We start from the raw sequence: 54,850 nt of genomic DNA, 5'->3' as shown, positions 1-54,850 counted from the left end.
CAAGGAGCTAACCCCGAATGTTCTGGAAACGAGAGATGAGATTTAAACCGCTTAGAAGCCCCTAAGAATCTCGTATGTCTCCACAAAAACCAAGGACGACCAAGGTAGCTCATTAGGCTATAACGGTGTGAATAGTGTCACCAGTTTGTCTACTACCCTTTCTACTCCGATATTGTACCGTCGAGACCTACTCTAGTAGTAGTACCATGGAGCAAGGCATCGCCAGTTAGGGTAGCGCGAAATGTGAAAATGGTCAGGGGTCTCATGAACAAGACCCTTGTGCTGTAAACCCGTCCCTGACCGGGGGAGCGTGGGACCATATAGGTTAACCTAGTAGTTGACCGACACACAAGGGATCGCTTCTCCCAAACTTCGGTGACTTTATGGTCCGGTGGGAGGGTTCGTCAGCTAACCCCATGGATGATGTTCAGATTCAGATCTAGCCATAATGACTCACAGCTTATGAGGTCACGTCTCAATTTAGAACACTGGTCATTCATTGCATAAGCAAGACAAGCCACCTAAGTCATAGAAAAGAAAGATCGAAAAACTAGTACATACCGTAGGGGTACACTTCAATCCAAAGACTCGCTCAGAATGTTGGGGTACCCAGTTGCTTAGATAGCATTGAAACCTAGGTTCGAACTTCCTAGAACCTAGAGTAAAGCTCGTGGATGCTTACTAGGTTAAGGATGCGATGAGAGCCTACAAATAGGTTGCTTAGTGAGTATAGGCGGCTGGTCGAGGTGGAGAAGCGTTTGAAAGTTGTGCGGTGACTCAAATTTTTTGTTCCAACCTTTATGGTTTGTGGTTGGGGAGTTGAGGTTGGTCGGGTTATATGAACACCTCTAGTAGACTTTGATCCACCAAAGTTAAAATTATTATTATTATTTTTTTTTTTGGGTTCCAAATCCAAACCATTGATTGAACTTTGTTTAAATCCTAACCGTGGATTGAACTTAAGAAGATTAATAAGGATTGCAATTGTTGATATACAAAATTTAGTACTGGAAAAGAATGCTTAGAAGTTAAGAAACGAAAATAAGCTGAAGCAGAACACAGAGGGTGATTAACATTATAAACTAAGACCACTTCGTTACTCAATGTTTGTGATGATATTTTTACAAACATTACATGACAACATATTACACTCATTCAAACTGAACCATACTAAAAAGATGTGTGGAGTATGAGCTAATTACAAAAATTTAGTACACAAGTTTAGGCTCAAACTCTGCAAAATCAACAGATCCAGACTCAATCGGAGGCATCAAATATGCAGCCAATATCTCAGACACCAATGCTGCAACAAGTGGGATCCTCTTCAAGTTCTTCACTACAGAACCCTCATTGGTTTCTCCAACAGCAAGCAGCTTCTCATTGATCTCAACCATCCTGTCCAGTTTCCTCTTGAACTCGGGATTCTCCACGTCTGGTACGGCTGGGAAAATTCTCGCCGTCGTGCGGTTGGTCTGCGTTTACAGAAGTAATATGAGTTTGGTTATCAAACAGTTCAGTCCTATATTGTTCATCTAACTAGGCAGATAGACATTGTTGATAAACTAGAAGAGGATGTAACAGTTTCATTGAATTTTTGTTTGAAGATCAGAATATTTCTCAGACATGGCGTATGAATGAACTATGTATCTAGATCACAAGCTTACCTCAATGATAACATGCATGTCAAATTCTTTAGTGTTAAGGCCAATTCCTTCATAGAATGCTGTTCTTTGGCAATCATTGAGATACATTGTCACATACACCTGCAAAATATTCATCAAGAGACAAAACAACATATCAAAATTTCAGAAGCAAAAGATTCATTTGACAATGATTTTATTTTTGGTTTGGTAACTTTTACAAATTAACCTTATAAAAACTACTCATAACTAAACTTTCTTTACTTGGTCTTCCACTTCTTGAAAACAAAGTAGTTTTTGAGTAAATAAGCATGGCATTGAAGAACAGATTGTCACAAAAACATTATTCTTTCCATCAGTTGCTGTCAAGTGTAGAATTATACTAAAATATTGGGAAGGACGAGTAATGGCGAATTACCGATAAGCAAAAGAAGCGGGACCAGAGCTTAGCTTTCCAATCATTGAGGAACTGAGGCTGTGCCTTGAGCAATGCAGAGAAGAAATCGCCATGCCTGTTCTCATCCTGGCACCAGTTCTCAAAGTACTTGAAAATGGGATAGCATTGGAACTCAGGGTTGGCCTTGAGATGTCTGTAAATGGTTATGTATCTCCAGTATCCAATTTTCTCAGACAAGTAAGTTGCATAGAAGATGAACTTGGGCTTGAAAAATGTGTATTTTCTAGCCTTTGTCAGGAATCCCAAGTCCAATGCCAAGTTGAAATCAGATAAACCCTTGTTCAAAAACCTGTAATTAAGTTATAAAATGAATAAACTTAAAACAATTTCACTGTAATGCTGATCTGAAATTTGGCTTTCGTATTTTTCGTGTTTATAACATTTTAGTCCTATATTTTCAAGCATTGTTTTAGTTCTGAACTCTATGTAAAAACAAACCGGTTTAGCTATTTCTTAGCAGAGACTTGGGTAACGTTATTTCTAATGAGTAGATCTTTCTACCTAGACAAATGACACATCTACTAACCAAGTATTTGGATGTCAAATGTATACATATCTATGTTCAACCCTGGAAATATTAGCATCAAAAGCTAAAATAAGTATTTATGCAAATTTTAATGACTAAAATTTAATATTTAAAAGTTGAAGAACAAAATATTTGAAAATTAAACTAACACAAGTGTTAATTTAATAACCATTTCGTTATTAAAACCTGTGCTTGTTTTGTCATAATTTCTCTAAATGAGTTCATCTTCCTTAAGAAAACATTTAATATTTAGCCAAATTCCAAAAAACAATAAAAACTTGACTTGGTTTTAGAAAACATAACATAAAAAGGAAGCTTACGGTATGGTTTAGAGGCTATAAAATATAAAATCAGTACATACCCAGCATGCCTGGCTTCATCCCTTGACATCAGGGAGAAAATCTCTGCCACCACTGGATTAGTTTTCTGGAACACAAAAAAATTAGCCAAGTGAAATAGAAGGAAGATTATTTTCCTTACACATTGCTCAAGTTTAAGTAAATATGATAGATAAAATATGATTTCATAGTGAAAATCAGCTTATGATTTGGAACCGCAGAAGCCATTCTGCAGTAGAATTCAACAATATAGAACAAACTATACAGTCAAATGACATACTATCTATTCTCTTACATGAAAACTAAAGTTTGGTTGCTGTAATACAATGTTGGTCTAACTCGAAGTCAAACTTAATTTCTGTCTCTAGATTTTTGGCTTCTTACATTTTAGAATTATCTCTATAAAACCTCCATACTTCAATTTGTTCATCACTTATTAAACAATGGTAAGATCTTAGTCAAATTTCAAAAGGAAAAAAAGATCCTTAAAGGTTGATTTTCAATTTTTTTAAATAACAAACTAGCTATAATTTTTTTTTTAAAAAAAAAGTTACAAAAGCAGATTAGAAAACCAAGAAAAAGGATAGAAATAAACCTAATTTCTAAAAGCAGAAAACCAAAAACAAAATCATTATCTACTTGAATTCTAGACAATAGCTCTATAGTCTCCACTTCATTTGTTTTGAAAACTCTTTCAACGTAAACTATGGTGTATTTTCAAGGATAAAGAACTTAAAAATACCACAATTCACAGCCACAGACCATCCTGTCAAAACAAATAGTACAGTACTTAACAAATTGTTCCGTGATTTTTAAAAAAAAATTCCACACCACTCCAAAATCAACTTCGAAAGCACAGAAACAATTCATTCTTAAAGTTCATGACCAATACCTTAAGCCTCCTTCCCAGCTCCTTGTAGAGCAGAAACCCCGAAAACTCAGCAGTGCAAGACCTCTCAAGAAACTCCACAAAGATTTGCCTGAGAGCACCTTCCATTTTATCAGCAGCTTCCTTGAACTCCTTGTTCCTCACAAAATGCGTCTGATTATAATCAGTCTTGAACTCCTGGAGCAAAGCCTCAAACTCTGCCTGGTTCAAGTTCTTGTTGATTTCAGTGTTGAAAAGAGTCTCCATCTCGTCGAAATCGGTAGTGTAGAACCTCGGCGTCAGAAGCGTCTCCTTAATCACAGCCTTGTTGGCATTCTTCGAGGGCTTCGGAGGCGATTGAGAAGTAGTTGCAGACATTTTAATGGCGGTGAATTTGGAGTAAGAGAATGGAATTGCTCTCGTTCTAGGGCTTCCGAATTCAGACCTCCTGCTACAGAACTTCGACATCGGCTTCACAAGAGCCATCTCGGCGGCGGCGGCGGCGGCCATGGAAGAGGAAGCTTCCTTGGAGGGCCTACGATGGCGGATGGGGGGAATACAGAGGAAGAATGAGAGCTCTCAGTGGAGAGTTAGAAATAGAGGCTCTGATATATGCATGTGACGATAGTGAGATAATATGTTTCATCCAATGAATTCCAAGATTTTGCTGAATGATATTGACACGTGGCGTTTCAGCATTGGTTTACCGGATTACTCTTTCGCGTTGATAATACCACGTCAGCAAATAATTTTGTGGTTCCCATTTCTTTTTATTTTTATTTTTTAAATTTTATTTGAAGCGTGTGGTTGTCATTTCACTGCGCCCACGTGGGCTTCTTTCCGGTGGTATATTCATATAGGCCGAACATTTGGGCCGAGCTATTGGGCCGAGATGTTGGGCCGATCTATTGGGCCCATTTCTATTATCTTATCTCTATCTATATCTATATAAAACAAGGTATAGATCACATGAAGGATTCTCTCCGATATTGGGACTAAGAGTGTATATGAGTTGGGTCGAGTTGATAAATCTTTAGAACCGATTCGAAATTTTCGGTTGATTGAGTTGGTAACCTGAGCATCACAACCCAACCCAACCCAACTCAAGGTTGAGTTGAGTTGGGTCGTGGGATTGTATTTTTTTTTTTTAATTGTTTAGAAAAGTTCTACTTGTTCAAATATCAAATATTTACACGTTTCAAATGTATCACTAACATGAGTTACAAACGTTAAATATTCTTAATTTTTTTAAAAAGTATGGTAGGGTTGGGTCGGGTTGACTTGACCAAAAAAATGTCAACTAGTAGCATCAAATTGAATTTTCGGTTTTTCTAACTCAATCTAAACTGAAGAAATATCTAACCTATTCCAACTTTTTACCAGTTGTGTTAGGTAGTCTGGGTTGATCACGTTATCGAGTTATATGAACACTCATAATTGGGACCAAGTGCATTTGTTATCAAATATTTGATTAAAATATAAATTTAGTTCCTATCGTCAAAATTTTAATTTTCTCTAAATTATGGAATTGAATTTATACTTTTAACCCTAAAATTTTTATTAGAATCTTAACACAAGAACGATCAAATATACGAGTAAAATTAGAACGATAAAACATACGAGTAAAATTGAAGGCTAAAAGAACGACATCGATCCTCTATCAAATACGCTCGTTGAAGGCTAAAAGAACGCCATCGATCCTCTATCAAATACGCTCGCATTTCAAATCTTTATACAATGAAATGTTGTATTTTAGGTATAAAAAAAATATATGTTACACAAATCACAATGTTGAGCTCAATAAACTATTGTAAAGGTACAAGTATTTTCAAATTCTCTTGGGACTGACTCAATTCATAGTGTAGATTTAGGACAACATCGAAATGAAGAGGAAAATGAAGCTGATTCTACACACATTACTTACAAATCATTTCCTCATGAAATCCACTCCCAAATCCCTTGTAGAGTTGATCCCTAATCAAAACAAGTCGACATCGACATCGACATCCATGCTCAATCTGTCGTTTGCTATCGTTATCATTTTGGAGGAAATATCTCCACGAGACCTGAGAAAAAAGTATGTGAATGTCATACAACATGAAAAAAGTTGATTTCGTTTGTATATTATGGTACTGAATTTTCAAAATGTTCATATGATCTAAGAACTCAACCAACCCGAACTACCCAATTGAAGATACATTTTTCTCTTTCGGTTTGGGTTGGGTCAGGCCAGTTCTCGAGTTGACATTGTTATGGTCAGGTCAACTTGACCAGCCCAAAAATAGAATTACGAGCCAACCTTACCTTACCCTATCCGACTCTTAAAATATTATGAAGATTAAGAATATTTGACGTTTGTAATCGATGTTAGTAATGCATTATGACTTGTGAATGATTTATACCTAACAACCCAACCCAAAAATATAGGGTTGGGTTGGGTAGTGACTCTATTCGGGGTGCCCAGGTCACTGACCCAACTAACCAAAAATTTTAAATTGGTTCAAAAGATTTCTTCAACCCAACTCGTGTAAGCTCCTAGCAAATTTAGGTTTAGAACACTATGAATAAACATGGTGATGTTTCATCTAACTGGGACAACGAACACGAGAAAGATTTAATAAAAAATAGAGGGTTGGGTTGAGTTGGGTTATGACTCTATTCGGGTTGCCCAGGTCACTGACCCAACCAACCTGAAATTTCGGGTTGGTCCAAAAGATTCTCTCCAACCTAACTCATGTAATCTCCTAGCAAATTTAGATTTAGAACACTATGAATAAACATGGTGGTGTTTCATCTGACCATGACAACGAACACGAGAAAGTTTTCATAAAAAGTAGAGGGTTGGGTTGGGTTGTGACTCTATTTGGGTTGCTGGGGTCACCGACCCAACCAACCCAAAATTTCGGGTTGGTCAAAAGATTTCTCCAACCCAACTCGTATAAGCTCCTAGCAAATTTAGACTTAGAACACTACGAATAAACATGACAGTGTTTCATCTGATGGGGACAACAAACACGAGAAAGTTTTCATCAAACGGGAAACATTGCAGGAGAAGCAAGAAGCAGTACCTTTGTTGTCTCCAAGAATGTTGGTGGTAATGAGATTGGATTACAGTGCTACTACTGAGTTCTCTTATCCTTCAAATCGCTTAGCATTGAATTTTGTAAGGCCCGTTCTTGCATAGAAGGGAACGCATAGGCAATATTTCGATCTACGCCATCCTTTTTCTTCAAATCATCATTGATATCAGCGTAGTCCAAATTTTGCAACATATTAGGAAGCTTCATGCTACCTTCCTTTGGAAACATCATGTCCATTTCCAAGTCAAATTTATCCTTTGATATCATGAACCCTCTCTCAGTTCCTGAAGTACTGTATTGTAGGCTCGCATCCTCGTCTTCCGCTACCCATGCTCGGAAATCAATCATCGAAGGAGGGATCTTAGACCAGAACACATCCTTCAGGTTTCCCACAAGCCCTTTCGTAAACGGATTGACCTTCTTATCGTAACGGTAACGAAAATTTTCATAGGTCGTCTGCAAAAGATCAGCAGTCATCGCAACAAAAAGATAGTTTGTTACATACAAGTATGCTTTTAGATATCACAGTCAATCCCCACAAATCGAGTTTATATTAATATTTGATTCAGTGCCAAGCATGCTTTGTCGAGTCCTTTTCGAGAAAGGTATTCCAATTTCAAAGGCAGGTGAGCCGGGTTGAGAAGGGAAGAAGTTCATCGTAGAGCACGTATTCAAATGCCAGAAAACTATCCGCGAGGGGACTCCTCTATTCTATTTTGAGAAAGGTATTTCGGCTTCAAAGGCAGGTGAGTCGGGTTGAGGAGGGAAGAAAAGAGAAGTTTAAGAGTTTATATGAGAGTCAATTCATCATGGATCACGTATTCAAATGCCAGAAAACTGTAAATACCGATGCTACGTGTAAAAATATAAAGCTCTACCTGATTGGTACACATTAGATAAATATGGAAAACCGTCAGCCCGCCTACGAACCAGACAGATACAAAGCAGTAGACGACAAGGATAACTGACAAGATGTCGCTTGAGATAACACTCCAGTAACTGCCAGTTTGTCGAACAATGGTGATCCACGAAAATGTGAAGACGTATATACACAAAATGGTAGACGTTGATATGAACATTATGAAAAATCGATAATTACGCTGCAACGAAATGAAAACAAAGAAATGGTTAATTGAAATATATTCAACCAAGCACGTTCAAGCTGCTGTTTGATGTGCTCTCACGTTCAAGTAGCAGAAAGTAATCTAGAGACACTGAAGAATGATATCAAAATCAAATGCCAAATAACTAAAGCTTCAATCTGTAACACCCAGGCCCACCGCTAGCAGATATTGTCCTCTTTGAACTTTTTCTTTCGGGCTTTCCCTCAAGGTTCTTAAAACGCATCTGCTAGAGAGAGGTTTCCACACTCTTATAGATGGTGTTTCGTTCTCCTCCCCAATGAAAGTAGGATCTCACAATCCATCCCCATTCAGAGCCGAACATCCTCGTTGATACTCGTTCCTCTCTCCAATTGATGTGGGGTCTCACAATCCACCCCCTTTGGGGTCCAGCGTCCTTGCTGGCACACCTCCTCGTGTCCACCTCCTTCGAGGCTCAGCCACCTCTCTGGCACATCGCCCAGTGTCTGGCTATGATACAATTTGTAACGGCTCAGGCTCACCGCTAGCCGATATTGTCCTCTTTGGGCTTTCTCTTTCGGGATTTCCCTCAAGGTTTTTAAAATGCGTATGCTAGAGAGAGGTTTCCACACCCTTATAAAGGGAGTTTCGTTCTCCTCCCAACCAATATGGGATCTCACACATTTAGTATGCTTTCAACAAAAGGGAATTACTGCTACAAATCATTTCAAACAAACATGTTAATATAAAATTCTTTTTTAAAGAATCAGCAAAGTTTCAATGGTTAATTCATGTAACTTACCAGCCCAATACACTGACCTACCCACGGACAGTGGTGATCGAACTTCTGAACACAATTGTTGCAGATGGAGCAATGCGAAGCCCGTGGTGGACGGTACAAAAGGCAAGTCTCACAAAACTTCACTTTCACCGAGTATCCGTTGATCGTTATATCCTTTATTCGGGGTATTTTTAAATTAGGCGTCCTGTGATTAACCCACTCCATAGAAGGGGTTGTCAAGTCTGCTTCATCTGCTTCAGGTGGCAATGAGTTTCTTGGAATGATCCCGGGATCTCGACCAGAAGTCAAGAACAGAAAAATAAAATCCTGCACAAACGACTTACCGATCAGGTTTAGTCCATATGTTCTTGCAAAGATAAATGAAACAAGGAAAATTCTGCCTATCACAAACCAAGACTGTAAGAACCAATCCTCCAATCAGTACTGGGAAGTGAAAAGCTTGATGATCATTATGGACTGCAACTAGCATTCTTATACAAAATGTTATTGCAGGACCGCCGATTAAAAATGACGTTAAGAAGAGCGACGTCCCATCTTGACCGAAAACTAATCTCCCTCCACATAAGAATTTCTAGCAGACAAAAGAATATGCATCAAAACCAGAATCATCAACTCCTTAAACAGTAAGAACTTGTAGGATACAGCAATGAACAATCCTTTCTATTATCAAACAATACATTCATTATAATAACTTCTTCCAATAACATTGAAAACTGCCAAAATATGCCTGTATATCTCATGATATTAGCAAGAGAAAGGACAAAGAACTAAATTAAGGAGAAAAACAAGAGAGACAATATATTATTTAATATAAGAAAGAAAGGTTAATGAATGCGTTTATTGAGGAAATCCCAAGATTACACTAGATATGCATTAAACTTAGATTCAAAGACTAAAAAGATCAAATGATTACAGAAAAATTAAGAGAAAAAATGGGTAGAGAGCTAACGAATGCGTTTATTGACCTCCACCAGGTAAATTACTATAACAACCCAAGTCTAAAGGCTAGCAAATATTGTCCTCAACCAGAAAAAATGGCTAGCAAATATTGTCCTCTTTGGGCATTCCCCTTCGAGCTTCACCTCAAGGTTCTAAAACGCGTCTACTAGGGAGAGGTTTCCACACCCTCGTAAGAAATGCTTCGTTCCCCTATCCAACCGATGTGGAATCTCACAACTCACTCCTCTTGGGGCCCAACGTCCTCATTGGCACACCACCTGGTGATACCATTTGTAACCGCTCAAGCCCACCGTTAGCAGATGTTGTCCTCTTTGGACTTTCCCTCAAGGTTTTAAAACGTGTCTACTAGGGAGAAGTTTTCACACCCTTATAAGGAATGTTTCGTTCCCCTCTTCAACCGATGTGGGATCTCACAATCCACTCTCCTTGGGGTCCAACGTCTTCGCTGGCACATTGCCCGAGGTCTAGCTCTAATACCATTTGTAACAACCTAAACCCACCGCAATCAGATATTGTCCGCTTTGGCCCGTTACATATCACCGTGAGGGGAAGCCCTTGAAGGGAAATCCAAAGAGGACAGTATCTGCTAAGCCCACGGCTTGTGCGTTACAATTACAGGGAACTAATTATTTAAAACAAGTTCAAACAGCTGAATTCAATGAATTGAGGATATGTCATGATCATCAAAGAAGATCCTTGTAATATATAAACATAAAACCCAACGGTTTCATAAGATTCAAAGAACTTGAAGGCATTGAGATTAAAGGGAATAGAGAAATTTACATTGTTTCCTTTCCAGACATGGTAGAGCCTCCTTTGAGTAGGTTTGTGAGGAGCAATATGAATGGCATTCGAGGGAGAGCCATCCCAGCCCGATTCTTGGTCCATTTCTAATAGAAATCTCGTTTTTCTGAGGGGAAACACAAAATCTCAGGGTGTTCGTGGTAACGATTCACGGACACCCACATTAAACAAGCAAATCTAAACAAAAAAAAAGAGAAGAAAAATCCAAAATGCTTCCAAATTTCCTCTCAATCTCCAACAGCAATAGTTCAAAATCAATCAGCCCTAGAAAAATTTGAAACCCAGATCGATCATACGATGAAATAAATAAATAAAAAATGAAAGAAACAAACAAAAAAAAAAACAAAAAAATTCTCCCCTCGTCTCCTCTCTCCCTTCTCTGATTCTTTTCTTTTCTTTTCTTTTCTTTTCTTGTTCTTCCCTTCTCTCTCTCTAACAATTCCCTTGGTTATTGCGAGGTTTTCGCCTCGCAACCCCTCATGACAGGGAGAGGGAGAGGGAGAGAGAGAGAAAAGGAGAGACAGGGAGAGGGCGAGAGATACAGAGAGAGAGAGAGAGAGGTGTAAATGAAGACAAAAGCAGAGGGCAATTTCGTTTTGATGCTTCGTCCTGCACCGCTTTCCGTTGGGATTTGGATCTTGCAACCATAACCCGCGCAAATTATTTCTTCAATATTATTTTACATTTTTAGTTACAAAAAATGGTTGTCACGTTACAATTTAATCCATTTCAAGACTTGTTCGTGTTGTTCCGGTTGGTTTCGATTGGATTGGATTGTTGACCTAAACCATCTGAACATAACTCACGGTCCGTTAGGTTGGATCAGGTTGTTGGGTTATCCTTTGTTTTAAAAATTTTATAAATATCAAATATCAAACATTCACAAGTTACAATGCATTATTAATATCGATTAAAAATGTCAAACATTCTTAATATTCGTAATAATCTTAAAGGTAAGATAGGATTGAGTTATAACCTTATTTTTGAGTTGGTCGGGTTGACTCAACATAAAGAATGTCAACTCGTGACCCGATCCAAATTTTGGATTTTCCAAAAATTCAATTCAACCCAAACTGGAAAAAAAAAATCTAACTCGAGTATTGTAGCCTAAAATACAAGTTCAATGCATTATCATTATGTTTAGTTTTTCGAGGATATAAGGCCTTTTGAATTGAGTTACGGACAAATTTTTTCTTAATTTAACATCATATGAGACATAGGCTTTTTTTTATGCTCATGTTGAAATGAGGTACGAGCATATGAACTGTAATCACAAGAGAATGAGTAAATATCAATTATCGTTGAATAATGTTCATATTGTCATGATTCTGAGATTCAAACCTTGAACATTTTAGTCAAACTTATAATACTTTAACGGTTAAGTTGTGCATAAGTTCGAGAGTTGGGCGGTTTTCGTAAAAGAAGATGATCAGCCACACTGGGACTGAGACACGGCCCAGACTCCTAATATATATATATTTATAAAATTATGTTTAAATTATAATAATTTATTTATTTATTTATTTATTTATTTAAACAACGTGAGAATTTGAACTTTGATATTTTGAAAAAAAAAATGTCTTCAGTTAAGCGGTAAATTACAATTTCTTTTTATTAACTTAATAATATCATATAACATTTTAGTCGTGGTTATAAAATTTTAATCAGTAGAATTATACTTAGATTGTTGTGCTATATATTAATGATAGCTTATCATTATTTTTTAACTCATGAAAGATTAGTTATTGAAGACAATTGGACAATTAGATAAACAAAATTGGTTTGTCCGGTTATAATATTTAGTAATTGTTCTGTGTATTTTTATTCGATGAATGTTTTAGAGGTGATTATATGACTCGATAATCCAACCAACTAAGACTATCTAATCTAATCTATAAAAGTTAGGTTGGGTTAGATTTTTTTTTTCGATTTTAGTTGGATTTCTGAAAAATTCGGATCGGTTTGTGGGTTGACATTTTTTTTGTTCTCGAAAATAGGGTTACAGTCCAACCTTACCCTACTTTTAAAAAAATTAAGAATATTTAACGTTTGTGACCGTGATGTATTGTGAGTTGTGAATGCTTGATATATAAATTTTATGAGATTTTAGTTATAATGTAACATTATTGTGGGGGTGGGTGAGTAGAATTTTTAAAAATAATTATATGAAAAAAAAGAACCACCCTAAGACCCAATCCAACCTGATCTAAAAATAAAGGGTTGAGTTGAGTTGTGAACTCTATTCAAGTTGCTCAGGGTCACCAACTCAACCAAATCCAAGACGGTTCATGCACACCCAAATTCAACCAAACCCAAGACAGTTCATGCACACCCTTGGTTTAAAATTAGAAGTTCGAGTTTGTTTAGTATGGAGATAGAGTTGGTCGAGTTGTGTAGCCTAAATTAGGCTGCCAATTCTAATTGCAAACATGATACCATAATAATTGAGAGAATAAGATGTTATCGAGACATTTATATATTGAGAGAGATTTAGAGAGACACTTTAAAAATCGATACACTTTATAAAAAATCTAATTCAAGATCATTAACTCCAACGATTACTTCATTTTTCAAGTACAAGGGAGAGTATTCAAATTTCTCACTATGATTCATACATTAATTGATCAAAAGTCAATTAATCAATTCAATAATGCTCAAAAGATTTCCTTTAAATGTGTAGTGACATATCATGTACAATTTAGGTTACGTGCACCATGACCAAATCGAACAACCTCATCGCGATGGATATTCATCAAACATTCAATTTGACCACACAAAATCAAAATGAGTAGAGGCTTAGAAAGCTACACCCTCATATATCACAACATATGAATCATCTCATCTTCATAAGATCCAAGTAACTAAGTAATGTTTTCATCTTCACAATTTCATAATCAATACACAAACTTTTTAACCAGAAACCAAAACAGATCATAAATTTTAAAGAATTCCCCTTCAGGATGGAAATTGGAGAAGATAATCAAGTGGGTATTCGATATAATCTACAACAGGACAATGAACAATGAACAATGAACAATGAACAATGAACAGAAACCTGTCATTTTCTTTGCACATTCAAGAAGAGCATCCATCGCAAGTGCTAATAGGCATAATAATCTATCTAATTCACATGGACAAGATGGCAGCTACATCATAAACACAACTACAATATCTACCTTCTCAAGGCAAAAACAAATGAGCAGCTACATCCTTCTTAATATGTATGTTACACCTTACAACAAGAGGGGGAAATTTCGGGCATCCACGAGAGAGCTTGGTCGATACTGCTGCAACGACGAGACTACAAACCAAGTGCCTCGAGGTTGCATATTCTGAAGTGTCTGTTATTTCTTGATTTCATCTGGGCATCAAAGAGTGTCATAAGGCACGGTGACGAAAGACAAAACAAACTCGATTTTCCATTTGGTACATCAAACATTGCTAGCTATATTTGACTAATTTCAATCTCCAAACCATCATCACCCTACCAATTTCGGAGTGACTCACACCCAAGGCAACTACAGACTCGAACCTAGAACCTTGAGGGTATTTCTAGATATCCAAGCGCTAACTACCGGAGTTGCGCTGAATAGACCCCATCATTTCAGTGAAATGTTCAATCCAAGACAGATTAAATCCAAAACATAGCATTGCTATCTACAAGAACAAGGAATGACATTGAGGCAAGCAAAGCATAAAAAAATAAACAAGGAATTAATAAATCATTCTGAACCTACAAGTCGCCATGGCGCCATGGCTGCCGCAGGCGGAGCCAGTTGTGGTAGCCATGGCGACTGCCCCTGCCACATCAAAGCCAGTAGTGGTGACGTCAAAGAAGATGAGAAGAGGATTTAGAAGCCATGGAGAAGAAAGAATAGGAAACCAAAGGAGCTTCGATACCATGGGAATATTTGCTAAAGTCACCGCATCTAAATGGTGGTGAAAGTTCTCTGTTTATAATCATTTACGGAATCAAATAATTTACAAAGGAAATGGAAAGAGCAATAAATAGATACAAGATATTTGCCTATAATAAAATGTCAAATATGATACCTATGGTAAACTGTAATGAAGGGCTAAATATCTTGTATCATACAAGATATTTGCCTATAATAAAGACGCAAATATGATACCTATGTTAAACCATAATGGAAGGCTAAATCTCTTGTATCCATTTATTGCTCTTTCCATTTGTTTTATAATTTACTTGATTCCGTAAATGATTATAAATAAAGAACTTTCACCACCATTTAGGTGCGGTGGTTTTAGCAAATATTCTCACTAATCCCCTAACAACACGTAAGTTTGCCCAAGCTAACTCAACAAACCAAGTAAAATATAACTTTAGCTGCCCCTCCCCCATTTAAAAGGTTCAAGCAAATTGTTACTACAAATCGTATGTCAGCCTTCGTTTAACATTTACATAATTCAATAATATAAAGACAAAAGAGGGAACGGGCAAGAAATCAGTCAATACATCCACAAGCAAGTAGCAAATTATGAGTTGAGAGCTCTAACCTCATTTCAAGAAGCACAAGCCAAGCGATTCCTCCCTGCTCAAATACATCTTTCGACAAAGCACTAACAAAAATAGCCTCGGCATTTTAAGGACTCACATAGGCAATCGATCTTCCTTCCATTAGCAGTTTCAGGTGGAACAATTCCATAATCATACGTCAACTCCATCATGGGAGGTACATGCCTGATTGCATGAAAAGCAATATGGACATCATGCTCACTCTTATTTTCCCGTAAAATTGGCTTCCAGTATACATTTGGAGAGCAACTATGGTTCATAAAACGAGCAACATTGCCAACATTTTTTGCACTAATAACTAGAGGAAATGGAAGTCTTGGAGGCCCATCAGAATCACCAGACAAAACTTCAAGGTTTGGACAGGATCGTTTAGCATCAAAGACGTAACTGTCTTCATTGTCCCCAACTGAGTCCTTTTCCTTCGAACTATCGATCACTTCCCCAGCATATTGGCAAATATATGCTCCAGCCCGAATGGGATCCCAAGACCTAAGCCCCCAGCCTTTACCTTTAGTTCTGAATACCTCCAGACGAAATTTGAGACCCCCTTGGGACACACGATTCCTGCAATTGGGAGGGCATTGACATGAGGCGCCACATTCATATATCATAGATTGCTGACTCGCAAGAACCCCATTAGAACTATAGGGGAGATATCCACCATTTTTCTGCATGCAAGGGCAATTGAGATTGCCTGGAAGGCATCCACTAATACAGTTACAGCCAGCTGAAGGCTCTGTAGAGCATACAGGTTTTAAATATTTGAGACCAGCATAATACGTAAAATATGCAGGGCCCTTCTCATCGTCAACATCATTCACAAGTGAAACAGGAAGACTTTCTGCACCAGAAGCCAGATCTGGTATTATAACCCCAATTCGGGATGCATTCCCATCCTTCCATTGTTGGACTAATTTCCAAGTCAAGAATGCTTCCCGCTGTCCAGGTAATCGCACCAGTTTGTATTTAAATACATTGCAGCCGGATTTCCCTTTCTCTACCCAAGACTCTTGGATTTTATAAAGACCATCATAAACATAGATCTTCCCTGTTGGGTTACTAAAATCTCTTACCCCTCGAACTACTCTAACCTCATTTCCACGATGCAAGCTCTTCTCTAATGCAAGATTACCCCTTTCAAGCTTTTGATCTGTTGATTCCTTATCTTTTCTGTTCACTCCACCCTGGCCACTGTAGATTAACACATCTGCATCATTTGTATCATCCTCATACCCACCAGATGAGACAATGCTTACTGCAACTGGTTCTTCATCTTGACTGACCTTTAAACCCATGTAATCAATCCCAGCCATGGATGGAGCATGCAACCCAACCAGGCATAATTCCATCCTGAAAAAGAAGATATCACCAATTTCCACACCAGGAACAGTTCCAACTCTTTTATTGCTATTTGTTCGAACCCCTTTGGTCATCAGAAATGCACCTGCTTTAAGATCTGGACGCCTTATATTTCCAGGAGTTGATTCCTTTGACTCTTCAACTTGTGAAATCTTCCTCCTTAGCAGATCAAATACCATGAGTACACATGAAACTGCTTCAATGTTACCATGAGCTTGTCTATTTGAATCTAACACCGAAAGGTTGTATGTTGAAACCATATCATTAAGCATTGCATCAATATCAACATCTGACATAAAATTAATGTCCTGACCATTCCTTGTCTTCTTCTTCGACTTATTCTTCCTCCCTGCTTTACTGGAATCTTCTCCATCATTAGCGCCTATGCCATAATATTGAGAATTATCATTTTGACCATCACTATATCCATCTTGTAACTGGACACGACGTCTGGAATTTTTTCTAGAGGAGCCAGTATTTTGTGCTGAAGTACCCTCAGTTGGTGTCCTGAATGAAGATATAGGAACGGCAGTTGATATAGGACTATTAAGGCCAAAAGATGCATTAGTATTTGTTGTTCCACCCGGTGTTTGTTGACTTTGTTCATTTGGTGAAAAGAAGAAGGGATAGAATGGAGCAACCCCCGGTGGAAAAGGACCAGAAGGCCCAGCACATACAAATGGGGCAGCACCTTGAGGAGTTGAAAAAGATGACACATTTGACGCTGATGGGAATACCGGAACTAGTTGACGCAATGGTCTTACATTCAATACCTTAGATTTGTCTAATGACCCAGCAACGGGAATCGGATCCTGACCTAGAGGTTGTTCCATTGAAACTCTCTCAAGCTACAGAAATAAAATCTCTTACAAACAGAAGCTTCCACAGTAAAACTCTCTGTACAGTAGTTCCAAAAATACAAACTAAAAGGAACAATTCCCAATCAAAAGCTTTCTGGATATCATTCTCCCAAAATATCCTCCCTGTAGTCGATGAGCATAATTAAATAGCTTGAAATCTGAAAAACCCCAATAAACAATTACTATGCAGCAAATAGAAGATAGGCAAGCCCAGTCCCACTAGAGTAATGAAAATTACATTTTTGAAAGAAGGTTGTATTACTCAGCAATTGTATAGCTTATTTACTTACCAATGCGAGAGAATTAATATAGAAGAAGCTGAGTTTGAATAAACGATCTCAAATCAATCTATATCGAAAATAAGAGGAGAAAAAGGTTCCCGCAACATTCAAGTGAAAATCAGTATTTTAGGGTTGACTTGACTCTGATCATTCAGCTAAGGAGAAGTTCCAAACTGTTCTCGGCAGGTTTTAACTTGAAAAACAAGGCCAAAACCTTTAGATAAATTCTTCTGTAGCATAGCCAAGCTCTTAGCCCACAAAACTTTTGTAATTATTCTTCAGCTCCAAACGGTCAGAATCATTTTGAAACCCCTTTACAGCTGGGATTTCCTCGTATTTTTCCTTCAACAACAAACCAAAAGGAACAAGCAAGCTTTTAGCTACTTGACACTAACAAGAGAAAAAGAAAAATAAAAACGCAAAAAAGAGAAATCAAGAAACAGCTCCACTTTCTTTTATTCCAGTCAATCAAGAAACAGCTCTTCTTCCTAACAAACAAGCAAAAAGAAACACAAAAACAAAAGAAAAAGGTGATCCAAGTAACCCAAAATCAGAATGAAACCAGAAGAGAGTGAAAACCCTACTTTTGAAACAGAGAAAACATGGAAATTCGGTCAGATCAAAGCCAAAAATGCGAAACAATTCAAAGATCAAAGGAAAAGAAGAAACGAGAATCTAGAGCCCATAAGATGAAACAAATCTCAAAATCTTACCTAATTCGCGGAGGTTTTTACGTGCTGCAAATCTCCAAAAACCCTCCGTTTGAACATGCGGAGAGTCCCTCTTTTTGTCCTCGACGGAGTTCTTCTTCTTTTTTTTTTTTTTTTTTTTTAGTTCGAGCTTTTCTATCCCAAGCAAAAATATTTTTCGGGTTTTATTTATTTTGTTTGGATTTTTCACAGCCGTTGGATGATTTAGTACTGGGACGCAATCGGACGGTTGGAATATGTTTTCCGAAGCATAATTGGCGGGCCCCACCCCACAAACGACAAAAAAGTAATGAGTGTACGACGTGTCGTGATCTGGTATGATTTAAAACGTGAGATTGACCGTACCTGATCGGTAGCTTGGTCAGGGATCTAACCCGTACCTGGGCCGAAACTGTTCGGCCCATTACATTTTAGCCACGTGTACACTTCTTTTCTTTTTTCCTTTCGAGCTGAAATTACAAAGGTTAAAATACCACTTTACCCTTTCCACTTTTATTACTTTTTTTATTTTCTTTTATATATTTTCAAAAGTTTAAATTTAATTTTTATACTATCAATAAATTTTTTAAAAAGAATTAAAATCTCTTTGAAGTTAATTTTTTAATTTTTATGCAAGAAAATAGGTTAATAAGGAATCGTAGCTACCAGTAAGATTCAGAGTACCTTCGAATATCTTAAGTTAAGAGATTCAAAGCACCTTGTTGATTGAATATCTTAAGGTAAGAATGCTTGTTTGAGATATGAATCCCTCTACAAACAAGATCGATCATGTCTAGTTTAAATGATTCTCAATATGTAATCTAAACTATATAAAATTGCAAAAAAAAAAACTTAGTCATCGACTACAGAAAAAGGTAAGAGTGATTCTCTGGTACTTGTTCACACAACGTCCTATCTGTTTTTCCTTTCCTTTCCTTCATTCCTGAACGGGAGGTTTTCGAAGGTGTGGGGGGAAGTGGTTGAGGTGTGTGAATCGTGGCGCTTGCGAGAAATCTCGAGATTTCCGGTGAGTGTCGATTTCTAGACTTTTTCTTCTTCTTCAATCCGTTACATATTCATTACCAGAATGTGATGATATCCATGGAATTCCATGGCTAACTCAGGATACTCAATAAACATCAAATTCAAACAATTCATAAAAGAATTCAACAAAACTTTTACGTACAGATTTAAACAAAGGATAAAAGAAAGGAAAAAACCACCTTTTTTTTCTCCCTCAAACTTCAAATTCTCAAAGGAAACTTGTAAAATTTCAAGAACTCAAGCCACAACTCACTTTCAAAACATTGCACAGCAAGAACACAACAGGATAAGGCAACCAAACTGGAAAACGAATCCAAACAAGAAAAATGAAAATCCTGAAATAAGAAGGAAAACCTCCAAATTACCTCAATCCAGACTTGGCCTTCTTTCTAGTCTTTGGTTTTGGTAGCAGTCACGTTTCGATCTACTGGGTTACCAGCATCGACTTCGGTTTTTCGGCATCCGTCGTGCTTGGTGGGGCAATTGCAATAATAGAATCTGCTCCGGCTTGTTCGGATTCCTTTGATGGATCATTTGACACAGAACTTGTTGGAAGTTCACTCATGGTTTTCCCTGAGACTTGCATCAATGCAACATGATTGTCTCCTGGAGATTTTGCTTTGACGGCTTCAAAATCTGAACTCGTTTCGGGTTTGGCTTCGTTTTTAGTTTCAGTAGGATTGGAACTAGAATTCGGTTCAGTTTCTGCGGGTTCGGAACTAGAACTTGATTCAACTATGTTATTCTCTGATACTTGTGCCAAAGCAGCAACATGAATATCTCCAAGAGATCTTGCTTCAACGACTTCCAAATTTAAACTTGTTTCGGATATGGCTCCTTTCTTGAGTTGGCTTTCGGTAGCACTCGGAAGAACGACGTCCTCCACGTCTACTCCTTCATGGAGTTGCCTTAAAGCTAAGTTCATATCATCAAGAGTTCTTGCTTCGAGAATTGGTATATCTGATTTAGCTTCGGTTGGTCTCTCTGCTTGAGCTTCCTCTGGTGTTACCTTTTCGTTACGGACTGGTTCTCCGACTTCATTGACGCTGAAATCCCCAACTTCGTCCAATTCTAATAGCAACCCTTCATCAATATCTGCTATTTCATCGACCTCTTCCCTTATCGTCTTTTCCGAAAAATGAGAATCATATACTTCTGTTGGATAGTCCAAATGCTTTGTGACCTCCCCATGATCCTCAAATACAACTTGATCAACAATGCCATCTTTTTTATCCCTTGCAGCATAGGGTGGTCTGAAGTCGTGGTCGGATGAAGATGATGAGGAATCAGATGCTACAAGAGACAGAGCTGTTGAAATGTCTTGATGAACTTTTGGTGCTACGTTTTCAGAGTTTACTTCAGCAGCAGAATCCGTCGATAAAGACCCTCGTTCCTGCAAAATATCAGCTTGATATCGTCATTTTAAATCACTAAATTCATCTTACAATTATCTTTCCTTATAAATCCTAAAAGAGTCGTCATACACCAGGCGATGTGCGAGCGAGTAGGATGAGCACTGAAAGGGGGTGGACACGAGGCAGTGTGCCAGCAAGAACACTGGCCCCGAAGGGAGGGTGGATTGGGAGGTCCCACATCGATTGAAGAAGGGAACGAGTGCCAGCAAGGACACCGGACCCCGAATGGGGGTGGGTTGTGAGATCTCACATTGGTTGGAGGGGGGAACGAAACATTTTTTATAAGAACGTGGAAACCTCTCCCTAATGGATGCGTTTTAAAACCTTGAGGGAAAGCTCAAAGAGGACAATACTTGCTAGCGGTAGGCTTGAGCTATTACAAATGGTACCAGCGTCAGTCCGTTGTGAGGCACTGGTCTGAGTAGTGCTAGACCCTTCCCATAGTAGACGCGTTTTAAAACCATGAGGGAAAGTCCGGAAGGGAAAGTCCAAAAAGGACAATATCTGCTAGCGTGGGCTGTTATATATTCAGATAAGCTAAAATGGAAAGTTGCAGTGGTATGTTTGATCTAATGAACACCAGACCATGCAAACAGGATTATCCACAGGCCGCAGCAAATATAATAATTCTTTCATATGTTTGGAACTTTTCAAGATCATTGTCGTAATCGAAAGAAGAGAACTGTCAACTTAAAAAAAAGTATGCAATTGATTACCTCAAAACCATCGCGGTGACCAATAACAGGTTCAACCATTGGCTTGTCTGACCATGACTGCTCGAATTGAGTAACAGACGACATAACTTCGCGAGTCACATTCGGAGAACTAGAACCTGAAGAGGCAATTTTAATATCCAGATCTTGCAGGGCACTCTCTTTGTGTGATTCGACACTCAAGGCCCGAACAAAATCTTGTTCAAACCTAACATCTTCTTTCTCATTCATTGAACACTCCTCCACTTGCTCCAATTCAGATGGAAATGTTGAACTTGATGATATCAATAAGACTTGTTCTTCCATCGCTGTAGGTTTATTTTGTTCCTGCGATACAAGAATAGTTGCATTGGTAGTCAAATGGTCATGAGAAGTAGCTATCGGATCTGCCATCCCAACCAAGTGATCGAGGTCCACATGACTCGTTGTGTTGGTAGCCAAATGAACTGTAACTTCGGAATCTTCTCTCGACTCTTGTTCATTTTTATCAACTGCATCTAACTCTGAGGAGGCATCATGCATATCTTTCAAACTGGAAGTGGCATCCTGTTCGATTTCGGAATGTACCTCGGAGTCCTTACCTGAAAAGGGGCCACGTGCGTCAGCAAAACAGGGAATTTCTACATACATATCAGAAGAAATAGGCAAAAAAGAGAACTTGCCTTCCGCTGAAGGGCTCGAATCATAAAGAGACTCCTTATTGTGATTGTCATCCAGCACGTCACAGGCAATCTTGAAGTTTGCATCTTCTTCAAGGGCAGTCGGCAATGATGTGCTAGTAGTCTCGACACTAGATTCCTTTACACGAGAGCTACTCGTTCTCGCCTCATCTTTTTTTGCCTGAGATGGTGTTTCATTTACTTCTTCTATTAATGAAGACAGGCTAGAATTGCTGCTGTAATCTGTTTCAATTAATAAACTTTTGGAGTGAATTTCAGTAGCATTAATCTCCACTGGGGTATCCACAGCTCCAGTTTCCGATGATCCAGATTGGCTTTCGAAACGACTCTCGGTAGATCCCAAAGTTATCTCGATCACTTCATGATGAACATCTCTATGTTCTTGTATGTAATCTTCAGAGCCGATATCCTCCCACGACCCATTTCCAAGCTCACTGGCCATTGGGTCAAGGTAGGAAACTGCTGTTGTCTCCAGAAAAGATTGTGATTCATCAGGCTTCTTGTCATCCTGATCTGCAATGGAACTCATTGATTCAGTATCAGAAACAGAACTCAATTTTGATTCACTGACTTCACTGAATTGTCTTTCTAATCGAGCGTAGCTCGTTCCTTCGGCAGCTGTTTTTTCGGGTATGAAATACGGTTTCCATCTAATATTTTGCTGCTCTAGATTGGGAACTGCAAAGCTGGAATCGCCCACGCTGAAACTTTCATGTCTTCGGAATATATCTTTATGTTCAAAATCGTCACTCTTGAGGTCTGGTTTTTCTTCGTTCGGGTCATATGGGAGATCAAACGGGTTACGTCTTGGCAATAAAATGGATGGAGCAGATCCGGGAATTGGTGGTAATCCCATATTGTTATATGAATCATAAGGGAGATCGAACGGGTTGCGTTTAGCTGTAGATATGGGTGGTACGTTTACAGGAATATCGAAACCATCCAAGTCTATCAAATTCTTCACAGCCAACATTCTCACGTTGTTTCTTGCTTTTCTCCTTGCTATGAGATTCTCCAAACGCTGATTCCTTTCTAGCTCTAAACTTCCCAAATCCATAAGATTCTTTTGATCATCCTCAGTCCACTTGATAGCGGATTTGCTCTCATCCTCTTTCTCTTCATCAATCCCCTCGTCGTCGTCGTCGTCATTGTCGTCATGCTCAACAGCACTGCCTTCTTCTCCCTGGTTTTCAGCCTCATCATCCGATATCACACATTCACCGTCACTTTTACGAGACTGTTCTGAAGAAGCATCAGACTCCTCATTCAACCGATGTGCAGGTAGCAGAGTTTCCAAGTCCAAGAGCGGGTGTAACTCATCCAGCAACGGCATGATATCAGCCATTGAGGCATCGGGTGAGGAACTTTCCGCTCTATCAGACTCAGAACCCGAAGAACCATAATCATTTTCATCACTATCATCTTTATCATTAAGTAATAAGTTCAGATTATCTCCTTTATGAACAGGTTCTATTGAGATGTTTCGATCTTCGACTTCAATAATCTCATTTCTTAAGCTTTCGGCCGCCAAAAGCTGATCCTCAACAGCTTTTTCACCATCCGTTGCCGAACTTTTATTATCGAAATCCCTTTCGAAAATTTCTCTCCTCTCCTCCAACTCCAAACCAATAGGCAATTCCCTCTCTTCACCCTTCTTTAACTCCTCAACTTCGTTCTTCCCGAACTTCTCAGCTTCGTTCTTCCCGAACTTCTCAACTTCATTCTTCCCGAACTTCTCAACTTCGTTCTTCCCAAACTCCTCAACTTTGTTTTTCTCGAACTCCTCAACTCCTCCCCTCTTGAATTGAATTTCGTAATTGCGCTCGTGGATCACCGGAACAAAGTCAAGAAAATCAGCATGTTCATCAAGCGTACTTGTTTTCCTATCTTCATCAGAACTTTCCACATAAGAATTCCCTACTTTAATTCCATCAAGTCTCTCTACAGTAAAACTATCATCCTCCTTAGTAAGAACAGTAGCATTATCCAAAATTCCAGATTTCAAAGAAGCTACCTCCTCCGTTTCGATTTCAGGAATATTAGGTTTCCCAAAACTCAGAAGAGTTCCAAGAAGAACAGCCGTGCAAATCAAAACAGGGGACGCAGACACCAAAATGGAAAACAAAAAAGGACATGATCTATACAGAAGAATCAAAAGACACAGCAAACCAAAGAGAAATGGATAATTACGAACTGATCGGCAGTAAATTCTAATCGAAACGACTACAAATTTCCTAACACGAAAACCAATTTCCATATCTATCTCCCCGTTGTTATCGCACGCTTCTATCGCAATCAATAATATCTGCCAGATTAAGCGAAAAGCACAAAATTAACAAAATCAAGCTAAAAAAACGCTAGAACAAACAAGACAAACCCCGATTCTGAAATCAAACGAAAAACTAAGATTAATCCAATACCTGAAACGAGGAATCGGAGAGAGAAAACGAAATTGGAGAAGAAAGCAGATAGAATGCGGTATGGCTATGGCGCTGCTGGGCTTTGGCCGCTTTCTGTTTTGATGGAAATTGTCAGCAAAGCCAACTCCGCCATTAGGATTAGAGAAAAACAGAGAGACAGAATTGATATTCTTTGTCCATTTCGTTATTTTCCATTAAAAACCAAATTTTCTTTTTCTTTTTACACTAATTATTTTCCATTAAAATACGTTTTTTTATTCATAATTTTTTATTTTTTTTAAGAATCTAATATATACGAGTTGGGTCTGAGAATCTTTGATAGAAACCTGGAAGTTCAGATTAATTGGATGGATGATCCGAACAATCTAAATAGAGTTCGCAACCCGACCAAACTTAACCTAATAAGGTTAGGTTAATAATTAAAATTCGGTTGGATTGAGCTCTCAAATTTTTTATTTTTTATTTTTTTATAATTATTTTAAAAAAATCATACTTATCTACGTGTTATATTAATAATTAAAATGTCATTAAATTCAAATATTAAATATTGACGGTTTAGTGTATCACTAATTTGGTTATAAAGATTTCTTTGATAAACATTAGCCATTTGTGTTGGCTTAGACCCAAGTCGAGCAGGCTAAGGCAAGTTTAGCAAGTTGAGTGGGTCGACTTAACCACGACTAGAAATTGAGGCCTAATCTTTTTTTTTTTTTTTTTTTTTTTTTTTTCTCGCGATATTGTGCCAATTTTAGTTTTGAACTACCAAAAAAAGGCGGATGCTCCAGTAGGTAAGGCGATTTATGTTGAACACAACTTTCTGTGAGAAACACTCGCACACTTTATTAAAACCAATCGAGAAGAGATTTACAAGACACTAATACTACTGCTTTTTTTTATTGTTTTTGGATTTCTTAGATGAATAACCTATTATACCAGAGTATACGCAATCTAATACCTAACAAATCTAAATCTAGACCTAACAAATCTGAATATTTTTCCTAAGATATCTAGATCTCTTCCCCTAAAATCTCTACTAAAATAAATATACTGCTCGTACAATAATTGGGTTTGACTCTATTGAGCTAGTGATGATATTTCAACCATTTATAAGGAATATCTCAACTATTCCCAAGACTGAAAATATGAATAATGAAACACGGAATCCTCATAGTAGGCTGGACCAACATCCAGCCGAGAGAGGGCGCTCCTTTCGTTTAAGCTTTTTTTTATTGCCCTAAAAACCACAGAGTGTATCCATTGAATTCTAATTTTTCAAGAGAATTCAAATTTCTAACCTGATATATTTAATTGTTAGGTTTATATTGACAAATAACTGTTAATTGATCTTACACAACATAGGAGGAGATAGAGGTATTCATATGACTAAATTATCGAACCAACTCGGACTATCCAATTCAAAGCATAAAAGTTGAGTTGGATTGGATTGAATTTTTAAATAATTGAAAATTTTTGTTTCAGCTTACAAGATCACTTATTTTGGTCGGGTCAACTCAATTAACCAAAAAATAAGGTTACAACCCAACTCTAATTTTAAAAAGATTAAATATATTTGGCGTTTGTAATCAATGTTAGTTATGCATTGTGATTGGTAAATATTTAATATTTGAACTTTATAAGATTTTAGTTATCTTAGTTATCGATGTAACATGTAGTACGGAGAAGTAAATTTTTAAAAAATAATTAAAAAAAATAACAACCCGACAACACAACGTAACCCGAAAATAGAGGGTTGGAAACTCTATTTAGGTTACTCGGTCACCAACTGAATCAACCAAAAACTTTGAATTCGTCCAAAAGATTTTTTCAGTCCAACCCAACCCAACCCAACCCAACTCGTGTACACTCCTAACAAAAGATGGTAAAAGAAAATTTTCATATTGATAAACAAAACTGAAACCGAAACTCGTAACCAAACTACACAGACCAAAGCATTCCAAACCCATACCCGAAACTGAAAGGCTCGAAATTTTTCCATATCCAACCAAAGAAAGTGAGATGAGATTGTGTAGTTGGCCTACACTAAATTTCGGGTTGGTTGAGTTAGTGATCTGAACAACCCGAATAAAGTTTACAATCTACTGGGTTGTCCGATTTCCTTTTCTTTTTAGTTATTTTTCAAAAATCCTATTTATCCAAAATACAATCTAACATTAAATAACTAAAATTTTATAAAGTTTAAATCGAATCATTAACATCGATTACCAATGTTAAATATTTTTACTCTTTTTGAATCTAAATAGGATTGGATCAACGGTTTTTCAAAAATTTAATCCAACTCAAATGAAAAAAAAAATCTAACCCAACTCAATGTTTATGGTTTAGATCGAGTAATTTAGATTATCGTCTAAGATCACTTTAAAAACGACATGAAACATGTCAAAAGCTTCTTTTTTTTTTTTTCCCCTCCCAAAGCTATCCCACAAACAAGCCACTCCTATAAAGGGATCCGACATTCAAACCACTTCAATACATGAAAGTAGTCCAGACTCAAACCATTCAAATTATTTTCGAACTAGATATTACATTGTTCGGTTTGGTTCAAACACCAACATTTTTCGAGTAATAAACATGACGAATTTCTATTGCTTGTTCTCACACAGTGAGGAACGTCTTCAAGCCGAACTCGACCTTCAAGCAAAAACTATAATGCCAACGTGCTTAATGAACAAAGTAATTTGTAGAATGCCGACTCCAGAACTATTCACTCTTGTAAATAAAACTCTAGCTTTTGGTTTCACGAAAAACCTTGTCTAGCAAGAAATTAACGCATAGAATGGTCGAATTCGACACGTAAAAGGGAAAATTTGCAGTACACTTGGGACAAAAAGAAGAAAACTTCTATGAACTCTAATCTAAAATCAACTCCAGTGCATTCATCATTCTAAACACAGGGCTTTCTCAGGAAAAGAATAATTATAGAAGTTATGAATGTAGCAAGCATAAGATGGTGAAGCCAATTGATGATTCTTCTAGCTTTCTCTAAACCATAACTTATATGGAATATTAGAGTATCTATTATCAACTAAATGAAATTTTTTGAAAATAAAATTATATGAACTCAACCTGTGCTACCAGATAGATCACCAGAAATAGCACTACCATAGGAAGCAGAACCTGTTTGGGAAGAAGTAGCACCTCGAGCTTTCTGGATTTGCCTTATCCTGAAGAAATCTTTAGGCAATGGCTGACTCTGGACTGTTGTACTTTCATTATCCTCTTGTCCTATCAACCAATCAACAAACACCACGTCTAGTTATAACTAGATCGATATTAATCTTAACAAAAGATTATGTAAAATATAGAAAGGGAGACTCGAACTCGCCCCAAATCCAAACCCAACTAACACAATACGTAAACTTCACAATTCAAATGTAATAAAAGAATAGGTTGTGAGATCCTCCGTCGGTAGGAGAGGAGAACGAAATACCCTTTATAAGGGTGTGAAAACCTCTCTCTAGCAGACGTGTTTTAAAAAAACCTTGAGGGGAAGCCCGAAAGGGAAAGCCTAAAGAAGACAATATCTGTTAGCGGCGGGTCTGGGCCGTTACATCAATATCATGAAATGAGTCGCCTAAAAATGTGAGAAAATTCAACAAGAATTCCTATGCTGGTATTACTGTTTCATTTTTTATTTATTTGAATACTAATCATGTCTTTGAAGCTAATGACTAAATTCACTATATCTATGAGAGCTAGTTTAATAAAACCCAATACAAAAGATTATGCTAACCATATACAAGTTCATCAATAATCATAACGTATACCATGAAAGCCATCATCCGAACTTTTGACTTTTAACAAAATTTGAAAATCAGTAAACGAAGATTAGCTGACAGTATGAAAAAAATAAATCAAGATTGTCATTAACGATAAAACAGAAAGATCATGAGTATATGGTGAGTTCTAAGGATAATCAATCGTTAATACATCCACTGGAATTCGATACAAATTCATTTATATATCTGACAGCTTCAAAAGGGATTTGATATGTTGCTTCGGAAAGTTGTGTGATACGTTCTAATTTATTTTTCAGCCACGTTGTACCGAATAGATAATATTTGCTCAATAAGCATGTTATGTAAAAGTTAAGGGTAGTATAAACCAACGGAAACTGTAAACAGAGAAAATAAAGGACTTACTGTCATAATCTTTTCTCTTTGCTGATTGTCTATCTCTGGTATGCTTTAGGGAGGAATTTGAAAATGCATGAGACTTGCTTGTACCAGAATCACTAGTGGTAGGAACAGGACCAGCCGAGCCTTGGGCTGGTGTTGCCCCTGATTTGACCGAAGGAACTGTAGGTATGTCACTCTCTAGACAAACTGATAGTACAATATCAACATCTGGAGTCGGACCTGAAAATTTCAGGAGATCAACGATGGTTATTGTTTAAGATGCAGTTCAAGTATGAACATACCAAAAATGCAAAGATCACCAGCCGGAATAGTACGCAACAGGTAACTGACATGAACAGAAATCAGGAAATAACAGTAGATATCATGATATGCCTGGATGATTAGACCACCAAGTTCCCAGCCTCTTGTAGAAAGAGTTCATAAAATAAGGCTATTAACGTTCAAGAAATCACTGCCTATCTCTTTTTTCTTATTTCACAAAAAATAATAAAAATAAAAGACTTGAAACAATCATTCACAAATTGACGGCCATCCACAGAACTGCAAAATAGACTCAATTCAAATTGATTTTTGATAGAATGTTCAAATGATGAGATGCATAACACAGAAAGAAATTAAAGAATCTTGAAGCATTTAATTGCCTTCAAAATAAGACATAATAAGAAAGGTTACCATCAACGGCAGGTAAGTTAGCAAGAAATGCTATTAATGCAGCTGGTGTTGCTTTTAGTATTTCGTCAAATACATTAGTTGGTCCTCCACTCACAACGGAAGCAGGATTTGATAAGGTGATAGGATTAGCAGGAAGTCCTGAAGCTGTTGCAGTTGGAAGCATTCCTGCCGCCACCACCAAATGAATAGCAAGTTTGGTAAAATCAAATCAAATAATCAATTGGTATTGACGTTTGAACATGGAATTGCCTATTCATAAAATCCTTCGACGAAAAATATTTTTCTCAGAGTGTTCTAGTATTTCAGTAAACATCATTCATTACATACCTAATGTCTTAATCCGCCACAAACACGCTCATCAGCCAACTTAAAAAAAAAAAAAAGAAAAAAAAAACCGCTTACTGTGCTGACCCCTCGAGATCGTGCGTTTGTAAGGAAAGGCAGGGCGTGGGAGGTTTAGAAAGGGTTTTTTTGGGTTTGCAGAGAGGTAGGGCATTATATGGACAAATTTTCTAAAAGGAGAGAATCAGCTCTCTCAAAAAGCTGGGAGTGTCATCATTGCTCATGTTATTATCAATCCAAGCAGCTAATAACCTTCTCCCTATTGAATAACTCTCTTGAGTGTTAGTGTTAGATGGATTACAAATAGATACCAAACAAATTTTTTATCGCAATCAAAAATATTTTCGGAACTACTAATATTATATAAGATTAGTCGGACGGAATTTATAAGAATGAAATGGTTGGTACTAAAATAAATAAATAAATCATCCGACTCCGAAAATATGAAACCACCAATTAAGACAGTCATATAAGATAGATTATATTAGAACTAGATTAGATCCATATTGCTTAACATGCAGGATAAGAAAACAGAGTTTCGCAAGTACCTAATTTTTGGCTTGGGTCATAAATAACCATCTGAGAGGTATCTGGATAAACAACCTTTGTAGATGGATTTGAATGACTCAGAAGACCAGCAGAACCAGTATCTGAACCAAAAAGGACAGAGCTTACCCAGCAGAAAAAGAGATGACCAAAATATTTTTACAAAGAACAATTCAATTACCTAAAAAACCAGCTCCACTAGGCAGAATAGATTTTTCTGAGTTCTTACTCATGTTCTTAGCGAGCCACTGAAAGAATGGAAGTAGCGCCAGTCATATAAAAAGCTTACAAGGAATAAAATTTATATTCAACATGTACTATCCATGCTTTGCAGTGTAAGTTAACGAAGGGGGTCTGATAAAGGGAGATAACGCACTCCCAACAGGGCCTACTTTTCTACCCACAGAAGATAGAACACATATGATCAAAGGCATCTCTAGCAAATCATACAAACTGCAATGAACTGAATTGTGATTACCTCTTGTCTGGCCAAATTATCCAGATCACTAGATGTGCATGGCCAGAGATCCATAAAACTGTACCGGGATACAATATCTTGCAATGAACTTTCCAGTGTTGACGCTCCATCTTCACCCATTTGAGAAAGAGCCTCCTTTCTTCTTTTCTCAACCTATACAAGGTTACAAATATATGAAGAGGTGGGACAACAACATTCTCATTGTTCATATGAGGTGATGATAAAAACAACAATTCATTTTCTCTCACAAAGCCTGGCACCGTCTAAAAGTGATCACGAATGAAATTCAATACATGGTTCAACTACCAAGGTTGTAAATGGTGAGATAATTGTTTCCGTTAAAGAAATACTTCCCTTGAAACATTAATACTTCAAATATTAGTGCCTATCCTTTGTTTTCTTGTCAGGTAGACCCTATTGGATTTGTATATATATAAATATATAGGTAACAAGAAAATGTATTAATAAATAGGAGAATAGAAAAATGGGAGATGAGATATTCTCCCCATGTCAAAGTTAATTTTCTTTTAAATTTCCCACTTTGCATAAATTTGAACCAAGTACTAACTTTTAAATACAAAAAGCCTGGGTGAGAGTACACCAAATAGAAAGTGGCCTCGGGTCGAATGTTGACCTGCTCACCGACCCAGTGGTTGAATTTGCGACATAACCAGCAACTCATCGGAATCCTCACAAATCCAACCTTTCACGATGGATGGAAAGGAAGGCCTTCACTGTTCCATTCAAATCCATATTCTGAGCTTTTCCCCTCAACCAATTTGGAGTTTGGTATCCATTCTCGTGGCATTTTCCCGTTTCGCAACTAAATGTCTTCTTGTAATCTATAACGTAAGTTTGACTGTATCCCATAGCTACAGTCAAACTAAATGTCTCATCCTCAACCTTATAATATTCTTATGGTGCTCATCCTCACAACTAAATGTCTCTTGGTAATCTATACCATAGATTTGACTGTATCCCTTAGCTACTAACCTTACCTTATACCTTTCCAACATTCCATCAACCTTGTACTTTAACGTGAAAACGACGTACACAAAACTATACTTTTTTCTTTTGGTCTATCCACAACCTCCCACATGTTATCCTTTTCTAGAGAATGCATTTCTTCCCACATAGCATCCTGCCATTCTCTTTTGGATAAAATTTCAGAAATAGTGTCAGATATGGCAATTGAATTTAGACTCACAATGAAACTTCAGTAGGTTTTCAAAAGAGCTATGAGTCTATCATCTATTGATATTTGTGTTACATCCTCATTTTGAGTAAAGTCGGATGTTTCGACTTGTATCAATTCTAAAATGTCTTTCCTTCTAGCATATACTTGAGAGAACAACGAATTAGGCAATGGAGGTGGAGCATATGGTTGAGTTGGTAACTCTACTCGAGTAGGGGTGGACTCATATTCTACAATAGTAGGGGTAGGCACATAATTAGAATTAGTAGCAAGCATAGACCCAATAATTTGTTATGTGGGCTGGTCATTTAGTGTGTCTAAGATTCAATAGTTTCCTAAGAACCCTCTTCAATCTCTATGTCCCCCCCTGAAGAGAGGTCTTAAAGAAGAACGGTTTATGTTTGTGGTCGAGAAATATCCTAAAAAGACATCTTATTGCTCTCTAGGTCTCCATGTCCTAAAAAGACATCTTATTGCTCTCTAGGTCTCCATGAACAGACTAATTCATTTCGATAGAGAAAAAAACAAACAAACAAGAAAATAAAAGTAGTACCTTCAGCATGCTAGCTAGGTCTCCATAAGTTTGCTCAAAATGGACAAACCGTTTCCAAACCTGGAGATAAGAACAAGTAGAATAACTTAGAGAGGTACATGTTCCTTTTATAATACAAAAAGGCTAACTAAATCCTTAGATAATAAATAAACATTCAAAAAATTAAGGTCAACTACTTCCCTTGAGATTACACAAATATCTCTTCACTTAAGGACATGAATTACACAAATATTTCTTAAATTAAGGTCATTCTTACCGCAACAATCAATAATGAAAATGCATAATAAGTATTCTGAGAAAAAAAAAACTGTATAGAGAGAAAAATCTCATAATTTGGATGAAATTTTCAAATTTACCCATGAATTAGCAGCCAAAAAAGGAGTCAGTAAATTTAAAATAATAACAAATACTCGAGTTCTTTAAAGAAGAGAACGGTTTTGGGACTGCAACCATGATCGAGGGTGTGAACGTACAATGCAAAATTAGGACTAGAAAAACAACTTAAAGCATGTTAATACATATGCATCGGCTACAAACTCTACAGCTTTTCAATGGTACAATTCCAAAAGACCAGTTAAGGCATGTTAATATGTATATATATATCCGCTAGTCCACAAGTACACAAGTACAGTTACAGACTACAGACTACAAGAGTCAATAAAATAACTTTTTTATATAGGAAACAAGGAGAAATAACTTAAGTCGAACCCAAGGCATCAGCATTATGTTAAGAAATCGATATGCACCACACAATTTGATGCACAACGACATGTTCAAAGGTTAATGTACCAATATGAGTTTGCTATAAAACTGGACAATGAGACAAGGTGGCTAAGCAAAGAAAACAAGGAAACTGAAATCCATTGTTGCTCATTTTGGATAACAAATTACTATACAGCACAGAAGAAAAAGCACTATCACTTTGTTGAGGCTAAAATATTGATCTTTCGTAACGTGGCAAGCTATCGGAAGTATAAATAAAACTAATACACAGAATTTCAGCTACCTCAGTGGATTCCTCTAGAGGCAAGGTACTTAAAGCGCGCTCAAATAAAGCCCGAATATTCCTGTCATCATTCAAACGCGCAAGGAAATCTGCATATCTGTAAAATTACACAGATATCAATTGGCACCAATTTTTTGTAAGATATAAAAGAGAAGATTAAAAGTTATGCTGATCTGTAAACAAAATACAGGATATTTAGTTCTGGTTGTTGGCAGCCAATCGAGACCCACCAAATTAAGCTACCCCACATCCTCAATATCTCTCCGATCCTAGTAGTTTTTTTCAAAAGCGCAATAGTTTTATGACTTAAGAAAAAAAAGGGTGAAGCTTTTTTTCAGGCATAAAATGCAAAATGTTTACAATTTTTTTATATAAGAAATAAAATAAAATATCATTCAAGAAAAAGATAATAGAATCAAAGAAACCAGAGATTTTCCAAAAGATTGATTAGAAAATGGTGGGATTTTGAAGAATACCTCAGGAAAAGCGCCCTCCTGGAACATTTTTAGAGTTTTTAGAAGACTGTTTTATCCCCACTAGATATAATCCTATTTCTAACCTTCCAAACTCCTAAATCAAGCAGATACTATACCACCAAAGAGTTACAGCCTTAGCTTTATTGAAGAAGGACAAAGGGTACTCTGAAAAATGTATTGGTACTCTCAAGAAATGCAGATAAAAATAGTTAACTCGTTGAAGTTCTTAATAATTGTCACCATAAGGTCTGGACTTGTGACAGTTCACAGTTCCTAAATATCAGAGATGGACAAACTCACTCGAGAATATACGTGGCTTCATTCATAAACCGTTTCATTCCATCTTCAAAAATATTGTGTGCAATCTGCAGCATCGTTGAAGACAAGTAAATAAGATGATGCACATATTCTTGCTTAGTTAAATGCAACACGTCTTTAATTAATCATGGCCATAGGATCAATAAAAAATTGGTTTATTCAAAACATCGATGAGCAGAGCATTAAGAGAATATAATCCACACCTTGACCTCACATGAAAATAGAAGCAACTACATTGCTTTTAGCACAAATGGCAACTTTAGAAGTGTAAGAACGACATTCAATTCCTTATCTTAAGTAGAGTAACTGATCAGATCTAGAATAGCATTACCAAAGTGGAAAGAGAGAGACCTTGGGATCCTTGTCGAGACAAAAGGCCATCATAGCATAAGCAACATAAACATGATATGTGCAATTTGGGGACTTGCGAGCATCCAAAAAGTGCTTGCGAGCAGCCTCCACTCCTTCGTTTCTTCTAAGGAAACGGATAAACTGCATCACAAGCAACAAGTCAGGTATACTTCCCATAGAATCCTCAATAGCAAGGCATATAATACATATATTTGCATGGCAAACCATAAAGCAAAAAAGTCTGGGAGCTAAAAATGAAATAATTTGATTTCTTTCCCGTTTCTGCTAGTGACAGGAGATCAGAACTTTTAAAATCCTTGTTTAATAATAAGACCCCACCCCAACCTAAAATCCAACATGATCCATAACATTACTAGTATACCCGTACAAACATTTCGAAGCTGGAATTCATTCCCTCGAACACTAAAGATTTGCCACTTTAAATAGGTTTAGATTTTCATATTCCACGAAAAAAGGGAACTTAATATGATTTTCATTTTCCCACAAAACCATGCATCTAAAGCATTCAACATTTTGCAAGTCCTCATGAAGTGTGAACCATCTATTCAAAGCCACGTCTCACAAAGAGATTGTGTGATACTTATTATCACCTTCGAGCATGCAGCCAACTGGAATTCAGATTGCCGGTAGCACAACAGCTCTATCTCGCAACCTCCACCCCCATTTTAGAGAGTGGTTTTAGAAAATCAGGTAAGATAAAGTTTTGGAAATCATTTTAGAAAGAAAATATTATAAGCTAGCAAGAAATAAGGTTCAATGGCAACATCGATAGTACTTGAGTATAAATGATTGGCAAGTAGTCATACCCCTATAGTACATTGTGAAGCTAATTGCCTAACAGGCATGCACATCATTATGAGAAGTCATACGCTTACAAAAGTATAAGAAAATGAAATAAACATACAAAAATAAAGACATACAATGAAAATATGAGTAAACACGTTGTCATGGACATGTGGCCATGGGCAACACAATTTGACCATGATATTCTCCCGCATTTAATTGGTAGATGTCCCTATCAATCATTACTCCTCGAACTCTGTGATCTATATTGCAATTGATTTCAGATCTTTGACTTGCTCCCAACTAATCAAAGCATCAGAGAGCCCTTTCCACTTCACAAAAAGTTTCTGAACACCACGTCGTGGCTTACCCACTCTTCTATTTTTGACATCTCAAATATTTAGCATTAACCCAACAAACTACCCTTATTCTTGAATTTTTACCAATGTGTTCCAACTCTTGTAATTTGCTTCTTGCCAAAATTTCAACATTCATTGGGAAAAACAAAGAACACAATTCTTGTTTAAGTCCTTCTCATGTATCAATTTTGAATGTCGACATACCGAGACCTCCACCATAGTTCGGTGTGTTGCTAAGGTAACTTTTGATTCCTCCGTAATTGTACTCTTGTGACCCTTAAGTATTGTTCCAAATAAAAAATGAAGTTCTCCAATGTTTTGGCATCACGAGCCCTACAAGAGGGCTTAGGTTCAAGCAGTTTCACTTAGTTGAACTGGACCACACCTAGTCGAACTTGATTTCCCACCGCTCTCATGATAGATTAGCCTTTGTCCTTACAGCATCGGGGCAACTCTAAAATCTTCAGAAAGGTTTGTGACCATCCAAACTATTGCATTTCGGGAGTTGCCTAACTCTTCCACACACTACTCCATCTAGGCTAGAGAGCCACTCAAGTTGTCCCCAAGCTCAAAGCTACCTGGTCTCACAGCTTCGGCTTTTAGGGTCTTGACCCTCATAATCAACTCCTGGATGAGCATCTTATCTAAAGCTAGCAATTGTGTCAATCTTATCGACTTTAACAGCAATCTCATCCAAGCGAGATTTCAAATACTGAATGCTGTCAAAGACTTCTCTCAAATAGAACATTTGCTCTCCGATCTCATTTAATCTGTCAACATGGGACTTTCCTAATTACTTGGTCTCATTCAATCTTCCAACGTGGGACTTTCCTAACTACTTGGTCACATGCATGATTACTGATTCCAATTCTAGGAGTCAACTATCGTGTGGCCCTTACTTTTCCTATAATCAAGTCAACTAACTCGAATCTGGATCGCTAATGGCATAACAGCCCTATTTTGTAACCTCCATCTGGGTTTAGAAAAATAATTTTAAGAACTGAGGTTAGAGAAAGTTTTGGAATATATTTTAGAAAGTTTCTCAAATGTTATATGCTCGCAACAAGGGACAACATTGAAAGCAGACAACCAAGTAAGAAAGGGTTTACAACAAGTCATACCCCCTTATAGTACTCATTATGAGGCAAATTGTTCATGATAAGCTTGCACATCAAAAATTGCAAAGAATCATAAGGTTACAAAAGCATAAGAAATGAAATAAACATATGAAAGTAAAAACATACAATGAAAATATGACTAAATAGGTTGCGTAAGCATGTGACCATGAGCAATACGCCTTAGACATGTATGATCATGACACCATGCATGTATGTGGAAGCATTCACAAGCAAAAATGTCAAACTCACTTGAATATGTGTCAGTGCAGTCGCATTAATCCCATCGCCCAAAATGCTTTCATATATCTTCTTTGCCGACTGCAATAAAGAATTAGAGTTAAACAAATAGACAAACTTGATATACAAAATGTTCAAGGAAACCAAGATTCAATGCCTGAAGTGATCCACGAGATTCTTCTAGCTCTGCATAAGCATATTTGAGCATATCCGAGCCTGTATGTAAAATAAGAGAAAAGGTGATTGGAGGAGAAAAGAGGAGAAATGAAACTAGGAGTATAAATACAGGAACCAAAATCAAAATGTTCATGAGATAATCCATCAAGCAAATACTAATACACTTCACGAGATGACTAGTTTGATGTACACCATATATGCAGAGAAGAAGAAAGAAAGCAAGAAACTAACATATATGCTTGAAAAACACTACCATGTTATAAGAGTAAACCCAATTTTTTATTAAATAATAAACAAGAAGGCAATGGGAAAAAAATATCTATAGAAAAGAAAAATAATTAACTTACCAGGAAGAGCCTTCAAAGCTCGCTGAAATACTTTAATTGCAGCATCTATTGATCCATTATTTGCATGCCACATAGCATAATCATACCATACATCAGGATAATGGTACAGGTACATAAGACACTGAAAAGATCCAAGTAGAAAGAAGAAATCAATCATTTGAACATTATCAATAAATGGTTATGCCAAGATGAATATATTTCTGAAGAGTACAGATAACATCAAACAAAGAGCAGCTTACGCTAGAAGCACATAAAGTGCTTATACTAAAACTAGGTTGGATCATTCTCTCTACCTTTTTTTTTCTTTTTTTCGTTTGCAATATGGGATGCTTCCGGAAACCTCTGACCTGAAGACTTGCTAAACTAACATAACTGGCCCCTTTTCGAATGAGTGTGTGAGGCCTCCTTTATACATACTTAGTCAAGAAACGGTAAAATGGGAAAAAGATGAGAAACAGTTAAGAGTGGGACAACAGGGATTGTGCATTCTGTTGCACTGAGTTGGGGGGTGGATGGTTATTAGGGGTCTGACATGTAACAGTTAGTGTAGAATTTTGTAGACTGTTTCAGTCTTGAGGAGGAGAAGACCAGCTCTCTCAAATAGCTGGGAATGTTCTTGGTGACTGTTTTTCCTTGTCATATCAATCCAATCAGTTGCATAACCCACTATTTATTGAACTATAAATAGAACACTGTTGGTTTCCTCTTTATTATCTTGTTTGTTTATTTTGTATGCGTTTATCGAGTGATTTGCTGTTAGATGCCTAACATAATGGTATTAGATCATCTTGAGGCGAACACAAAAAATGGCCTAGGAATTGATTGAAGAAAGGATGAAAGGTATTGAGAAAGAAATAGGAGAGATTAAAGAAGCGGTTTAGAGCATGGGAAAACACCTGCAGCATTTCTTCGGCAGAGTCGCTAAGGAAGGGGAATCATCTCATTCAAAGAAGGAAGAAGGCAACAGCGAGTGAATTAAGTTCAAGAAGTTAGAGATGTCAATTTTCTCTAGGATTAATCCTGATTCCTAGTTATTCCAGACTGAGAGATAATTTGAAATGCACCAATTGAGTGATAGAAATAAAATCATAGTATCCATCCTCAATTTTGAGCAGCACGTAGTTGACTGGTACCCTTGATCAATAATTGAAGGAAGTTTAAGTCCTGGGAGGATCTAAAAACCATGTGGTTTGCTAGATTCTGGCCATCACAAAAGGGAAGTTTATTCGTGAGATTTTTGTCAATTACACAAGAAGAAATCGTGTCAATTACGTTTTTTAATGGGCTTGACCCTACAATTAGGGCTGAAGAGGTGAGTAGAAACCGGTTAGGCTAGAAGAAATTATGAAGCAGACTCAGCAAACTGAGGATTGGCCATGAAAATGGCTATGGATATGATGGGAAGTGGATCGGATATTGACTTTAGTGAGACCCCATTTCAATAATGTTAAAGAAACAATAAATACTGCAAAATCAACGAACTGAACCACAGAATCACTATTGATGAATGTCTTTGATAACCCATAAATCAGTATACAAATTTAGTACCCATATGCATCATAATAATTTTGAATCATTAGCTACCTGCTCGTATGTGAATATGATCCGCTTGTTTGATGATGTACTGTCTATCCTCTGGGGATTTCCTCTGAAATTAGATCAAATATGTAAGAGAAATTATAATTCAAGATCCCAGTGCAATAGATCAACAACAATACCAGAAGATACATTTAGACACAAAATGTTAATAAGGTTTGGTATTTCCTCTGGGGATTTCACCTGAATTTTGAGGTCGACTGTCATTTTGTAGATGAATGATACAATAAGGTTTGGTATCCATAGAATATCTTCAAAAAGACATTAAATAGAGCACAAAAAGATGACCTCTCTAACAAGTTGGGCATGATAAATGTATATGCTCTAACTTCAGGGAAGTGTTGGAATTCTTATATTAGTACAATTGTAATTTAATAAAAATATTAGTTGGGTTGTCTTTTATTTTCTTTTTACATTTTCCTACTTAGGTTAACCTTGTACACTTACATGTACATCTCTATATCATTCATAGGTTCACACAAATACAAATATACTAGAGAATAAAGCTATAGCAGAGCACAAACGGCCTAAAACAGAATCAATATAACAGAATATAAATAGTGCATAAATATATCTTAACAGTATGGTACATCCCAAACGACACAAATAAAAGAGTGATAAAACATTTTCAATGCAAAACAAAGTAACTGACACCCATGGCAGATTCTTACTTTTCAAATGCTATTAGCCTTTTCCATGACATCCATTGCAGCTCTTCCTGTGAGATCAAATTTTAAACACTTGGATTATCTCATAGTAGGATGATTCAATAATACAGCCTTGCCAGTGTATGTCACCAAAGAAGAAAGCGAAGTAAGCAATACTTTTAACACTACATTACCACCCAATGATCACAAACAACATAATCAATTTACCATGTATTTGAAATTCTCTGAGGGGAATATCTAGTATCTAACAATCAAGCATCATAAGTTACGTGCATTTAGCCTGTAAAAGTTTTTATGTACGAGAAGGGCAGACATGATTCCACAAAAATTTTGGAAAATATGCAGGGATCTTAAAAAGGCTTCGAATTTAGTCTTTCAAAGAAGAGTTAGCTAACGAGATATGATGCAAAGCTTTTCAGGGCAATGATGACATTAAATTTTAGACTATTGTACTAATACAAGAAAAAAGGAGCCACGAAGAGATAGGAAAACTCCCCAATAAGAAAATAAGATAGTTACAGCTTCCTTAAACGCACAATCACATGTATCAGTCACATGCTTGAACAACAGAAATATATGGCCACCAATCACATATCATAGAAAGGAGGAAAAAAATTGCCTTCGGGGAGCCAGTTGGTGGTACAGCAAGCATGTTGTCATCAATCTCATCCACGTACTTCTTCCTCTCCCTATAGACTGCCCGAGCACTATTAAATTTTGGTTGATATTCAGATATTAGTCCCTTGGCCTGCTCCAGAAAATAACACCAATTGTCTTTATTACACAAAGAAAACATACATACATACATATATATCTATATATATATATATATATATAGATTTAACATACACATGCGCGAATGTAGTTAGTTTTTCATTCATCTGGAACATAAGTCCATGAATCCAGCACATTTGCTGCTGAGATCAACGAAAGAAAACATGACTAAAACCAAAGATGAAGGTTACTTGCCAGTTGACGGCTGACAGAATTCTCAAAATTTTCATAATCCCTCCATAGTTGCTCAATGTGATGGGTAGGAGTGATAATAGCTCTCTGGTAGACCTTCCGCATAGCAGTCATACGCTGTGACTCCTCCTGTGAGCTTAGAGCCTATAATGGTGGCACAAACTGAACAACGATTATCTATAATATTAACAAACCACCAAACTCATTATTAAAAGGTGATAAGAAACATATGATATAAAGAGTCCAACAAACCGGAAGTGACTTCAAGAAGGCAATGTATTCCATCCACACGGGGCCAGATGATATGTCAACACCTAGTAGCAAATGCAGTAGTTACAGTTATAATCTGACGCATTCGTAATGGTTAAAATTAATGTCAAAGTTAGGACATTCTTAACTATCAACTCAAAAATTATCTTTTTCTGTTTAATTTATAATATTTGAGGCCTAAAGTTTGACGGGTTTTTATTATATTATCAGTTTTACATTTTTGGTTAGTTTTTTTATGTTGTATTTATTTTGATGTATCATAAGCTGTAAAATAAGAAAGAAAACGTAGAAGTCGTTTTGGTATCCAAATAAGTCACATGTTTGAACCCTATAATCATTTCCTCCACAATTAATATTTAATTAATTTCTGAACTCACAAGTGAAGAGGAGAGTTAAGTATTAATATAAACTTAAATTTACCATTGCCCATCAACTTAAGCTTTTGGATTCAGTGATAATTTAAAATAGAACCAAAGTACGGAACTATTCTCATTAGGAGTTGATTATAAATAAGTGAGCGGGAGAAGAGGAAAGTTGGCAATTGTTCGACGGGTTAAGGCTCGAGTGATTTCAAGATGGAGGGTCCATGTACTTCAAATTACTTTTCGGTTTTTGTTCTGTTTTACTTTTACATTTCAACAATATTCTAGTTCTATTTGGTTCTACTGGGTTCTGTTAGAGAACTAAGATATAATTGAAAGCATAATGTGAAACCAGCAAAGCTTTAAAGAGAAGGTAAAAAAAAATATCAATAGTAGATGATCACCAAGATAACTAAGCATAAAATCAAAAGCTTTTCTGGTTTCCTCCTGGCCTTCCATTCCTTTCCTTTCATTGACCTTCTTAATGAATCGGATATAGCAACGCCTGAATAACGAAAGTAGCAGAAGTAAATTCTTCAATTTAGCCACTAAAAGGAAGCTGACAGAAACAAAAGGTCTTTCCACTAAAAAGGCCATGAAAAAAGGAACACCAATGTATTCAAGCCACCAAACTTCACTCAGTAAAAATGATTAAAATCTGAATCATGCGTATGTATTGTTTAACTGTTTAAATGGATTTATGGGGACAAAACAGGCAACTTAAACTCACTGTAATAGACAATTAAACAAATCGGCACAGTTATTTATGATATTTAACTATCTAAGTATAGCATTTGTCCATCCAAAATCCATATACTTTTAATTAACCATAGTATATAGATAAAATTAACCAGAACAACTACCCAGGACAGTTATTTCCTTCAGATAAAAAAAAATTAACACGATCAATTCCAGACTATTAACAGCGTCAACATGTGCAAAGATAAACATGCTGTATACTCTTTCAGAAAAATTTGGCCATGACAGCATGGTTAAAAATGTAGCCAAAAATTCAGTGAAAAACATACTTAGAAAACCATTTTTGGTTTTTTTTTTTTTTTTTTTCATTTTTTCATAGTTTGCCCTTGTGAAATTATGAGATTACATAACAATTTCACGTGCACAATGAGCATTACTTTTATCAGTCACCAAAAATGGTTCTCAAAAGAAACTAAACAACAAAAGGCCAATTTTAAGACCAACCGTCGCCTAAAATTCCAAATTTTTTAAATTTTCCTTCAGGCTTCTCAATAAAATTTTGGATGTGTTGCAAGTGTAAATTATTATTACGCCCTTAAATATATGTGCCTTACTCATCTAGAAAGGCTAACTAAATCCTTAAATACTAGGTAACAATACAGAAAAATAGATCCTAGATATTAGGTAACACTACAGAAAAATAGAGGGGTTAACTAATTATATTATTTAATGGGATTACATAAATATTCCTTAAATTAAGGCTAGGACTTACACAAATATTCTTTAAATTAAGGTTATTCCTTGAACACTCCCCCTCAAGAGTAGGAATAGATATCATCCATTCCCAGCTTGAATCCGAACTCATGAAACATTGAGCGAATAAAGTCCTTTAGTTAGTAAATCTCCCAATCGAAGCTGTGAGGATACATTACTAATATATACTATTCCATTCTCCAATTTCTCATTGATAAAATGTTGATCAATTTCAATATTCTTTGTCCTATCATATTGGATGCAATGGTAAGAGATGATTTGTTGTTGCAATACAACTATATTGAACCTTCTCCCTTAATCTATAAATCATCACGAAGTTTCTTCAATCATAAGAGCTCACATGGCTCTTGCGCAATAGCACGAAACTCCGATTCAACATATGATCTAGCCACCACATTTTTCTTTTACCATTTCATGTCACTAAATTACCTCTGAGAAAAGTACAATGCCCCATCATAGATCTTCTGTTTACTATTAATTTAGCATAGTCAGCATCGGTGCCAAGGAAATTGTTCCATTTAAATAAGATTCTTTTTCCTAAAGTCCCTTTCAAGCAATGTAACACTTTATATGTTGCCTGAAGGTGAGGTTCTTGTGGATCATGCATAAATAACTAATAGGTGAAACAAAGATCATACCAAAGAGGAATGTGAAGACAGGTCAATAAGCACCGACTAAATATCTGTTTTGTAGCATCATCATTATTAATGATCATGTGTGCCTCCACATATTGCTTCCAATATTTAGCCTGAAGAAAAGTGGATAGTATAAAGATAGAATCTAAAATATTTAAAGCTAAATCCAACTAAAAAGAAAAAACTACTTTTACCTGTGCATGTGTGAGACAATAAGCTGAGAAACTAATAGATGAGGTAATCAAGTAGGAAAACATATACGCATAGACAGACACAAAGAACATGAACCATAGTATTGGTAGATTTATGCATCCTCAATAACAGGAAAATCATGAGCTTTTCATTAATATGACATAGTACTCACTTCTTCAATCCAAACTTAGAGACAGGCAAAACTAAATCAACAATGTTCATGTTCCATGATTATACCCACATTGTGAAGTCTATAAATATCCTTTAACAAATACAACGTCTTTGAAAGACCATACTAACCAATTTCTATCTAAGACTATGGTAAGAAACATTCTCTGTCATCCATCATCCTATAGTGATCCTTTAAAACTTCTTTCCCCTATTACAACCTACCAATTTGCAACCATTCCAAAGCACAATGGGCAAAGATGCTTACGTGCTGAGTGGCTAGGCAGGCAAAAGAAAATGAAGAGTTAGTGTACTTCCTTCCTGCCACATGGCAGTCCTTGTCTAGATCCTTCTTAAAATTATTTCCTTTTCCTAATTCAAGCCAGTTAGAGATCTTCATTATAATAGATTCTTATTTGAATTTAGAGGAAGTGGATACCCAACCTTGCCCCACTCTGTCGTGTACACCATTCTTGGTTTCAAAAATAATTATTCCGATAGAAGCAAAATTAGTAATTTGGTATTGTTGCAAGTTACAATTGTTGATATTAAAGTTGATTACTCTCAAATCTATTTAATTATCAATAATTCGTTGTTCCTTGAATTTTTAAAGGAATTCAAAATGTCAACAGAATAATCATCATATGCAAAATATGAGAAGTACTAACCAGCATTAACTAAGCCTATGAAATAGTTACTCTATTGCTGCTCACAAGCTCAACAATAAGCAAGATTTAAGTTTCAAAATGGAGATACTCTAAGTGATAATAGACAAAAAAAAAGATATTGAAATATGTAAGAAACTCACAGCAGTGGGATACACCGTCAGCAGTTGCTCATACAATGGTGTTGCCTCCGATATTGGCAAACGCTAACAGGAAATAATTGGATTTAGTGTTAAATCACAGAGGAAATTCAAATTTAAACTTCAAAGAGAGGGAGAGGTAGATGAGATGAGATGTGAAAACTAAAGATGATATCACACCTGCGCCTCTTTAGCAACGTTTTCTGCCACTTCAACATTGTACTTCAAATCATTCAAAAGTTTATTACTGGCTGTTTTATCCTGAACATGGAAGTTACATGCATAAATAGGTTGTAACACACAATGTAACACACAATGTGCCACACTAAGCGGCAATCCTGGACTTCCTTCTTCCTTCAAAGAAAAACTTACTAAAGGTATCAATCCAACAACAATCATTAGTTAACCATGAGTATTGAATATAGTGTAAAAGGCTCTTGGATCCTTATCCAAGTAGTCGTATATTCCACAGATTAAGAATAGTCTATTAAGAAAAGAAAAAAAAACTTCTCACCGATGTTTACAACCTATAGAATAAATCATGTTCAAGTAAGGTCGTAACTTCTCACTGATATAGACAAGACAAATATAAAAAAGAGAGGAAAGTGATCCCAGAGCTCAGAAAACCCAATCCAATCGACATTGTATAATTGGGTTTTGTTCGAAGACTACTCTTAATTTCCCTTAAGACTCTTGATTCATGAAATTTTGTTAGACTACCGCAAAAAATTAGTATTGCACGTCATAAAGACTAAAGCAAGTGGACAGCCACAAATCCAACGGGAGTAATACTAAGCATAAAAAATTACAACAAACTCATTATTAGGAAGATCACCGTCGTCTACAATGGTCACAAGTTCCGACTATCCATCACCCCTACCAACAATAAGAATCTTACTACCTTCTTTCAACACTCAAGCACACATTACTTCCATGGGCGTAAGTGTCGAGTTACGCTTGTCCAACAAACTAACCATTCAACTGCTACCTTCGCGCCCCTTTCTTTCTTCTGACATACATAAAATATGTCAAATTACCCATGTTTCATGCTCCATGTCATCTACACCAAAACTCTTCTCATTCACCGCCTTGTTTATACCCATATAGGCTTTTTACTTCACCATGGAAATCAACTTAATCTACAATGGCTTGAGAAATTGTAGCCACTCTCCTCTAGTTGATTTGAAGTGAATTGCAAGAATATGGACTAGAGGCAGAATTGCGTTTTTGAGCTCAATATAAGAAAGAGACTCCACCTATGCCTAGCCTTACAAACATGGCTCCATTGACCCATCTTCTCCTTTAAACAACTATGCCTAGCCCTTACTGCACGTCGTTATCCTTACAATCCTCTAGTTTCTGAACATTTTATTTACACAAACATCTCATAATATCCTGAAACATTTTTCAGAGAGGGAGGTTGAAGAACATTCATACCTTTGATTCAGATCCCTCTGATGTCATAATGAAGAGAGTGCGTGAAAATAGAGTTGTGACGGTATAAGTTATACTGGTCTGCTTAGCTGAACAAGAAAAGAAAAAATCAGCGGAAATCCAATAAGCTAAAACAATAAAAACCCATCTGTGCGGCTTGTTAGTTAAATGCGGCTTCTTATGTGGGAACGAACCAGCACCGGGGTATTCTTAACAAGAGGGACAGACGCACCGTTAAGGACAACCGGACGGCGGCGGTCTCAAAGGCGACAGCAGTCGGTTTCCGCGTTAGGGTTCGTCGGGACCCTCGGGTGAGGAAGACGGAGCGGCGGATCGCGGGTCGGTTCTTCGACTGTCCCGTGAGTTCGCCTCAGCCAGCGTACGGCCCGTGCCTTGCAGCCCGCGCTCAGACAGCGACGCTGGGCCGTTATCCATCCCGGCCCAAGAACTGCGACACCAACCCGCGTCCAGAAGCCGAGCGTCGCCAGTAACCTTCTCGACTTGTCGGCTCCGTCGGCGGCTCCATTGCATTCCGCGGCTCGGCTCGGCTCGGCTCGGTATACAAATAATATACCGATTCCTAGGTTTTCGACCCTTCCGGAGCCATTCCCGCCCTTGTTCCGGCCATCTGAGGTCAGTATAACTTCACTTTGATAAAAATAGGTTATGATAGGAGCGTATCTTGACGGTTAGGCATAAAGTTAGTTGTGAAGGAGCTCTAAGTGTATAATGTGGTTTTATAGGGAGTAGTTAGGCGTCGGAGTTAGCTTATAGCGATAAGTAACCTTACTATTGGCTTTAGTTATTTATGTATGACGGTACGTGCCCTGTGGCCCTTGCATGCACCATGTGTGCGGTTGATGTATGCTATGTCATGAGTTTTTTTGCTATGAAATGCCGATGTATGTCACGTTTGTGTATGTGATGTTTTTTGCCATGAAATGTTATCCTGTATACATAAAATTGATTGATATGTCATGACTGTAACGAGAACTTCGCATGTCATGAATGTGATGACTGACGTACTACGATATGCTTACGTGATGTTTAACCAAGTCATGCTATGTAATGCGGCGAGGAGATGGAACGTTGTATGTATAATGCCATGGAGGTAAGTTTTAGGGACCTCATGCATGTTGTGTGTCATGTGCATAGGGTTACTTCCCCGTTGTGTTAATGATGGTACGGACGCGTACGTTCAATATTATGCTCGCTATGATATCATGCAGGCCCCTCCTTTTTCCATGGCGTCCGGTAACATATATCATGCATACCCGACCAAGCCAGGCCCAGGGGGTTTGCATGCGAACCCGCCTGGTGGGCACATAGTTACATACGTGGGCCATGCAGGGAGAAGTACCATGCATCCACCCTGCCCAGATAAAACAAGGGCCTAAGGCCATGTAAAGAAATGGAAGACAGGTCCCCCTCACGTTCTTTTTTTCTCTTTTGTGCTTGTGCATGTGTGTTGTATGTGACCTGCATATATGTTCTGAATGTGTATTGTCTGTCTAACCCGAACAGTGGAGCAACTTACTAGGTATTTTGTAAAATACTCAAGCCACGTGCTACCTACAGGTCCAAGGCTCCCATGTACGGTTGACGTCGGATGCAACGAAGACCATAGAGGTCTTAGGGAGGGATTGTAGGGCAGTAGATGTTTTGTTTGAGATCATTCGAAAAATAATTGTTGCATTTGTTTATCCTCATTAGTTGTTGATTGATTTCCATGTTAGGTTGATCCTTAGTGCTATGAACTACTGATAATAATGAACATGTCATTCATCATCAAGGTAATGAACTACCGATAAAAAACACAATTTTTTTTTTTTTTTGTCGATTTTTTATTCATTCATCAACTTAAAATAATAAATTTAAAAAAGTTAAATTAATATAAAAATATTTTAAATGTCTCAAAAATATCCTTTTTTAAAATTTCATGAATATTTTTTAAATACAATATTATTTTTGAAACAATATTTAAAAGTAAAAAAAAAAAGTAATTTTTGTTCCGTACTAGTATTTTTTAGATTTGGGTGAAAAGTTAAAAAAAGTATTATTGAAATTTGTTTATAATATATTTATTAATTTAGAATTTAAATAACTACCAAATAATTTATGTTTTTTTTTTACTCGAACCTTTTTGGAGTTGAGAATTAAAAAAAACCCTTTTAACTTAAACATTTAAACAAAGTACACAAGACAATTATGACACTTAATAATAAAATCTTTGAAATTTTTTAATTTACTAAATCTTTGAAAATTTTAATTTAATCAATTAACATAAATGACCATATTGTATAAAAGTTTTCAATTTTGAAGTCCAGAATTAATTTTAATTTAATCAATTAACATAAATGACCATATTGTATAAAAGTTTTCAATTTTGAAGTCCAGAATTGGCTTGAAATTACTTATGTATTCCTAAAATTATTTTGTAATCAAGATGGTGATGAATTACGATTATTTTTGTAATCAAGATGGTGATGAATTACGATTGGTCCAAACCTTCGACCAGCGACTTATTGCGACCCGCCCAGAATGGCCTATCCTGACGAGGAAAGAAAAGAGAATTGATATTGCGACCCGTCGGCCTATCCTGACGAGGAAAGAAAAGAGAATTGATTTGATTGCTTGAAAAAGAAAATTAATGTATAGTTTAAAAGGAAAGAAAAAGGGAAATAAAACAAATTCAGGTCTAAAAGTGTAAAATCACTAAAGCTAATTTTTTAATTAATTAATTAACAATATATTTCGAAGTAATTTTTACCAATCCCTAACATATTTTTACTGAATATATCTCTGCATAAATGTGTGTATATATATCGTATACAAAACCAGATACATATTTACGAAATATTAAGACCTCGTTCCATAAATATTTAGTTTTTTATCTTGAATTTGCTTATTTTGTTATTTTTATTTATTCAAATACTCATTTTTTTCAAAGTATAGTTTGATTAAAAGAATTAATACATGAAGAGAAAATCAGAAAAAAATTTTAAAGAAAAAAAAAATAGAGAATGGAAAATGACAGACAAATGGTAGTCCCAAAAAGCCATTCAACTATACTTTTTAACACAAATCCCACAGAAATACCATTCTGCTTCTCCTCCCTATCCCCCAATCAAAAAAAAAATATCCTTTCGGGCAATACAATACAAACGTATTTAAGTAATTGTCGTTCTATAAGACTATAATCAACACGCAATTTTTATTTTTCTTCTAAACGAACACAACCCGTACCCTGCAATACATTATTTTGAGTTCAACAAGAATCTATAACATACGATACCTTATCCACAAGAGTAAGCTCGGAACTCGTCACACCAGACAACACTGCGCCACGTGAAAATGCCGATGACACTTAAAAAAGTTTCATAAAATCTATATATCTATAATGACATGAAGCAGGAGGGGTTAAGAAAAAGATTAGTATATGTATATTTCATGCAGCTCTCCGATTCTCTGTACAGTCCAGTCAGTTTCAACTTCACTTGCATTGAGAAATGTGATCCCCACAGGAAGAAGACATGAAAACGCCATCCGGTGGTAGGGAAATGACTTTCCAATGCAAGCCCTTTAAGCATCTTCATGTGTTTTGGCTTTATTGATTGATTCCATGGCTTCTTCAAATGATTTCTGTAAGGAAAACAAACATTTCCAGTCACAGATAGCATTCAATAAACACAAACATTACTAGAATAGTTTGCAACAGTTAGTCTCTATGTAATAGCACAAGTCCACTGCTAGCAGATATTGTTCTCTTTGGACTATCTTTTTCGGGCATCCTCTCATCAAGGTTTTTAAAACGCGGCTGCTAGGGAGAGATTTCCACACCCTTATAAAGAATGCTTCGTTCTCCTCCCCAACCGATGTGGATCTCTGTCACGGTTTGTAAAATCTATGACTTTGTTTTAGAAGTAATTTTAAACGCCTATATGGTTTAAGAGTCTACTAATAACATATTTGTGCTTATTCTATTTTGGTTTATAAGCTTTTAAACATTAAGTTTTACTCCACGAACCATTCGGACACTGGCACATTTTTTATTATCTCATCAACATGTGTCTACATGGACAATTGTTCAAATCCCCATAGTAGGTCAAGTGTCTAAGTTTCCAAATGAATGAAGTTTTTTGTCAAAGGATCAAAAGTTCAATGACGAAGGCTAGTTTTTTATGCAAGGTCTAGAGAATAAAACATAATATTTGAAAACGCAAAGGCCAAGACAAGCATGAAAATTCAGGGACTATGCTAGGGACCAAAGTCGTAACTATGCTCAAAACTATTAATAAGAACATACAAGTATGATTCGAGTTTTTTATGCAAGGCTTAGAGAATAAACATAATATTTGAAAATGTAATGGTCAAGACAACTATGAAAATTATGGGACCAAAGTCGTAGCTATACTCAACTATTAATAAGAACATAAAAGTACGATTCGAGTTTTTTATGCAAGGTTTAGAGAATAAAACATAATATTTGAAAGCGTAAAGGCCAAGACAAGTATGAAAGTTCATGGACCAAAGTCGTAACTATGCTCAAAACTATTAATAAGAACATACAAGTATGATTGAATTACGATTCAAGTTTTTTATGCAAGGTTTAGAGAATAAAACATAATATTTGAAAACGCAAAGGCCAAGACAAGTATGAAAATTCAGGGACCAAAGTCGCAACTATGCTCAAAACTATTAATAAGCATACATGTATGATTTGAGTTTTTTATGCAAGGTTTAGAGAATAAAACATAATATTTGAAAACGTAAAGGCCAAGACAAGTATGAAAGTTCAGGGACCAAAGTCGTAAATCAAAACTATTAATAAGAACATTCAAGTATGATTCTCAAAATCAGCGAAAGAGCAGGATATTTCATCACTGGAAATGTGCCATTTTGCTAGGGGTGAACTGGGAGCAAGGGGTGGGGAAGAGAACAAAGAATTACATACCCCAGAATTGTGCATCTTCCACAAGGCCTCCCCACTTGTGTCAATTGCAAACATGCCACCAACTAAAACACTGCACAAAAATGTAACAATTCCCAGTCAAAGAGCACAGGCTCAATAAACTCAGACATTGTAAACATAGAAAGAGAATAATTGGAGTTGAAGAAGGCTCCAAGATAAACTCAAACTCATAAATTATTCTCAATTTTACATATAATAACCAAATCATACGGCAGAGTTCACATTCACAGCTCGACTATGAAACCAACGTCCATGTCTAATGCAAGAAAATAAAATAGTATAAGCTCCGTTTGAAAACTATATTTATCTTTGGTTTTGAAAATTAAGCTTATAAACACTACTTTCAATTTCTTTCTTTAATTATCTACTTTTTACATATACCAAAAATCAAGCCAAATTTTGAAAGCTAAAAATGTAATTTTTGAAACATTCGGTCACGGTTCAAGAATTGTCCAATTTTTTGGTTCCTCTGGTTTGTTTGGTTTTCAGTCCCTTCCCTCTCTAGTGAGCATCCAGCCTTTTGTCCATTCTCAAATTTCTACTTGGGGCAACTTTCAAATTCAATTGTTTCAGGGGAAAAAAGCAGATTCATACGACAGTAAGAACTGGTTTGTCGACCTTATCCAGGAAACAAAAACCCTCCCCACAAATCAAATGTTCCAAGAAATTCTTGCTACTATTGAACCAAGGGGATTAGCTAAGAATATTCACATGTTGTCCATCAAATACACACTATTCTGTGTATAATTTAGTTAAGGTATCGACTATTTAGAAGGAGTTTAGATCTCTGGAAGGGTAAAAATGATACAAGAATTCAAAAAACTTTTAAAAGAATTAATAGTTTTACATGAAGTATTGCAGTATCATCATCGAGCAAATTCACATACTAAATTATAACGAACACTGAAGCTTAAGTGGAGAATCGGGGAATAAATTTTGGGATGAAAACCGCGAAGATGGAGAAGCACAAGGAAACAAACCAAAAGCTTGAATTGAAAAACTGAAGAAACACATATTCACACGTGAAAACAGAACTTGGAGAACAGGAATAACGGTGACAAATATATCCAATCAACAAATTGGAAAAACGGATGCAAAATCAAGATTCAGGATTGCAGAGGAGCATTTCTCTAGTTTGTAAGCGTCGAAGCAAGTTGCTATCAGAATTCAAAACATAACTCATATTGGAAGAAAATATTAGGGTAACGAATGAATACCCGGCGAAAGCCAAATTGAGAAGAAACGCACGCGTGGTGAGAAACCGGAGCAGCATATGAAAATTCGTGAACAAGCCATCGACATTAGAACCAGAGCGAGCGGCAAATCCAGAGGAAGAACCATATCCATATCGAGGTCCACTCGCGTTAGCATAGGAATTATACGACGAGTAATAATGTTGATTAACAGACGGACCAGAAGCACAACGAGATCGAATATTATAATCAGCACGCTTACAATCATCGCCAAGAATCTCATACGCTTCCGAAACCTGTTTGAATCTCAAAGTAGCGGAGTCCCTAACGGCCTTCGGCGATTGGGAGTGCTTATCAGGGTGAAATTCCTTCGCCAGCTTCCTGAATGCCTCCTTGACTTCTTCCTTCGTCGCGCTTCTGTTCAAGCCCAGTACCTTGTAGTGATCGCGAACATCCATGGTCGATTATTCTCTCCGATCACAATTACAGCAGCGGGAGATGAATCCTTCAAGAAATGGAGTTGACGACGATGGGAATCGCTTCTTCTTCAGGAAATTCTGGAGTCGAGGAGCTTCCATGGAATGGAATCGAAACCCTGGCTTCTGGGAAGAAAGTTAGGTTCGCGGCCAAAAGGACATCGTGGCGGTGCCATGGCCACTTCTCTTACACTTTGTTCTAGGCTGGGTCTAATAAAATTAATAATTTAATTTTTTTTATATCATTATAAAAAAAAAATTATATTTATCTATTATAAGTCATTAAATATTATTAATCTTCAGGTTGACCCGACCAAAAAAAATATTTAAAACATTCAATTCGGTTCCATTGTTGGATTAATCTTTTTTTTTTCTAATTACTTTTTTAAAAAATTATATTTATTCATAATACATGTTACATTAATAACTGTTACTAACATCGGTTACATGTCAACATTATTAATTTTTGGGTTAGTTGGGTTGACCCGACTAAAAAATGTCAACCCATGAACCGACTTGATTTTTTCAAAAAATTCAAACCGAATCTAACTCAACTAAATCTTTATAGTGTTTGAGTTGGATAGTTCGAATTTGTCCGATACTTTGATCATATGAACTTCCCTACCTTTCTACGGAAGTATGTTGAGCAACATTCTTAGCTCAAGTGAAAAATCACCGGCAACCTTCTTTGTTAGGTCATGACCTGATATGACCTAACTTCAGTGAGTGGTTTACATTTTTTGTTTCTTTTAGCTTAACGGGTCGGGTTCAAATTAAATAACTCATCCAAACTTATTTCAATATTTGGATTCACGGTATCTAGCTCTTTTAAGATTATCTCAATCATTGGTACCACATTAGCTAGTTCATATGAGCTTATCTTAATCACACATAAATGAGGTACGGTGTACCTTTGTAATCGTTTCATTTATGAATCTTAAATTCGTAATTCGAATCGCTACACCATATAATATTTCATACTGTCTAGGACCCAAGTAGGATATCACATCATATATGACCCTAGTAGGATCATTTCATATACATGCAAGCAGTGACTGTATAGTCGTTAGTGCACAACTCAAGTAGAATCTGGTATATATAAGAAGTGATCTTATATGTATGTGCATACAGTGTAGGGCATGAATCTAGTAGAATCACATCTATACAGACAAGTAATGACCTTCTATGCTTAGAATTGACTTTCTCCCCCTTTTTTCAGTCTAATATTTGTTCTCAAAAGTCAGATGAATTGGGTTGAAAAGATGTGGTTCCTCAAGGAAGTCTCAGCCTCTTTCTGTTGGAAATAAAATAATTAATCAGACAATGGAATTGTAAGACTCCGTAGTTCCAACCTAGATAAAGCATTTTTATGCACCGTCTGCATCAATTGGCTCGCACAAAAACTCCTAAATCAATCCCGAGACTTTTCTTCCACATCTCCTATAATCGAAACTTGTTCAACATTACTCGTAGAGAATTACCAAAAAAAAAAAAATTATATTTCTTCTTAAGAAGAAAATTAAGTCATTCCTTGAGAGCTGCTTTACCGATTAGATTACTTCAGCAGCTACGTGATGATTCGTCATTCGTGGTAGGCATAGGAGTCAGACAAAGCGCCCTGTTAAGGATATTTAGTAATAAATTATACTTTTCCGTATATATTATATTTGATATTTTATTATAAGGCAAATATCTAATATTTGCCTTATTACCATAGGTATCTTTCCCTTTATTGTTATTTTAATTTATTACTATTTCCATATCCTTGTAATTTATTTGATTATAAATAAGATAACTTTCACACCATTTAGGTGTGGTGGATTAATCAAACATTAACATGGTATCAGAGCCCTTTTCGGTTTAACAACCCCGATCCCTTATTTTCAATGGCTTTTGAAATCTTCTACTGTTCTTCTCCACCACCACTGTTGGCTTTGACGCCGCAGGGG

At 36.6% G+C, this 54,850-nt stretch overlaps 6 protein-coding genes across 10 annotated transcripts; all 6 read right to left on the bottom strand.

The window, feature by feature from the left end:
* Positions 1-1,047: 1,047 nt before the first annotated feature.
* LOC111781371 (magnesium-protoporphyrin IX monomethyl ester [oxidative] cyclase, chloroplastic) lies at positions 1,048-4,370 on the bottom strand. The gene is made up of 5 exons (XM_023661924.2): positions 3,854-4,370; positions 2,985-3,049; positions 2,059-2,386; positions 1,665-1,763; positions 1,048-1,472 (listed from the first exon to the last, which is right to left on the bottom strand). The coding sequence occupies exons 1-5, from the start codon at positions 4,337-4,339 to the stop codon at positions 1,209-1,211; spliced, it is 1,242 nt and encodes a 413-aa protein (XP_023517692.2). The 5' UTR covers positions 4,340-4,370; the 3' UTR covers positions 1,048-1,208.
* A 1,160-nt stretch (positions 4,371-5,530) lies between these two features.
* LOC111782192 (DHHC-type zinc finger family protein) lies at positions 5,531-11,194 on the bottom strand. Of its 3 annotated transcripts, none has more exons than XM_023663012.2 (6): positions 10,537-11,187; positions 9,185-9,364; positions 8,794-9,099; positions 7,788-8,009; positions 6,898-7,326; positions 5,531-5,895 (listed from the first exon to the last, which is right to left on the bottom strand). In XM_023663012.2, the coding sequence occupies exons 1-5, from the start codon at positions 10,639-10,641 to the stop codon at positions 6,949-6,951; spliced, it is 1,191 nt and encodes a 396-aa protein (XP_023518780.2). In that variant the 5' UTR covers positions 10,642-11,187; the 3' UTR covers positions 5,531-5,895; positions 6,898-6,948. The 3 variants fall into 3 exon arrangements, with proteins under 3 accessions (XP_023518780.2, XP_023518779.2, XP_086976451.1); XM_023663011.2 differs by having other exon boundaries at positions 6,898-7,365; positions 10,537-11,182; XM_087120325.1 differs by lacking the exon at positions 9,185-9,364 and having other exon boundaries at positions 6,898-7,365; positions 10,537-11,194.
* Positions 11,195-13,594: 2,400 nt separating this feature from the next.
* Positions 13,595-18,453, bottom strand: LOC111781305 (histone-lysine N-methyltransferase, H3 lysine-9 specific SUVH1). 3 transcript variants are annotated; one of them, XR_015414514.1, is made up of 4 exons: positions 18,308-18,453; positions 17,604-17,936; positions 15,076-17,471; positions 13,595-13,918 (listed from the first exon to the last, which is right to left on the bottom strand). XR_015414514.1 is itself a non-coding variant. In XM_087120198.1 (3 exons), exon 3 carries the CDS (start codon positions 17,284-17,286, stop codon positions 15,139-15,141), a length of 2,148 nt encoding a protein of 715 aa, XP_086976324.1. In that variant the 5' UTR covers positions 17,287-17,471; positions 17,604-17,936; positions 18,308-18,453; the 3' UTR covers positions 15,072-15,138. The 3 variants fall into 3 exon arrangements, 1 of the variants encoding a protein (XP_086976324.1); XR_015414515.1 differs by having other exon boundaries at positions 15,076-17,436; XM_087120198.1 differs by lacking the exon at positions 13,595-13,918 and having other exon boundaries at positions 15,072-17,471.
* A 956-nt stretch (positions 18,454-19,409) lies between these two features.
* Positions 19,410-24,729, bottom strand: LOC111781375 (cardiomyopathy-associated protein). The gene is made up of 4 exons (XM_023661929.2): positions 24,556-24,729; positions 22,118-24,440; positions 21,459-22,036; positions 19,410-20,720 (listed from the first exon to the last, which is right to left on the bottom strand). The coding sequence occupies exons 2-4, from the start codon at positions 24,390-24,392 to the stop codon at positions 19,752-19,754; spliced, it is 3,822 nt and encodes a 1,273-aa protein (XP_023517697.2). The 5' UTR covers positions 24,393-24,440; positions 24,556-24,729; the 3' UTR covers positions 19,410-19,751.
* Positions 24,730-26,960: 2,231 nt separating this feature from the next.
* On the bottom strand, positions 26,961-46,641 carry CSTF77 (Tetratricopeptide repeat (TPR)-like superfamily protein). The gene is made up of 24 exons (XM_023662839.2): positions 46,493-46,641; positions 46,264-46,349; positions 45,007-45,087; positions 44,830-44,892; positions 43,665-43,774; positions 41,958-42,058; positions 41,174-41,235; positions 40,925-41,065; positions 40,575-40,703; positions 39,959-40,005; positions 39,276-39,339; positions 37,692-37,812; positions 37,325-37,383; positions 37,180-37,248; positions 34,650-34,790; positions 34,281-34,345; positions 33,505-33,601; positions 32,499-32,558; positions 30,751-30,903; positions 30,454-30,520; positions 30,275-30,376; positions 29,385-29,549; positions 28,716-28,931; positions 26,961-27,798 (listed from the first exon to the last, which is right to left on the bottom strand). Exons 2-24 carry the CDS (start codon positions 46,288-46,290, stop codon positions 27,635-27,637), a joined length of 2,304 nt encoding a protein of 767 aa, XP_023518607.2. The 5' UTR covers positions 46,291-46,349; positions 46,493-46,641; the 3' UTR covers positions 26,961-27,634.
* A 2,664-nt stretch (positions 46,642-49,305) lies between these two features.
* LOC111782099 (Chaperone DnaJ-domain superfamily protein) lies at positions 49,306-53,094 on the bottom strand. The gene is made up of 3 exons (XM_023662893.2): positions 52,450-53,094; positions 51,215-51,284; positions 49,306-49,902 (listed from the first exon to the last, which is right to left on the bottom strand). Exons 1-3 carry the CDS (start codon positions 52,881-52,883, stop codon positions 49,843-49,845), a joined length of 564 nt encoding a protein of 187 aa, XP_023518661.2. The 5' UTR covers positions 52,884-53,094; the 3' UTR covers positions 49,306-49,842.
* Positions 53,095-54,850: the final 1,756 nt, after the last annotated feature.

Source organism: Cucurbita pepo, chromosome 19 (genome assembly GCF_057944985.1).
Source record: "Cucurbita pepo subsp. pepo isolate OVF chromosome 19, ASM5794498v1, whole genome shotgun sequence".
In the NCBI taxonomy this organism is placed as follows: Eukaryota; Viridiplantae; Streptophyta; class Magnoliopsida; order Cucurbitales; family Cucurbitaceae; genus Cucurbita; species Cucurbita pepo.
The sequence above is the reverse complement of the archived record's forward strand: the minus strand, read 5'-3'. Positions and strand labels throughout refer to the sequence as shown.

Coding starts and splice junctions, on each gene's coding strand:
- LOC111781371 (XM_023661924.2), bottom strand. CDS start 4,339: ATGGCCGCCGCCGCCGCCGCCGAGATGGCTCTTGTGAAGCCGATGTCG. Junction 1,764..2,058: donor CCCGCTTCTTTTGCTTATCG/GTAATTCGCCAT, acceptor AATATTTTGCAG/GTGTATGTGACAATGTATCT. Junction 1,473..1,664: donor ACATGCATGTTATCATTGAG/GTAAGCTTGTGA, acceptor CTGTAAACGCAG/ACCAACCGCACGACGGCGAG.
- LOC111782192 (XM_023663011.2), bottom strand. CDS start 10,641: ATGGACCAAGAATCGGGCTGGGATGGCTCTCCCTCGAATGCCATTCAT. Junction 9,100..9,184: donor GATTGGTTCTTACAGTCTTG/GTTTGTGATAGG, acceptor TCGTTTGTGCAG/GATTTTATTTTTCTGTTCTT. Junction 8,010..8,793: donor TAGGTCAGTGTATTGGGCTG/GTAAGTTACATG, acceptor ATTTCGTTGCAG/CGTAATTATCGATTTTTCAT.
- LOC111781305 (XM_087120198.1), bottom strand. CDS start 17,286: ATGGAACAACCTCTAGGTCAGGATCCGATTCCCGTTGCTGGGTCATTA.
- LOC111781375 (XM_023661929.2), bottom strand. CDS start 24,392: ATGGAAATTGGTTTTCGTGTTAGGAAATTTGTAGTCGTTTCGATTAGA. Junction 22,037..22,117: donor TTCGAGCCCTTCAGCGGAAG/GCAAGTTCTCTT, acceptor GCCCCTTTTCAG/GTAAGGACTCCGAGGTACAT. Junction 20,721..21,458: donor GTCACCGCGATGGTTTTGAG/GTAATCAATTGC, acceptor GATATTTTGCAG/GAACGAGGGTCTTTATCGAC.
- CSTF77 (XM_023662839.2), bottom strand. CDS start 46,290: ATGACATCAGAGGGATCTGAATCAAAG. Junction 37,384..37,691: donor AGCTTTGAAGGCTCTTCCTG/GTAAGTTAATTA, acceptor TTTTACATACAG/GCTCGGATATGCTCAAATAT. Junction 30,904..32,498: donor ACCTAGCTAGCATGCTGAAG/GTACTACTTTTA, acceptor AACCTTGTATAG/GTTGAGAAAAGAAGAAAGGA.
- LOC111782099 (XM_023662893.2), bottom strand. CDS start 52,883: ATGGATGTTCGCGATCACTACAAGGTACTGGGCTTGAACAGAAGCGCG. Junction 51,285..52,449: donor CTCAATTTGGCTTTCGCCGG/GTATTCATTCGT, acceptor ATTTTTGTGCAG/TGTTTTAGTTGGTGGCATGT. Junction 49,903..51,214: donor GGAAGATGCACAATTCTGGG/GTATGTAATTCT, acceptor TTTTCCTTACAG/AAATCATTTGAAGAAGCCAT.